The sequence below is a fragment of the Coloeus monedula genome (assembly GCF_965178545.1).
Source record: "Coloeus monedula genome assembly, chromosome: 8".
Lineage (NCBI taxonomy): Eukaryota > Metazoa > Chordata > Aves > Passeriformes > Corvidae > Coloeus > Coloeus monedula.
The window spans coordinates 26,817,681-26,878,628 of NC_138788.1; the positions used below are offsets into that span (position 1 = coordinate 26,817,681).

The 60,948-nt window shown below is 42.4% G+C and overlaps 1 protein-coding gene across 1 annotated transcript; it reads right to left on the reverse strand.

Annotated features, from left to right (window-relative positions):
- Positions 1-27,574: 27,574 nt before the first annotated feature.
- STN1 (STN1 subunit of CST complex) lies at positions 27,575-52,382 on the reverse strand (the record flags this gene model as incomplete). The annotated part of the gene is made up of 9 exons (XM_082286513.1): positions 52,247-52,382; positions 47,634-47,729; positions 43,488-43,559; positions 41,560-41,721; positions 40,196-40,307; positions 38,849-39,011; positions 32,161-32,283; positions 31,583-31,655; positions 27,575-27,732 (listed from the first exon to the last, which is right to left on the reverse strand). The coding sequence occupies exons 1-9, from the start codon at positions 52,377-52,379 to the stop codon at positions 27,575-27,577; spliced, it is 1,092 nt and encodes a 363-aa protein (XP_082142639.1). The 5' UTR covers positions 52,380-52,382.
- Positions 52,383-60,948: the final 8,566 nt, after the last annotated feature.

A 60,948-nucleotide genomic window follows, 5' to 3' on the forward strand; every position in this document is an offset into this window, starting at 1 on the left:
AACTGCCTTAAAACAGAAGGGACCACATTCCCCTCCTGGGTCTCCCAAAGAAAACAGCCTCTAAGACAGAGTTTAGCATCTGAAGGGCAAATGAGTCTCAGCCTGCTTTGATGAAATAGGCTGCAGCCATCCTAAAGCCTCCTTAGTTCACTGACACATCTTGTAGGACTGATTTGTTAAAAAACCAGGCACTGAGCGTGCCAGAGAGGACACTGAGCAATCTTCGTGTCAGGTCCTGGGAATGTTCCCCAGCACAGGGGGATGGAGAGACATCAGCCAGCAGGATAGCTGGCCAAACAGCCAGGGTCAAGGACAGCTTTGGACAAGGAACTCGGTACTTTGGAACAGAGTCAGCACCCAGCTTTGTAAAGGGGACAACTTCAAGTGACACAAATTTTAATGGCAGTAGATCTATAAGCTCACAACTAAGACTCACAAGGACTGAAATCCCAGGGGTTGCTATGGCCTTTTCCTTACCCCTGAGACAAATGCCAAAAATACTAAAAAATAGCAGATATGGAAGCTGAAAAGAGAGGGTGTTTTTCTGAAACATCCCAGCATCAGTTTTGGATCATCAGCATCACAAACCAGCCTACAAAGGAGCTTGCTGATAATCGCCCCAGCTTACATGTAAGATGTGGCACATCATTTCAGTGTCTGCCAACACTACAAGCTCCAAATGTGACCCTGGCTCCCTTCCCCAAGCACTGAGAAGCTCTTGTTATGTTTGGCTCCCCCCTTGTCCTCCCTTCACAAAAACAGCACACTTCCACAGCGTCAGTCTGGAATTATTTACTGCTGTTGAAGCTCAGATAGAAACCGCAGGCCACCTCTCCTCTCACCCAAGCAGGACGTGCAGAAGTTGTCCAAGTGAGAGGGGGCTTCACCCAAAAGCTCCAGCAACCCTGCCAGGAGCGTCATCAGGCAAGCGGCTGCCCACTAAAACCATGCCCTTCTCTCCCACTCCATTCCCAAGACCTGCTGAAAACTGGTTTATCTGTGCTATCAGAACATTAAATACACACCATCTGCTTAAAATTACCTTCATTAAAGCTAACGTGAGAACATAATAAGCCACAGTTTCTCTGCTCGGCTTTTGTAAGTGGAGTGTCGCTTGCAAGGCTTTGGGACTAGCTCTGAAACTCCCTGAAGGGAGGGAAATGAAACTGTGAAAGAACCCCAAGGTGCAGGCATCCTCCCTCATGCTGACACAGCACACAGCTCAGGGACAGGATAGGCCCAGGAGCCCGTCTACTCCAAATCACACCTGGCCACATCTGGAAAACCACCCCATCGAGGTCAAACTAACTCTTGGCAGCTGCATCTGGTCCCTGCCAACATGAGCAAGGCTGTGCCCAGCAGTGCAGAGTAACCCACCACATGCTGGGTTGCCCACACTGAACTGTTGTCCGTGTCTGGGCTAAACAGCTCACTTGTGTTCAGTCTGCAGTGACTGCAAGAAGTGAGGCAGGAAAAGCTGTTTGCTCTCTACCTTTGAGGGTGGAGGCCAGAGCAGCTCAGCAGAATGAAGGCTAAGAAGGAACATGAATATTCTGTACAAAGTAGTGGAGAGAAGCGAGACAGGAGGTTGAATCAAACAGGATGAAGAAACCTGTTTACTCAAAACGACAAAACTGGTGTGAGAACAGGAGGCTTGTGAATAATAAAAGGTCTGCATTGGAAGTCATTTAATCATCAGAAGAAATTTGAAGCTTCCAATCAAGCCAACCCAACCACCCTGAAGGTTCTTATGTGGGAATGCAATATGCTTGTACAGCATTAATGACCTAGATCTGTCCCAGGTCTGTGTTCTACAGATCGTGACCCACTCAGTACTTTCAGCCATAAAAGACACACTTTTTTCCATCAGCCCATATTATCCACTAGTCTCATGACAGCTCTGAGAAGGCACTTCTGCAGGAGACAGACATACTGCTGCAGACACAATGCTCTCCCCCTGTCTGATCTGCCTACCTTGCAAAGAGGTGCTGATGTACAGAGTGTTGGGGGACCCTTGGATGAAAGGCACTAGATAAGTACAAAGCCTGAATACATATTAATAGTAGTACCAGACATGGTATCTGACAAAATAAACTGCCACTCGACCCAAGGCTGGGAAACAGAAAGTGATCTGCCGAGATGGGCAACACTGGCCCATAGACGTGATGGGATCCAAAAGGAAGTGTATGGAGCAGGGGAGGGAGCTGGAAGTGGGAGAGTCGCTTCCTCACAGCATGCACTGTGCTTCCTGACTTCGTCTGGTGGAGACTCAACAGCTCTCACTGCTAGGAACAACATACAGCAAGGCTCAGCAGCCTGAGCTACTGCCATACACCTAAGGGACACCCGGGAAAGCCTCAGAAGACACAGGCTGGGCAGAATGAAGCTGTATCTAAGCTCAGCATTCTGTTTTTAATGGAATTATTAAAACAAGTATATACATAAAATATTATATAATAATAATACAATTATTATTATATAAAACCTAGATGGTCTCTGCAGCACAGAGAACTCAATGTGCTTAGTCTTAAGCAGCTGGCAGGTAACAGACTTTCTGACCCAAACACATGACTTGACTGCTGTGTTTAATAGCAGTCTTTACCCCAGAAATCTGTCAATTTTTGTTTGAACCACTTGTCCTTTCAGTCTTAGTATTACTTGTCAACAAGGTGTTAAAAACCTAATTACATAAATAAAATTTAATTTTATTCCACCTTGTACTCAAGAATGCTGTAATTCCTCACTATTGTCAAGAGCCTGAACCCATTCATCATCTACCCATGCCTGTATCAGAAAACTGTGCTTTGCATTCAGATGAGCATCTCTCTCTCCTCTTTCCTCTGCTTCTACACTTCAGCAGGGTATGATTTCAGACAGGTTTGGTATGAGAAAAATTGGAGTGTTCCCAGCCCCAGGAAGACCAAGCAGAGGTAGGGATGGGAGGTTTGTCTGTTTTTAGCAGATTAGATCCTGACCACTGAAGGTAACTTTACAAATCTTTTCTTTCATATCCTTCACAGAAACGGCTGGAAGTAAGTCTAGAAGCAAAACAAGGAACAAGAGTTACAAGAATATTATAAGTGGTTTTATTTGATCAGTGGTGAGTGTTGTTTCTGAAAGCTATGGAAGTTAATTTATAATGTTAGCAATTTGACAACCACTCTTTTTAGTAGGAACTCAGCTATTGTGTTTTGAAACAAACAGGATCTAACATGGGCAGGACCTTGCCTGTGGCTATGACTCGGCTAATATTTTATCAACTAGAAGCAAGGCTGGGCTGCAAAACCCTTCACCTTGTTTAACACGTCGGATCCAAGAGTTTGTCTTGGCTAATGTAACCAGAAGATCAGGGTTTACAAACCAAGCCATTTTTTCTAAACAGGTACAGGAGCCCCATCTGACACAAATACGTTGGAAAGTGCTACCCACAACTGCTAGACCCTACACGTTTCCCATAAAGCATCATAGGTTTTTGATGGACACAGAGATCAGAACACGGACAACAGTGGGAAAAAAGAGCCTGGGAACTCAGATAAAGCCCCAAAGTCAATGGACATTTGCTGATGACAGCACTGCACAGTTGGCTTTGGTGCTTGGCTACTGGTACAACAATGACATAATGCTGTGTTTACTAGCAGGGAAATCTGAGGGCTGGAAATGGATCTGTAAAAAAACCACTAACACGTTTTTTTGACAAGCCAACAGATTAACATCTATTGTCACTGGGGCAAGGCCAGACTCGACTGGAAATGGTCCAGGAGTTTGATGTCACTGAGAGGCTCACAAGGACGTCAGCTGAAGAGCGTTCCCATGTCACCTCAGCATTTAGTGCAGCGCTACTGCCTGAAGCCACCACCGCCTTCTGTTTAACCCTTTCTGCCACAACGTGCAGTAGGGAACATATCGGCCTTTCCACAATAGAAGTTTGACCCAGATCTTCTACTGCTCACGTTAATCAGATGCAGAAGGTTGATAAAGGGCCAGGCAGGACAGGCTGCTGGCAGATAAAACACACATTTGATCAGGTCTGGACTGTCAGTCCTTTGCTAGTACTAACTAAAGTCTCTCTCTTTCTACAAATACAAACAGTGGACATCCTTTCTTCATTTGACTCCTTAGGATCTTTTCAAATCACCTGTGAACCAAATCACGTGGCCAGTTGCACCCTCACCCCATCTGAGTCAAAGTCTTTATCATAACCCAGGCAACGCCTCTCACACACAGTAAGACAACAACCAAGAAGTTTTAGCTCCACACAAGATGCCAGCAAAGGATACCTGGAACCCCATAAATACCAGTGCCTGGTAGAGAACAATCTCACTCTTATCAGATGAATCAGGTCCCTGATGACTCAGAATCACTGTAGGGATAACATGATGGGCAGAGCCCCAAAAGCCCTTGGCACACAGGGAGAGTGTTGGGTCACCTTTCCTCAGAGAAGGTAAAAACATTAGTGCTATGCTCTCAGTGCTTCCAGAGACCCTCCAATCCCAGAGGAAGGATCTGGTGATTGCCCACAAGATGCTCTTCAGTCCAGCCCTACTGCATTTGGCAGAGCACCTAAAACTCCTGAATTAAGACAATGGGAAATAACCCCATGCTGTGGGCAGTGTTAGAGCTTGCCAGAAGAAGGGGGAAAAAATGGAAGAATAAAAGAGTATTCTTAGGGTCTGGCCAGGACTGTGGCATCAGCTCTAATGGAACCAATTGCAAACTTCTGTTTTCCACCTCGTTTCTTTGACCATGCCCTCCTCTTGCTCCAATGCAGAGCAATCAGAAGTGAAAACAAAGCAAAGCACCTGTGTGCACAGACAAAGACCTCACACCAAAACCCCAGTCCCTACTGAACACCTGCTCACTCCCCCAATGTAACGAGAAGAATTCTGTAAAACAACAACCCCAATGGTTATTCTGGCCAACACCAGGGCATGCAGATGTAATCTAACTCACAGCTGAAAGGCTGGTGGGAAACCAACACCATCACAGCCAAGCAGTCTGGCCAACACCATCAGCAGGGAAGCGAAGGGGCTGAGCAGCAGTGCCTCGCTCCTAACCCCAGCTGTGAGTCCTCAAACCCCACTCCCCTGGGCCAGAACCTGAGTTCTTTCAAAACAGGAGATCCCTCCAAGACAGCAGTGCCTCGCACACCCATCCACAGTCACCCTCTAGTGCCACCAGCAAATTGCCATTGCTGGTCAAAAGGCCACTGGTCCTTACAGCACGAGGACAGAGGGAGGTTTAAGGACAGACAGATGGACACTCCTGCACAGACCACGCCTGCAATCTCCAATTGTTACCCATGGAAAATTCACTGATAATATTTTTAGTTTAAATGGAACTATTTATTCTGGGGGTGTCTGTATTAAAGGACAAAATGCAAGCTACAGCTGCCCAGCTCAGAAACAGGTGGAAAGCTGCTTCTCCAAAACAGTCCAGAGTTTTGACACAGACTGCTACAATCACAAAGACAGCAGCAAAAGTTTAAACAGAAAATTTCTTCTTGAGCAATAACAGCCAAAACACTCTTCCATATGCTTCAAGTGAGAGTATTCCAGAGGCTGGCTATTGCACTAGATTCCTTTTGAGTAAAACATCCTGGGTTGTCTTTATAAAACACTTTTTGCTGAAAGGTTAGATGAAAACTTATCTGAATTCAGGGAAAAAAAAAAAAGAACTTGTTAAGGACATTCAGGACTTGTAAAATGCACAAGGTACATGCTACCTTCTGGTACGTGGAAAACCAGCATGGATGTTCCTCTAGAACAAGTAATTTTTTATTCTTCTCTAACAATATCTTGTTATTAACAGAAAATCAGCAGCCTTTTTATTGATAAAAAGGGGTATTACTACAAGTGCTGCTTCAGGGATTCTAGACAGTTTCACCTGATACAGATATATTTATAAAACACACACACAGAGCTTCCTATTGCTGGTTTTCCTCTGTGCCATCCCAGAAGCCAGCTCCAGAGCCTGTTTTAATTCCACTTGGGAAAATGCTGAACTGTCTTCCTGTGACATGTCTGGGAGATGGGGGGTGGGACATGCACTTAATCTGCTCTCCATGGCTTTCTTCCAGAAAAATACTTCATATATCCTTGTTTGTTTGTTTTTAAATTCTAAGTGATTTTAATGCCAGTGAAAGTTGCTGGAGTGATAGCTCTGGGAAACTGCAGGCCTCCCACTTAGGCACTAGCAGGGGCTGTGCCAGCTGCCCTGATTTTGCTGAAGACCAGGAGCTCAGCTCAGCTGCCTCTTCTAGCATCTGTCCCAGGAAAAACCATCCCTCAGCTCAGGCTGCTCAAGATGAGGCAGGTGTCAGAGCATCAAATTTTCAAGCAAAGTAAATATACTGAGCTCAGAGACAGAGCAGCAAAGCACTTGCAGGGCATGGGAATTGAAAAACACTTAAAACTGATTTTCGAAGTATTTTGCTTGGGGTCAGAGGGGTTTACTGGTAGGCTTGCACCTTCCGGAGAGGGGAAAATGAGGAATTACCTTCTAGGCACAAAAAATACATGCATGAATTAATGCATAAATAATAGATAACCTTAGTCAAAGAGTAGGAAAATCTCACAGGATGCTGAGGGAGCAATTAGAAATCTCATCTTCACAAGAGTTAGGAAAGCAGTAATTGAGATGTTCTCAGTTGCATCAAGCCCCCGAGGGTACAAGAAAGCTTGGCAAGAAGATTCCACCTGTGCCAGGGAGCTTTCCTGACAGGTGATATGGAGACACCAGGGAGAGATCAGACAGCAGCAGCCAGCAGCCTGCTGCCAAGGACTACTCCCAGAAAGACCATACTCCATGCTTCACCTCAAGTACTTCCACAAACCCCAGGGCTCCAAGACAGGGAGGAACGACCATGAAGAACAGACTCAGAGTTGACAAGCATGGCTGGCATCCTAGATGTGTGTTTCCTCAGAGGGGAATGTAGCTCTTATGTCATCCCATTCACTCCCGTGTCGGCTGAGCACCGCCAGGGAAGCAACGGCCTCACTCCCGTTTCCGGATGACAACCTGACCTTGGCCATCCCGCAGCCTCTGCTCCCAGGGGCGGCCCTGCCAGGAGAGGAAGACAACCCAAACTTGGGGGTTTCAAAACTGATGCCAGCAGTCAGCCCTGAGGTAACACCTGCATCTTTACACTTTATAAAGTGAGTAAATCCTGTTGGCTTTGCAGCAGAGCTCACTGAGATCCAGAGAGCCTAAAGGCCACACTGGTTAAAGGCTCTTCTACCACACTGCACAATGTCCTGTGTGTATCATACTGGACGTTTGTTCAAACCTTTCTGGGTGATTTATGTGTTAAAGTTTGCCTTTATAGGCATGCCCTGGACAGTGGAGAACCACACCTCCAATATTTCTGGGGCAGCTTGGAAGATTGCAGTAAAGGAGACGGAATGGCGGTGCGGAGCTCCTGTTTAAACACAGCTCTGGTCAGTAGAGATTTGGCATGTTTCTCCCTATGAACAGAGATTGGGGTGTTTTCCTTGTAAACAAGTTTGCATCAAGCCTATAAAACCATGCTGCTGACTACTGAGAGCATCAGAGCCCAGTGCATCCCTGCGTTTAGCCAGCGTGGTTTATAGGAAAAATAAAACACACCCCATTGGTGAGAGAAACAGTGCCAGCAACATATCAAAACATTATTATTGCCAGTCAGGTTTCAAACACAGCATGTGTGGGACCACACACACATTTATGGACACTTAGAGACTATGAATATTTTATTCTATCCAATGAGTCAACTCTCACAAACTGAAGAAGCTGCATTATAATAATACAGAATTACAGCCTTATTGTGAAGCCATGGTACACCCAGAGCAGTCAGTATCTACTAAGACCAATTAGAAATACACTGCAGCAAACCAGTGCAACATGTGATACTCTGATGGAGACACAAATCTGGGGATGTGTATTCTGCCCACAAAAGCAGAATGCTTCCAGTCCAAGGACTTGGTTGGTTACCTACACATTGAGCTCCTCTTCCAAAAACTGGAATAAGAAGCAGCTTTGTCAAAATCAAAAAGCATGAGAGGACCAATCAACACCATTACCACACTTAAGCACTTACAAGTACTACAATGCATAGAGTAGTTCTTTGCTCTACCTTCACCCCAGGGCAATCTAAAGGTTATTATCCTTCCTTATGCCCATTTTTTGCAATAAGGCCTAAATGCTCACTGGACAGCAGCCTGGGTTACCACTATGCCATGACAATCACCTGCTCAGCTGGTCGAGATTGTCTCACTGCTCCCACCTGCCTGTCCCTGTGTGTCATCGCCTGCCCCTGACAGCCCAGTGCAGACACCATCTTTCAGGTCTGTCTGCACATGCTTTAGTGCAAAAGCCTCCTTGCTTTGTAATAAATGCTCTCATGCATTCCAACCCTCGTCCCATATTTATAAATACATACAATGAAAATACCATATAACTGACATCTAGTGAATGTGAGCTTGAAGGAGTAAATTGGTATTATTACTGTATATTTATCTCAAAGGTGGAGCAAAGAGTGAGAACACTGAAGTGGGAAGGCTCTGACTAAGCTGAAAGATATTCCACTTTAAAATCCTTTGAGGTGAAGAAAATCACCTGGTTTCCTTTTGTTTTACTGCCCCCCCCCCCCCCCCCCAAATGCAATGATGTCCCTGCCCAAAAGAGAATAACAAACAGATCCTGGAGACTGAATTTTTGCGTTTAAAGTAAAGACAAAGGAAAATGCATTCTATTAAAAAACTTAGTAATTACAAACTTCTCAGTAAAAGTTTCAATAAAGCCTCTCTAGAGGTGTGAACCAAAGCCCAGGAAAGTTACTGGGAGGGTTTTTTCCATCAACTTGACTGTATTTGGCTTTGACACTACCTGATTAAACAGCAGACACCACCAATTTCAAACAGTATGCTACTGTGCTGCTCTCTGCCTTCTCCATGCAATATTTACACAGCACGCTCCAGGCGAGAAGGTGTCTGCTCTGGCTACATGAAAGCATCCAGCCTCACAATGTCACACACCACACGGTGCTGTCAGCCCCTCTCATGATCCTGCTCTTCCCTGTGGTTTCTGGGGACCAGTTCCCTTTGCGTGAGGAGGCACAGATTAAGAGGATACAGCATGAAAAATGAAGATCAAAAAAAAGAAAACCATTTCACATTAGAAGGTCCAGCTGTTTCCTCCCAAATGACTAAATTAGAGAGCTTGTACGTCACCTCCTGCCTCAGGTAGGGTCACATTGAATCCCTCTTCCTGTTTAATCCATATAAAATGGGAAATGGGTTTTGAGGAAGACAATAATTGAATACGAGAGTAGTATTTTTTCAGATTGTGTACTTTTTGTCAGATAATTGCAAGACTGCTTTGAAAGCCAAAGAAAATAACACAAAATGCTGCCACACACTTCATGGATGGCTTTGGGTCAACCACTTAACTTCTTGCCTCATGTTCCCAGTGAGGGTACCAGCATGTATCCTACCCTGCAGGGACAGGAGGAGGCAATGCCTTGGAGCTGGGTCTCTAAGGGCTGGCGGTGTGGGTGAGATGCACAGACAAGCTGCTCTGGGATGCAGGAAGTCTGGGCTCCCTTTCCTATTCCAACAATTGCTTCCTTAGGATGTCTGTTCACGTCTCTCCATTATTTGGCGTCTCAGTTCCTCTCCCTTTTAACTCAAAGCAGTGAGACTGGTGTAATTTTGACTACAACCCATCAAGCTGTATTGCACCAGTGGGCTCCAGCACCCACACACTGACCCCAGGCAGGGCTCTCGTGAAGCCAGAGGTCACTTGCAGCTGTCAGCAGCCAAAAGCATTTGTGCTGTCTCTTAGGACATCATCTCCCTGGCAACCAAGTCCCAGTGAAAGTCAATAGCAGCATCTTCATCGTTTTTAAAATGGAACTTGGAGGCTTGTGGAGCTGTTGCCCCCAGCTCATGGGCTTGCTAAAAGCTTTGCCCTGAGCTTTCATTTGGCTGCCCTCCCAGCACACTCAACCACAGGGGAGCCAGTGCAGGCAGCCTGCTGGGACATAAAGCCTCCTGATTATTTCATCCTGCCCTGACCACCACAAATCAGGACAACCACCTTGTCTCTTTATTGATAGATAATCTATTCCAAAGGCTGGAGACAGCCACTTGCTTAGCAAACTGTTGAATTTAGATACCACTGTCTCTTGGCTGAATGTTACCAGCCCAAAGCTCTGCTGGAAGAAAGAACTGGGAATGCTCCTTGATCTGCTGGGCTCCCTGACTGCGTTGAAGCAGCCTCAAGTTGCACTGAACAACTCATTTGATGAGCCAAACGGGGAATGCAGCTCCTTCTCCCAAGGCAGCAATTCCTTCTCCCAGGCATACTAACACAAGAACAAAGATCCTTACCACTAAGCCATGTCCAGACTCTCCCCATCAGTGCTGGCCACGGTAAAACCAGCAGCTTGCAACAAAGAGAATAAAGCCATGAAGGTGCCTGATGGCATCGGAGTTGCTCAAGTCTGAGCAGTAAAAGCAGGAGCAGCCAAGAGACAAGGAGCAGAGCTTGACCCCAGCAGTACAAGATTTTTCTTCAAAGCATGCTGACATTTTACAACAGGTCATTTGTGACAAGCACACTCACATTCTCCTGGGAGCAGTGCTGAAACCCTGCACGGCAGAACTCAATCCCTTAAAAGTCAGCAATGCCAGTACCCCAAGGAGGTTAGCAACCATATCCATGCAGCAGAGAGATTCCTACAAGAGATCTCGAGGCATTCAGAGGTGGCATTAGGAAACAATTGCCCTGGGGAGGAACTGGGACAGTATACAGGCATCTCAGATGACTGAAATCAGCAATGCACCTCAGTCTACCTGGACGGAGACAGAGCAGCCACTTGTAAGCCAAGAGCATTTTACCTTACTTCTATGCTGGATAAAGTTGAAAAACACACAAAGCCCAACTGCAACAGGAGTAGATCAGTGCTGAAAGAGAAAATCTCTATTGATGTATCCATCTCTGCCCTTGGGATAACACAGGCACACTTAAGAGACCTCAGAAATGACCTCAAGCATATAAACGTCTGGTGAGATAATGCACATCAGTAACTGCTCAGTCCTCAGCAGAAAAGCAAGTGGTAAGAGAGGGGGGTGGGGGAGCCTGTTCATCTGGCTTCTAATGAATGTTTGCCGTCTCCCAGGTCTGCAAAGCAGTGAACAGGTGAAGGTGCTAACCCAATCTCATCTCCCTGGGAGCAAGATCAAGCACATCTGGTAGGCAGAGGCTCCCTGCAGGGCTGGTAAGGGAGCCAGACATTTGGGTAAAGGGTAAGCTATCTGCCTAAAGATAACCTGGGAGCAGAGAGAGGGGAGGGGAGGTGTCTTCTTTAAGCTCCACGATGGATGGCTAAAGGAGGCAAGCATCAACAGTGGATCCTTTTAAATACATAATGCACTTCTGGTTTGGGATCATTTCATGCTTAGTTCAGACAATCACAGTTTCAGACCAAAAGCCAGAGAAGCTACCCCATAAACAGATCAAACCTCATCAATTGTGAAGAGAGAGTTTCAGATGTTTAATGCCTAGCAGGGTCTGGAAAACGGATTTGGATTTTGCTACCAGCTTTTTCTCTTCAGAATGATTAACTGGCACCTTCAACCATTAACTGCACTGTCCTAATCCACCCAGCTTCACTGCAGCACTGCTCAGCCAATGTGTGACCCCTCTTACATCAGGGGTCTTTCCAACAAACCCAGACTTGACCTTCCTGACATTGTTCTTGTTAAAAGAAAAGGGAAGGGGGAAAGCATGGAGATTTAACATTTTTAAAGTATTATCAAGTGCAAATCAATTTTTAAAAGATCATCAGTATGGAGAAATAGGAAATCAATTTGGAAAGTCAATGCTCTAAGAGCAGCAGTAGCTCGTGCTGGGGATATACCATACAAGAGGCATGTGGTTATTAATCCAACCTTCTGTTTATCCTTTCACATGCCACCAGCCAGGGCCCCCAGCCAGCCAGGTGGTGTTGTGCTCCCCAGTTGCTGACAGGGAAGCAGAGGGAAGCACTGCAGACTCCTTCCCTAGTAAGGATTTCCCAGAAGAGGGCAGAGAGCTGGCTGGGTTCCTATCAAGTAGCACTGGAGCCAAGATTTTAATCCATTCCCACAGGCAGAGCCCTATTCAACTTCCAGTGAGGTATTAAACACTTCAGAAGTTTCACACACACAGGATCATAGCAGAGGATGTGTAAAGATGTCTTCTTTCTTTAACTTTCTTGAGTCAAGGCCACAAAAGCTGTGCTCATGTCATGAAAGACACCTGCTCCAGGCAATGATTCCTGGCAGCTAAGCCAAGCAGTGCAGGGGCTTATGTGCTACTCACATTTAGCCCTCTCCATGTGCTCAGAATGCCTAAGGTGTGCCTTCATCTCTCCAGGTTCCACTATGGTCCTGAAAGATCACAATTAAAAGGAGAGATAGTCTTGTTAAAACACCTGCAATACTTAGGTCACCATCCACCAGAGAAACACATCGTTACTGTGGTGCCAATGCATGTTTGCATGGCCTGAAGGTTTGGCATGAAGACATTTATGGATGCTGGAGATAGAAAAGCTTTTTGATATTTTAAAGCCACATAGGGCAAAGAGCATAAAGCTTTGCACTCTCCAAACTATCCACAGGCAATGGAGAGAGCTAAATCCTAAGTGATGCTTGTATTAATCTTAGAAGGAAATAGTTGTTTCATGTTAAAAAAAGAGCACAGAACCAAAGTAACAGCAATCAGTGGGTCAGACCCAGGGAATTAAATTCTTCGAAAGCATGGGTTCACCCTCAGTGAGTTACTCCAGCCAAAGCCAGATGATCGAATTGTGCTGAAAACTATACAGCCACAAATGGAAACCAAGTGGGACAAAAGGCAGACACACCACTGGTCACCCAAACAAACCATTTAGTTTGTGGGATTTTGGCCGAGAACTGGACACGTGGAGGTGTGGAGCTGTTGTACAGAAGACAATATTAGTAAAGGTGTACAGTGAGAAGGGTGAAGGGAAAGAAACAAATTTGCCACTAGAAGCATTACAGAGACCTTCTTGGAACAGTCTAGGTTCCTGTTTATTAAAATGCAATGACAATGATCATCAAGGAAAAAGATGTGTTTCTACAGGTAAACACAGGAAATATTTTCTTTCAAACCCTGTAAACACAGGGTTTAAATCCTTGTTTTCTGGTCATTTTCCGGCAAACAAGAAATGAACAGTGTCAATTTCGCTTGGCAATCCAAGAGACTGGAAGAAACTGGAACGTCTTGGAAGGCATTGTTACCAGTTCTTTTGTGTATTTTGGTGCTTGGCAGATGTACTTCTCTGATGCTGAATTGCCACCACCTTTCATGTGAGATAACACCCTGCAGCGGTGTCGGCAAAAACTAAAGAAGCCTTTCCCACCTGGAGGCAGTGAGTGCGTAATAGACTGAATGCACAAGCTCAGCTGCAACCTGAGAGGACATAAGACCTAAAACTTCCACTCCTACGAATTGGGCACAAGATGCTTAATTCCATGGTAGACAAGAGTTTCAGCTTTACAAGTCTGCATCTCCCAGCAACATAGTGCCCTCTAGCCTTAAACTGGATTACGGTTTAAGCCTCAGAGAAAAAAAGCTCAGTGATATGCAATACTAATATAAAGGTTTAAGTCCAATCTTTGGCCTTATCGTTTCAACAATCCATTCAGCTGCTGATCAGCTCTGGAGAAATCTGGCAGACACACAATGCCAGGAAACACAGTATACTCAGAGCAATTTCACACCAGACGCAACACCCCCTCAGGCTTTTCCTTCCCAAAGCTGGAAGATCTACCTTCTCTATAGACAAAATGCAACTTTCTATGTTTTAAAATACACGTTGTATCTTGAGAAACAGTTAAAGGATTTGGTGCAACTAAAACCCAGGAAGCCAGAGAGAAGAAAAGATACTTCTCTACTTAATGTGGAGAGGGAAAAGCTACTGACTATGCTGCAAACTCCTTCAGGCAAAGACACCTCCACATGACAGGCTGCAACACAGGAGTCCGGGAAGATTGTTAAAAACTCTCCTCTAATGCTGTGCTATTGGCAGTAAGGTGTGAAAGGAAGGTGAAAGAGAGATAAAAGAGATCCAAACGCTGAGTCTGCCTTGGTAACCATGCAGACCAGCTGCCCCCTCAAAAAAGGTCTGAATGTAACTTAGGGGTGAGAACGAGCAAAGATGCGCTAAGCACCGCCGGCTCCCCGATCCCGCCAGCAGCCGAGCCCTGCTCCGCTCCCCACCGAGCACCCCGGACAGGACAGGGACAACACTGCCCCATCCTGCGCCGGGACTTGCGAGAAAGAAGGGAAGATCCACGTTCCGAGGGGAAGGAAACTTCAGAATGGTAACATTAAAACGAGCCAAGAACCAAACGAGGTGAAAGACGGTGAGGAAGAAGAGCCGCACCTCCACAGCAAGAGGCCGCGGGGAGCCCCGCGGGCGCCTCACCTGGGGCCGGCGTCTCTGGGCAGGCGAGGGACGGCTCCGGACACCGCTCCGGACACGGCTCCGGACACCGCTCCGGACACCGCTCCGCGCCCGGCCCGGCCCCCCCGCACACGTGCGCACCCCCGCGCCTCGCCGGGCCCCGCCGGCACTCACGTAGTGCTTCGAGGGGTTCCTGCGCTTCTCCACGTCCACCACGTTGGCGTCCAGCACGCTGTAGGACAGCATCTTCGCGCACCCCGGCGCGGCTCCGCCGCTCCCTGCCGGCGCTGGCAGCACCCTCCGCCGCGGCGATGCCGGGCGGGCGGCAGGGAGACAGGCAAGGGAGGATGATGCCCCGGTGCCGGCTCCGCCCCTGGCGCGGCGGCGGCTCCCTGCAGCCCAGCCCCGCTCCGCTCCCTGCCCGCTGCCCCGGGGCTGCGCGGCCACTGCGGCGACGGCAGCGGCGGCGGGAGGGGCCGGGCCGGGCCGGCTGCTCCGCCCCCGGGCGGCCCCGGGGGGCTCCGGCGGGACGGGAGCCACCGCCCCCGTGTGCCGGAGATGGCGGGCGGCCCCTGCTCTCTGCCGAGGTGCCGCGGCCCGGCCTCGAGGAGAGCCCGGGGGAAGGGGCGGCCCGGGGCAGGGGGAGCGCGGGATGCCCCAGGGCGCTCCGTCGCTGCAGAAAGGGTCCGAAACGCCCTCCCCGAGCGGCCGGCCAAGGTCACGCCGAAAACCCGCGAGTGAAGGGCCGAGCCCGCTCCCACCGGGCTCCAGCTGGGAGCTCAAGGCCGGCCACCGCTTGGGAAGGTCCCCACTGCCCTGTCCCGCGGGAACACACAGGGGTCAGAGCTGGATGAAGGTTGCACAGACCCTCTGTTATGAGGGCTTCTAGAACTATAAACCTGTTTTGGTTTTTTGTATATACATGCACAGGTAAATGGGAATCATCTTCCTCAGTCCCACTCCAAGAAGAGTTTGCCCCAGAAATTTCAGGTGGTTTTTGTTCCTTTTCAATATTGCGTCATTACTTTGAATATGATTATTTTAAAGTTATGTAAGAAATGGGAACTTCAGTGTGATTTTCCAGCCCTCAGCTTGTTTCTTCATATTCATTAGCTATTCACCAAATTAACTGAAGTTACTAAGATCCCTCCTTCCTCTGAAGTCTCTTGAATAGCATCCCGTGTAGATTTTCCAGTAAGATTCCAGAGTGCCGCTGACAGCTCAAGACCTGCCAGCCCAGGAGTGCAAAGAGGACCAGCTCCTGGCGAAATAAGCTTCTTCATTTACAGTCAGAACAGTCCATCTCAATGTGATTTCCTTTGACGTGCTCTAGGGACAATTTCTGAATCAGAACTTTTACAATGTTACTGGCCCTGAAACAACAATCATGAGACAGACACCAGAGTCACCAAGCCTTAGGTATTTGGGCCAGAAGGCTGGCATTAAAAAGTGGCTGTGTTCAAACCATAGCAGGTTTCCACAGGCAGCTTAAGGGAAAGAAAAAAAAAAGGCAGGAGCAGCCCCATCAATGCAGAAGATATCAACTGCTGCCAGGTGGGAAACAGGTATATGCTGGCATAATGACAAGGACAGATGCTCTGAGCCAGCCTTCTCCTCCCTCCTCAGCTAATATACACAGTTTACCAAAATAAATGACCTGACATAAAACGCTAAAATCGCAGCATCCCACCCCAGGAGGCGCACAGGTATACATGACACAAGAAGGGCGACAGAGGGGAAAACTCATGTACCCACTGGCACTTTCAAGGCTTGTCTTATCTTCTTCAAAGCACCCTCTTCTCTTCTTTGAGGGACTTCCTACCTCTAATCCTCATACATGACACAAGGCAGAAGAACAATTATTTACATTAGAAACCTTTGCTGTTTAGACTGGCCAAGAAGTCCCTGGTGTGCAGAGCAAACAAAGAAGATTCTTTCTCCAAAATGTAAATATTCAAATAACCCATTGATAAAAATATTATTGGCGTGGCCAGTCTTTTGGGTCTTGGATGCCTGTTCCCTGTGAACCATTATCAATATACGTCACACATTCCATCCCCTTCTCCTATCACCCTGTCCAAAAAAAAAAAGAATAAAGGGTCCCCTCCATTGTTGAAAACACTCAGGGTTTGTTTTAAAACAGCTTTCAAAACATGTCATTGTGAGGGAGAGACAAAATACATCATTCTCCAAACACCCTGCCCCATCCTTCCTGACATTCTTATTAATTGGCATCTTTTTACTGATACTCTTCTCATCTGCTCTTGTAAGGAAGGAGCTTCTATTTTCAACCAAACCTGAGACCAGTGCCTTGGGGTTGGTGCCCCTTTGGTGTCTACCCCGTTCTTTCACAGCATCTGGTCCTCTGTTCACCTTTCCTCTATTCAACAGGGTTTGATTCTCCTCCTCTCCAGACAACCTTCCCCACCTGTGAAGCCTGGCCAGCATTTGTACCTCTGTCCCCCTCCTCCTCCATCATCTGATGGGTTTGTGCTCACGGCCACCTCCTGCTCTCCTTGTTTGCTTGCTGCATCTGTCCATGCACGTAGGAAAAATGTGTGTTGCCAGGGGCATGGATAGTTCTTTTAAAACATGTACAACACCCAGTCTACTGGGAGTCCAATCTCCAAGTATTGCAAAGCTGGCAGAGAAATACCCAAAACCCTTATTATGCTGCAGGCTTGGGAAAATCTGCTCCTGTCTTAGGCAGCAGCTGGGAAACTGAAGCTGACGGCACTTCCCAGCCTTGTTTTGGAGAGCCGGGCTCCGGCTGCTGGGACTGAATGAAAGCGAGCCTGGGTATGCAGTGAGGAGCACAGCAGGCTGGGTGCCTGGCCAGCCCCACGTGCAGAACAGCCTGCACCTGACCAGGGCTATGAACATGAGGCTAAGACACTGAGAATTTGTAGGGAAATAACTAACTCTAGAGATTTTAGTGCTAAAACTCCTAGCATTTACTATTTTCTTTTTTTAAAGCCCCCATTACCGAAGTCCTATCATTGCATGGGAATATCACTGCTATTATAACAATTTTAACACTTATATTAATATAAGTATTAACTGCTGATTTAGTAACTCCCCTTCAAAGACTCATGCTTCTGATAAAATTCACCTGAGGAACGCCCTGGGAAATTCAGCTTCTGAAGGTTGAAATAAACCAGCTATTTTTAAAAGCTTTTTTCTACTCTTTTGCTAGGAGGGTATTTGGGCAAAGATTCTTTTTTTGCTTTTTTTAGACCAAACAGGTAATCACATTAGCCTCACAGACCTAGTGCAGCTACAGCCCAGCAGCCTGGATTCTGCTCCAATTACAGCAAAAATTACAGCAAAAGCTGATGCGTGACAGAATGTGTGTGTGTGATGTTGTCAGAGCTGGAGCATGACTTGAGTTTTCATATTTCAAGAGGACTCTGTCATGCTGGCAAATTTTTTGTAAATAAGCATTTGAGTTGTAAATTGAAAACACTTGGATCGTTAAATCAGTGAGAAAATAAAACAAGGGACATGCTTTTCCATGCTCCATTAGGGCCATTTCTAATGCCTCTTATTAATTCATGGCATTGTAGATAGGTAGCTGCCCCTAAATGTTAACCATGCTGGGGTCTAATAGCCCTGTCTGTGGTGGCTGCAGTTGTTGTTAAAGATGATTTTCCTTTCTGTTTTCTGGCTGGGCAGCCAGGTGGAACACAGTGTTTTCCTGTCCCACTAACTGAAGAGGCTCTAACGGTGCTCAGCACCCTGGGGAGAAGTAAGATGCCATGAGCTCAGCCCCCTGGGGGAAGGGGAACTGTGCAGTGCTGTGCATGACAGATTAGCCACACAACTCATTACTGGCAACTGGAGTTGCATGCATAATCTGCTAGACATGGTACTAGAGATGTGCCCCTTAGGGTTTTATTGGCTCTGATGTGCAACAGCACAACACAGAGCCTTTGTTACACTCCCATCTCAGCTTCTGTACTTACAAAACCTCAGCTTCTTAAAAAGGCTGCTTTCCATGCAGCCCTTCCACTTCAGTGTTTCAACATACACGGCTTTTGATAGGAATGACAGGAATGGTAGAGCCCGTCTGGCATTCAAATCTCAAACTTTGAAACAAAGCACGGCATGATCTTTTTTCTTATTTTTTTTTAAAGCCAATTGCATTTCATCTTCTTGGGAGATTACTGCTCTTCAAATGAAATTCACTCTGGAGATAAATAGGCCCAGCTAATAAGGTAGAAGGCAGCCAAAGGAACCAGCAGCAAATGCTGGCAGAGCAACTCCCCCCTTCTCTAGCACAGTATCTTCATGCCCCTTCCCCTCCCAGCCTCCTCACCAGAGAGTGCTGCTTTGTCAGCCCCTCTGTGCAGTCTGGTATAATAGAAAAACCAAAATAATCATTCCTTCTGCAGGCAGTGTACATGCTTTTCCAATGGCATAACAGCTTTTACTTACATTATAAAAGAGCTGCTTCACCCTCTGGACTTAAATTATAGATCAGCCTTTCCTTGAAGCAGCTATCTTACAGTTTAACCTTTTCATGACCAATATTATTTTTCAGTCCTCTCTTAGCAGTTGTGGATGAAGGATTTCCCTCTGTGGTACATGCCCTGCACGCTGTTTAGGGTGGTAACAGCACGTGGCATGCTGCTTTTCATCCATGTACACCTTGTAGTTTTCCATTTTTACAGAGGCTTTGTAGATATCTCTTGAAGTGCTTAAAAAAATAAAGCAAGCCCAAGCCGCACTTTTCTTTATTTATTATATACGTGTCAGCTTACATTTGGGACAGCTGAAGTTTACCAAACTGATCACAGGTTTGGATTGGGATTCCTTGGGTTTCTTCCTGGATGCTATGGCCCTGACTGGTGTCACTCTCACTGTTCTCAAAATAGCACATTTTGAGGCTGGTTTCTGCCTTATCCTCTGCAAAAAAGCATGGTAATCTCCATTACTGAAAACATGAGCTTGTTAAAATAAAGTCAATCTAGGAAGAAATAGTCTTTCTTTGCATTTTCTTCCCATGTTTCCTCCTATGTATACATACATGGACACCGAGCTTTTAAATTTCCACCAACCCCTTTTAAAATTTGAATTTCCTTGTTTACTATTTTTACTCATTCAACCCCTTCTGAAACCAAACAGTAATTTTATTTGGCTGCACTAGAGAAAGTAGAAGACTTTATCTGCCAATATCCAAACCAGAAAACATTTGACTGACAGACTGTGAACTATAAAAATGTACAAATAAAACCTTATGAAAAGTGGCTCACGGAACTGCAGTTTGAACATAGGTGGTGAGCACACAAACTTGGCACTGTAAGGAGAATCTGTAACATCCAACCTCTACCACTCAGCAGTGGAGTGCATTGATTTTTTGTTTTGTTTTGATACCTTCATGCAAAAGCAAAGTGGTTTTCCCAACTGAGAGACTTCTGTAGGAAGAGCACTTCTGGATCTCCTCAACAGCAACATCATCCCATGGATAGACACAAATAGTTTGTTTTTTTCCCGCAGTCATTAGACTGGGGTTAGACTTTGTACAGCAGTAGTGGAGATGGGAGATGCTTGGAAAAAAAAATGCCCTGTAGGATGTTAATTGCTTGTAACAAGAAATGAGATCATCCCAAAACAAAAAATGCCCCATGGAAAGCGAAGTTACAGTTTCTCTAGCAGGACCTGATGCAGGTGTGCTTTTCAGCTTGAAGCAGTGGACACACCATCCACATAATCCGAGGCATTTATTTGGATCTACACATGTGTTAAACCCTGGCCATGCAGCACCAGGAATGCAAACCTAAAGAACCATTTCACTAATGGACTCTTTCTCAGCCACTTTTCTGGTGACTGAAGCACTCAAACCACCTGTGAGACAAGGGCAGCTTTACCTTCAGGATAATTCTCATCATGACAACATCTGTGTGACAATTACATTATCCTGAACATTTTTGTCCTCAAATGCACGTTGGTGGCCTACTGTCACTTTAGCATCTACCTCTGAGCACCCAAGGCCCTAAAAGACCAATGTCTTTTAGGAAGTACAAAATACTCTGCAGAACAGAACTGTTCAAGGATAGTGTAAGGAGGGCAGAGGAAGAGTATATAAATACTGGTGTGCTCTATGTAAATTTGCCCAGCTGTTTATGCTAAATGTTCTCTTACTCCATTTTTCCTGACCTCATTTCCTCCCCTGCTTTCTAATTGCAGAAAATAAAACAGTACAAGTCCTTGCTTTCATTACATGCAACACCTGCTGACTGTTCTGAAACAGATGTCTACAGCATCATTAGGCAATCATTTCTTTAGCCTTTTTCAGTAGGACTCATTTCAAATATCTGTGCTAAATCCTCCTCCTTCAGCTTCCTCTGTATTTCTCATCCTTTCCTACATTCAGAGTTCCAACAAAAACTCTTCTCTCTATCAGTTTGCTCTTGCTATGTTTGTCCTGGATCACTGTACTCACAGAAGGACAGACTATAACTTCTTTGAACCAGGAATTAAGTTAAAGAGATTTTTATTGGGGGAAAAAAGACAAGGTGAGGACAGAAAACAGTGAGAGAGTATTAGTCAGCAGTGTAGGCAGTACTTCAGAACACCAGCTGGCTTGTTACAGCTCAGAGGTTTTTTTGTGGACAATATAGCAAAGAAGAGTTTTACATGAACACAAGGACAGCCCCTACACTCTCAATGCAAATGACCAATTCTGTCAACAAGAGAAAAACGCAGCTCCAAAACACCCCAAAAAAGAGGAAAAACCCTTTTCATTTCTGTACCACCATCATACCTTGCCAAGAAGAGCACATGTTAGTATCAGTTAGGCCTGCAGGACTCGCAGAACTCCATTGTTGGGGAAGACATTTGAGAGAATAGATTCCTCCCTCCTGTTTCCAAATATCACTGTAATATTTGGCTGGAGTCTGCACTCCTGGGAGGAACCATGAACTTTCAAGGCCAATAACAGATTTGGCACATACTGCATTTAATCATGTTGGTTGCTATGCAGTGACATACGTTTGCTATTTATCTTACCTTGTTCCCAGCAGAGTGATGTGAAGGTGGCAGAGAGCTCCAGTTGTAGCTGGTAGGGAAGGAGTGTGCATTCTTCCAGTGAATAATAAAAAAGCAAGCTAAAACAAGAGCTGTAGGACATGTTGTGCCAGGTTAATTGGCACTGCAGTGTTGTAGTTCACCACTTACTGAAAATTGTTCCTTTAGGTTATTTCTTCCACTGGCAAATTCCTGGTTATGTTATTCTCAGGCAATCTTGTTAATCTGGGCTGGTTTCAACTTGTAGATTACTGTGACTAGATTAGTATAGCCTCCATTGCACTTTAAAAAGATATTAGTGGGAATGGGCTGGTGGCATCATTAACAATCAGTTGCTTAACTTTGTACCCCAATGCAGCTTTACCAGATTTTAATGGATTTGCAGTTTGGCATCATGACTGTCTTAGGGCAATCTGTATGAAGAAACTTCTGGAAAAACTGTCCAATCATTTCTTAAAAGAGCACTTGCAGAACAAGTGCTTCTTGTGGCAGCTGAAGTTACAGGAACAGGTTCCTTGGGACTGTCCCGTGTGTGGTTTCTCTGGTGTTGTATGAATTTCTACCTTCCCTTTTACGGAGGCACTGATTGGGGCTTCCCTCTTCTATCAGTGCATCCATTTCCTAAAAATGTGCCAGACCATAACAGTTCAGGGTCCTTCACACCTCTTAACTAGCCAAAGTCACTTGGGGTGGTGGGACAGAGGTTGACAGATGCCCACATGCACAGTATAATCATATCAGAATAGAATCACTCTTTCTCAGAAAAAAACAGGCTAAAAGGAGACACACTAACTGGTAGACATGCAAGAAGTCCACATCAACTTTACAGATCATGTCTGCAATGAGATCTGCAAGGACATGAAAGTGGCAGGGAGAGGCAGATAGCTTCTATCAGGGGCGTGACTTCTGCTTGTTCAGGTTTGGGCAAGACACAACTCTTTTATTTTTTAGTTTTATTTATTTTGTACTTGGATACCTGCAAAAAACACATCACTAGGATATTTAGGGTGCTAGTGAATCTTTGGGAGGGTGGGGTGGAAAGAGCGTTGTTTTTCTGAAATTGCAGCTCTTTCCTGCTGCAAACTACACCGGGAAGAAAACTGCCTCTTCTGGTGCCTAGACAGGGAGCAAAGGACAGCCTGCTGGAATCAGAACAGGCTGTGAACAGTGCCAGGTCACTTAGGCAAGGGATTATTCTGAAAGTTTCAATTGTTGACAAGGATATTTGAGTTAGGAAAGATAAAGTGAACAAAATAGAAGAAGGGGGTTTGACAGGATCTGTACTGTGAATGAAATAAAGGGCCCGAGAAACGAGTCAGAGGGGACAGTGGAGTTCAGGAATAGATGAAAGAAATTAGGGGGAAAGTCTCTGTGCCTGGCAGGCTATATTGCTGGGAATGAAACCCAAGATCCCTGGCTCAGCATTTCCCTGCTGCCCACAAGGATCCACAAAAATGTTGCTGTAATGCTGGGACTCCTGGAGGATGGTAACCAATTATTATAACTATTCTTTTATCTTTGTGGCTGAACATTTTTCTTTGCTCTAGCCTGGAGGGTTGGGGCAGTAGGACTGGAGACTGTGCTGAAAGACAGCAATAAAGAACATAGCGCTGCACTGACAGGAAGTTTCAAAATTCAGGGTGCCCATGGGATCTGAACTTGCTCCCTTCCCATTAAAAGGTAAGTATAAAGATACAAATCTTTGCTAGGCACATCTTTTCCCTACAGGATCAGCTTACTCTCAAAGTAAACCAAACTGCATTTCTTTGACAAACAGATTTCCAGTACTTTGTCTTGTAATTCTCCATGTGGCTCCATGCCTCACTGGCTGCTCATTGATGAATTCCCACTTTGAATAATGAATTAGCAACTCCTATTTATGGTGTTCATCACTGGAATCTACAAGTATACACAGACCCAAAACAGTAACAGCTTTTAGTCATGTAGCTAATATTTAACTTTGTCATTTATTACTTTGAAAGTAGATCTTCATTTCCCAGGTAGGTTGTGTAAAATGCATGCCCTCATGGGTCCAAATTTACAATCCAAAGATTTCGGAACAAGAATACTCAGAACTCAATTATCTGGATTTCTATTTTTATGAAGTCATCTAAGAAGTCATAAGAGGAAACAGGATTCCAGGAAAAATATGATACAAATGAAAACAAGGAGACCGTCTTTGCCTCATAGGCCTTGGAGAGCAAGACGACAAGACAAGCAAGGCAATATGCATGGAAAGAGAGGCAGAAAAATATAAAGCTAATAGTACTAATACAAGAGCAACTTTTCCTAAGTCCCACTCCAGCATTTATCCATTCACTCTCTCCCACACAGCCACAGAGTTCTTCTCTAATTGCTCCCATAGAACTTTTAATGACTAGGATTACAAAAAAAAATTAGGCTTATGCCCCATGCAGGGAGCTGTATTATCCCCAATTTACAAAAGGGGGAAACTGAGGCATGAAGCAACCTCATCTCTTCTCTCACATAAGCAGAGGGCAGGGACTAAAAGTAAAGCTGTTCCTTTGTTTCCTCACCAGAAAGGCAATCACTGTGCATTTTGCTAGAATAGAATATTGAGATTCTTAGGTAATTTTTGTTCTCAGGTGCTGCATTTCTGTGGAAACTTACCTTTTTAAGGTAACATAGAAATGCCAACTGCTTTTAAAAATTCCATTTTCCTTACCTACCTTTTACTGCCGTAACTGTTGCTATGGAAACTGGAACTGGCCATGAAGCAGTTCTACAACATGAATTCTCACTTCTCAGTTTTACATTAATGTGCTACCTTCTAAGTCCTTTAATAAACCAGTAATAATTGTGTTGCCTAGCGAGTTTTCAAATTAAACAAAACAAGAAAGCATGCTTTCACTGAATGCTCCGCACAATATTTTGTAGGTGTGGTCTAAGAATTTTAACAGTGTGCATGATATGACTCTGTTGGTTAAGGATATGATCTTTAAACAGAGAGACAGTTTATTTGCAGTAAAAGCCCTAGTGTGTGTAGTTAGACTTACATAAAGGTGACTTATACCAACATGGGTATGTCTAGACTGCTGTCACAGAAGCACACTGTAGAGATACTGAGTGAATGGGTAAATCAGCCAACAGTGAGCTCTGTGCTCCCACAGCTCCTCAGGGTACTGCTGTGCATGTGCATGTTGTATTCCCTGTAGGTGCAGGAGGGAATGCTCTCAACCAGAGTAAGTGTTAACCTGGGCTGGGTGGCTACTGTGGAAAAAATAAAGCATGCAAGCTTAAGACACAACTATTCTGTACAGATAGGCAGAATCAGAATCTGTGTAGCTTAAATCTAGACTCCTCCATTAACTTTAGCTTAACCTTTCTCTCTTGTAAAAACTGTAGGCTCCCTTGTGTTTATTCATCTTACTTCCCTGAGACAACTCAACTGAGAAAAATCCCTTTTTCCTGTTCTTGGGGAGCGAACACCATCAGAACACACCCTCCATCACAAGAGTCGAGCACTCCCTGCAAGGATCAACTTAAAAACTTCCAAGGACAGGTTCTTTCCAGAATAACTTACCTGTATTTCCTGAGACAAGTTCCTTCCACCTCATCTCCAAGGCTTTGCAGTTGTTCAGAGCTTTTGAAATGCAACAGGGGCAGGACTGATGCAGATACAAGTGTCTGCCCTTTCTACCTCCAAGCATAGAAAATCAGTGGACAGGGATTTAGGCAAACTTTACACAAAAAACCACATCTAAAACACAGGAAGTGCAGCCTCGGAGTTGGAGGCAACAGAATTTGCATGTGTAACTATACAAACTGCAAAGCCCAAAGATGTAAACCTATTTTGGTATGAATTTTAAAGAGATATCCTAAAGAGCAACATGATCTCCAAACTCTCTTTTCCTTCCAGAACTCATCCAGCCCACACACTCAGCTGTCATCCTCAGGAGAACCAGGGTCTTCCTTCTGACTTAAGAGAAGAGATCACCTTTCCCACTGAGCTAGCACTGTTCCTTTAACCCTTTCCCAGCAAAATGAGCTTCTGCTGATACAGAAGATTTTAAGAAAATGGCCAAGCCAGTCTCTGGAATTAGATGCCATGCTTTTCCACATGGTCTGAAAACACCTTGTACTGTCCTTTAAAATATCCTCAAACTCATGCCAAATAAGCAACTTAACCATATGTACTGCTTGATTGTGGGCAACTCCTGAAGTGAATTTGAATTTAGGAATCAATATTCCAAGCTACTTCTTCCATCTCTTGTTTTTAAGCATCACTTCAAACTGATCAATAATCAGAGCATGAATTTAAAAAGCAAATCTCCCCTGTGGCCAACCAGATCTCTCAGAAACATAAATTAAAGCTTCAATTCCCCTCAGCATCACTTCACTCAGAATCTGCCTTCTTTCCCTGATTTACAGAGAGAGATATTCAGGGCATGGGGAGGGAGTGGGGAACACTCTACAACTCTTCCTTAATCCTCTTCTGTTTCCTTCTGCACAGGTACATCCCTTCAGCACCTGTTCAGGGCCCATATTAAGATCTGACTAGAAGGTACCTGACTCAGAGCAGAGCAGCAATGTAAGGAGCAGGGAAATCTGTAAGGAAACCAACTCTTGAGTCCTGCAGCAAGTACAGAATACACAGCAAATGAATGATTCATACATAGTTCTCTACTGCGAACAAACTTACCACCTCTTTAAGGCCAGAGTTTTCCACAGGCCTCTGAATGCAAATTCCAAATATTTTGTCATGCCTTTCTCTTAGCCTATATCTCACTGCAGCCAGGGCTTGGAGGGAGGCAGATAATATAACAAACCAGAGAGCTGGCACACATGGGGCTACTCACTGGCTTTCCTCATGCATATGGTTTATTTTTCTCTGCTATGTCAATCCTTATAGGGCTTTACCACTACAGCTGCCTCCTGGGAGTCTGCTGTTTCAACTATTACAGGGAAGGTGCAGAGGAAAGAAGGATAAATTCAATCTTTTGTACTCTTTTCAAGTTAAAGGTCTCACCTCCACACCATAAATTAAACAGATTAATTAAACAGACAAGCCTCTGCAGCAGCAAGCTCTCTCTAAGGATAAATATTGAAGAACTTTGCTTTTTAACTGTTGCACATAACAGAGTTGTGATTATTCCAGATCGACCATCTTGCATGGTAACCTTCTTTAGGCCAACATTGTTTCATCTATGTCTTGTGTTCTTCTGCAAGCACAGATATGGGTAGTATTTTACCACAAAAGTGACAAAGAATAAAAGACACAAAAGGCAGCAGGCAGAGGAGGTTACAGTGGGTCTCAACGGCTTCTGTATTTTCTTTTCCAAAGCATCTAATTTATGTTTTACCATTTGTGATGTAGGAAGCAACTGAAAGAGCAAAACAGTAGCTGATTTTGAGAATTCTGGTCTGAAGAGAAACCACAACAACAGGCATCAGTAGCACAGATGGGAATGCAGAGGAATGCAGACATGCTTGGCAACCAGTGGGCAAGGTTGCTGGATGGGGAAGGGATGCAGAACCCCATTCCTGAATACTGCTTTATGGACAAAGGTGAGGACTGCTTTAGTAGTGGGAAAGCTGTCCAGATTGAGGAATACATATTTACAGACAAAGGTGCACCAGCACTGGCCAGGAAGGACAGGCAAATCCTTCTGTTTGTGTGTCCTTTCTCTAGGTGTTATGAAGTTCACATAAAAAGAAAGATCCACAGCTATTACCACATGAAAGCATGCAAGATCAGTCTTTAAGCCAAAAAAAAAATCTCCTGAGATGACCACTGCTGTAAACAGTGATCTTGAGCAGTGACTTTTCTTTAGGCCCACTGGATGCAGATGTGAGGATGGCCAATACCTTATCCTACTCCAAGGAAAGAGCCCAGTTTCTTTTCCAGTTCCCCTGCTAGATTAGAATGTCCAGAATCAGTCTGATACCACTTTCACTAGGAATAGCAAGGAAGTCAGCAAGAATATTAAAACAAGTATTTGAACAACTTCTCTGAAGCTGGACAAAACCAGCATCTGGAGAATCCGAAGGCTCTTTTTATCCCCATCTAGATCATACCAGCTAATGACAGCTGCTCACAGTCTCTCAACCTCTCCTTGTTATCTTTTCTCTTTAAAATACCATAAAATACCCTTCCATAGTGCTGACAACATCACTGTTACTCTCCAGTAGTTCCAAGACACGGTGCATCACCACTTCATCCAGAGAGGGGTTGTAGCTCTGCCGAACACAACTCAGGACATGAAGGAAATGGCAGCCTTTTTCAGCATCTGCAGAAAAAAGGAAAATGTAGTCAGGAATGGAAGAAAAATTTCAGTCTGTCTCTTTCGAACTACCGTAATACAGATCAGTCATGAAAATCCCAGAGCCCTAGATACTAAAGCAGACGTGTATATTCAGAAGAAAGAGATCCTGTCTGTCCCTACAGTTCTCCAATTATCAACTGTTCCCAGTGACTTTTCTGGGAAGTGTCAGGGCTGTAACAGTAGTAATGAGGGTGAAAGATAACTCGGTCTTGCCAACTCTTAACATACAAGGCTCATTCACTACAACTTGATGAAGAGTTTAATAATGTAAGGCTACCTCCACTGTCCACCTGTGCAGGCCATCCAGTTTTTGCAACTTCAGAAGGAAGCAAATGAAAGTCATTTTTGTGAGACCCAACTTCACAACCCTCTAGCACAGCAGGGAGGTGCGTGGCCAGGGCCTGTAACCGCTGGCCCAACGCTGGCATCTTGTGGAAAAACTGCTGCACTGCAATTGCATTCACTTCCAGTGCGATCCCATCCCGGCCCCTCAGAATACTCAGACAATTACAGGAAAAGAAAGTCAGGGAACATCAGTATCAGATTTTATCTCCTTTTAAGTGGAATTAGCCCTGCAATGTACAAGAGAACAGAAGTTTAAAATAACCCCCTTTGCTGGGGGAAGCACAGAGGTCCCTCATGGCTGCACACAGCTATTCTATGCCAGGTGGAGCACTGTTTGAAGCTGTCCCCAGTAATCATTTCCTCCAACAAACCCTGTAACCCACTAATCATCAGTGCTGCAAGCTCCCAGTCCCCCAAGTGCTGAAGTTCACAACATATTTCTTCTCAGTGGCTAACAATGGAAAACAGGCATAGATCAGATACATCAGCACAAATTATTTTCCTTCTCCTTAGCTGACATGATGCAAGGCAAGTTTGATAAGGGTACTGAGACATTGCCATGGGCCAGGGAGGGCCCTATATTTTGTTGTCGCTGCCTTAGTTTTTTTTAGTTATTCTCTACTCTAGAATCTGCTGATCTCCAGAGCTGCCTTAGAACCTGCTGAGAAAAATCACTGGTAGATAGTGGTAAATAAACAGTTCAGCCTAATTCTGATCAGGCTGTGAGTCAGAAGTATCCAGCATGATAAAAAGACCTTTGCAGCCAATAGCCAGAAATGTGTCCACCACCCTGGGAGAGGAAACTGCAAAGAACAGAACAATGCCTCTACCTGGTCATACTGACTGTGGTTGCAAACAAAATGGGTAGCTGCACTTTTCATTTGTCATAGGTTTGTCATAAGAACGTCAAATTGCCCATCCCTGATCTAGAGTAACTTAAGTCTCAATGAATTACATTAATGACTCAAGTGTTACCTAGCAGTACAATGTGTACTTTTCCCCTAGGTGCTGGTGGAAAATGGCACTTTGGGGTAGCTGCAGGTGTGTACAATGATTAAGTAACCCCAAAACACTCCTGTCCCTCTTTCACTAACATCCTGGGTTCTTGCTTTTGTCCAGGAGCTGAGGGAAGCCAGGCTGTGATTAACTGTCCTGCCTGACAACCAACATCAGAGGGGACAGAGTTACAGAACAACTACCATTTGCCCACTGCAGATATCTCACACAGGGTACATTCTGACAAATTTGACTTCAAGTGGTTCTGGTTTTTGTCCTCTCTACCATTAGTCTGATCTAAGTCTAAAAACAGAGCAAATTTATAAAACAAACAAATAAACAAAACAAAAACCAAATCCATTTTGCAGTTCAGTCTGGAGTCAAAATGAGCTGTCTGGCTGTATTAAGTTTCTAGATGGACCCACAGTGGTCTCTCATGAGTGCATTTAAGATCAGGAATTACAAGTGGAGCCAAGGACTAGGATTTTCATGTGGGCACATTTCACATCAGGGCTTGTGCAGCTCTGAGTAGGCACACTTAAGATTTTTTTTTTAAAATATGTACAATAGTTTCAGACAGCTGAAACTTTCAGGGTTGGGCCTGGGAATGTGTCATAACTACAGCAGTGGGGCAAGGCGTTGCCTGGAAAACTGGCAGAGAAATAACTCATTGGAGAGAAGAGTTTGATTTCTCATAAATCACCCTTCTTGTCATGGAGGATTACTATTACTCTTGGAGGAAAACGGGTAGGAATTTCTTGCAACAAACAAGCGGAAGCCCTAGAAGTGAATGCCCATGTCCTTGTTTTCCCCCTGGGAGCCGCGCTCCCGCCAGCAGAGGGGGCCGGCAGCCGCGCTGAGCTCCGCGCTCTTGCATCATCCACTGACAACAAATACCCGCCGTGCCCTGTTGGTTTCGATTGAAGCTTCTTGGCTTTGCTTCTACTGACAATGACCAGGACAGTGAAATGGTCCTTCTGGAAAACAGCAAAGAGACACTGACCTGGATATTGCCCTCTTTACAGCAGGAAACTAAGTAAGGGGAAATCTTCAAGGAGAACAAGAGGGTTTGTAAAACAGTTGCTAATTTTAAACTGCTTATTATGGAAAACATGCCTTTGAGGACTCAGGACTCTTCAATGTCATTTCTGTGACTGATCTACAAATTACTCTCAGCTGTTGACTTTTCCTGACCGAAAGAACTTCCCAACTTCTCATGGATCACAGATGACTTTACCAGTGTGACAATGCACAAGAAGGGAACAAACTGGAGGCAGTCACTCAGTGCCTCTGTTAACTGTATAGAGGTTCTGGCCTTGATAGTGGTGGCACAGTTATATAAAAAAAAAAAAACAGGCTGTCAGGAGAACTAGCTGATTTATAAAATGAGCAAAGGAATGATTTGACTTTTAGAGAAATGATGTTTGTTAATTGGATAAAAGGTAATAAAACAATGTGATACACTAATTTGTTGCACTGAAACAGCTTCAGGCAAACAAACCCGTATTAACCTGCATGCCCAGTAGTAACCTTTTCTCCCAAGACCTTGTCTACAATTGTACCATTTCTTAAGATAGACTCGATATTGCCTCTGCCTTTTTTTTACTGCAGAATAACCATCATACACCAGGTCCTACAAGTGCTATTGTAGTTATGATAGTATAGGGATATGAGCGATTTCAGATTTTATGCCTTATGTTCCAGTCAGTCATTTATTCCGTACTAAAGCACGTTCTATCCCACAAATAGCTACGCTCTGGCAGCAAGTGATCCCTGCTGACACATTCTATCCCATGAATTGAAAGACACTTTGTAGCAATGTACCCGTGTAATTAGCAGACATTCAAGTCAAGAACAAGTTGTCACTATGGCAATAAGACACAATAGGTTTGAGGGACAGGGATAACTCAGAAGCCACCTGAGGCACACTATCTGAAAAGAAGTAGACTTTGCTCAACTGAAATCCTTAACTACAAAGAAAAACCACCTGAGCTTAAAATCTACAGAGAATATCTTCTGACTTAAGCAAGTTTTATTGTTGACTTAAAGGAGGCGGGGATTTCACCTTTCTGCACGGTCACTTTTGTGTCAACTCCCCTGTAGAAACTGAACCAGCAAGATTTGCTACTTCTCCAGAGTGCAAAGCAACAACTGCTAGGTGGTGACCTGACTTCATTACATTTGGTTCCTCCCAAAATCCAAGTATTCTCAAAAGATACAGATCTAAGATAATGGCTGCTTATTTCAGATCAGAGAGGTTTGCTTCCTGCTGGGCACACCTGCTCTTTCTCTCTCCACGCTCACAGGAAGCTGCTCCTGCACTCATGCTTGTAGCCATACTGATTAGCTACACCAGCAACAGCTCGAGTTCAAGGGTAAGGACAAGCAGCATATCCAATACAGCAGCAGAAGGAGATATTGTCATCAATATATCAGCACCAGCTCATCAGAGCTTGATCACTCTGCTACTTACGCCTGGGTTTTCGACAGTCTTCTTTAATCACATCAAGGGTCACTTTAAACAGCTCCTTATCATGGTCAGTCACCTGAAGAAAAAAGAAGAAACTGGCCTTGCTGTTGAAAAACAATCCAATGCCATGGTGTATTCTAAGCTAACGCTGTCATAACTACATTCTGCATTTTATGCTGCCTCCAAGACTAATAACGAACGTCAGATCTTCAGGCATTATTTTTACTGCTATTAGCAGCATCCATGAGTTAGGTGAAGAACATGATACAACTAAGTCTGACCCAGAGGAGGGTGACTGACTCAGTAGTACACCAAGCTTGAACCCACTTCAATAAGGAGAACTGTCCAGGTTCCAGGTTTCAGTGAGCAGACAGAACTTGGAAAAACTTGGTGGGCGATACAAAGGTAGAATCAACAGTGAAGTAAGATGCAGATAAGACTTTTGAGTAAACTGAGAGCACCTGGATGTCCAGCTTCTCTTTCTGAAACTTTTCTACTATTTCTGCAATATTTTTACTGTCTTTACTGATTATGAAAGTCATACCACTGAACTTGTTTGCGACCACAGCTCAGTTCCTTACATGGTATAAGTCCTTGGAGCTACTACGTTTCTGGAAAACCACTCCTTTTTCTTGTAGCATCTTTATTGCTTCCTTAAAAACACTGTGAATCCTTTTGGAACTGGAGTTACTTTCTGACTTCACCTGGATGGGAAGAAAGGAATTAAGCAAATGGTGAGAAATCTCAGCTCAGCCAAAGTTACCAGCAAAAGCTCCAGATGCTTTCAAGAGGAAGAGGACTTCAGGTCCTCTTTAAGATGAAATTTGTTACACATTTTTCTTCATTTAGTAATTCACAAGTCATATCTGTTATGTATGAAATAACCAATATCTCTGAGCTTTAAACAAAACCCAGACACCAGAAACTTGTGCCATTCTTAAGGAACCACAATCTCTAAACTGCCTTCTTTGTGATTAGTAGCTATTTGATGATGTACCAAGAACTCTTTTTTGGAATAGACTTGTGATGCTTGCGGATCATTTGACTTTTTGTTAATCAAGCTTCGTTCACTTTCAGAGTTTTCCTGGTAATAAGGGTAGGAAGAGTTTTGTAGGATGATATTCAGAAGGAATCCAAGTGCTGAGGACTGGATTCCCATCTCCTGATTTCAGGGAAAGGAGAAAACTGACAAAACCAGTATTTGTTTCTTGCCCCCTTTGTTTCCAAATTTTTACCAACATTCTGGCCATGCTCTCAGGATTTTCTCCATAGCCTAATGAAATGAAAAGATAAAGAGCACGCAAGAAATTAAGACAGGTATATGAAATTAGGAAACAAAGGATTCACATTTGAGGGTAGGTGGGAAATTAATTTCTTGTGAAAGGAGAACAGTGTGCCTGGAAGTCCATAACTGAGGTTATTTAGAACACAGGGTTCCATGTCTGGGACACATCTAACAGAGTAGGAAGGAAAGAAGGAAGGGGAGGGGGGAAAAAAAGCCAACAGGGAAAAACAAGGTTTGTTTGGAAGTAGTGCAGAGCTAAGACAGTGGAATGACAGCTAGGGAAGTAGAAGAAAATAATTAGTTGTGGAGAGGGGAAAGTATGGGTAGATAAGAGCAAGACTATGATTTACTCTTCTCCATCTGTCCTACTGTGGCCTTCAACCTCCCATTTATCTACAGAGACTGCTTTAGTTCCCCAGTAGCTGTTTTCTCATCTGTTGGGAGCACACTGTGCTCCCTGTGGTTTTCTTTGAGAAGGGAGCTAAACTGCTTCCCACAAACCAACATGTGATAACTAGAACCACACCAGAGCAACCAGAGCAAGATTTGCCAAGCCATTCCTTCAGCTATCAGCATAAATGCTCCCACCCTGTTCTGAACGAAAGTATCAGACTTCACATATCCTACTTCACTCCCCAGACACAGCTCAGAAGCCCCGGGAGCAAAGCAGGCAATCACCATGCACTAGAAAGAATTCACATGAATATGCGAAACAGACACCACAGGAGCAAAGGAAGAATATCTTTCCACAAAACATTCATTCAATCCACTTGCAATTCTTAAGTGACACTCCAACAGCCTGGAAGCTGAGGTACCTAAGTGGGAATAGTTCAGGGATCCAAAAGGGATATTGGTGTTAGCATGCATCGCAAGTTTCTGCATCCTGTTCCTCCAGCTCACCCCCAGTATTTCAACAGGCCATAATCACATCTCTCTGTCCCACAACAGCTAACTCTCTTTTTCCTCTCAAATCACCAGTAAAAAAAAAATTGCCAAATACTTCAAGATAATTAACACAGAACAACGGCTCTTATTCTCAGTTCAGTTTTCTCTGCTTCAGACTGAAGGATTTAGTGCCTGAATCTTGTCTGTCCTCCTGTCCACCACAGCCATCAATCTGGATAACAACAGAGTCTACTTCTAATTACAAACTTGGCCATACATCTGGACACCGTTCCAGTCACAGCATTAATGCTACTATGGTATTTCTCTTCATTGTGCCTCTTCTGATGAACTGAAGAAACAACCATAAAATGCAGCAGGAAGGATTGAGTGAAGAGTGAATATTTGCTCAAGGAAAAGAACATTCTTATAGCCATGTGTAAAATGAAGAGACTTTGCCTCTCACTCAAATGCAGTAATAAATCCTCAAGAATGTAAGAAATTGCTAGCAAAGCAACCAACTCAAGCCTCTGATCAATTTTTAATGTGAAAGCAAGCATTTGGGGAGAAAAAAGATAAAAATATTTCCAAAGAAGCACAATAATTATTCAGTTTGGCTTACCACTGAAATCCTGTCAGAAAAGGGAGATAATTAAAAACAGACTGTGTGTGAACTGACACACAGCTCAGCCTGGATGGATACTGAAACAGAATCACTAAGAACGCAAGTCAAGGCATCGACAGAGTGAAAGCAGTGAGGCCTTATAATAAGTAAGCAGCTGCTACAAATCAGCACTTTCTCATATGTGCTGCAGAATCCACGGAAAAGGGCTCCATGGCAGAAGGACTGTTTCTGAAAAAAAAATTAGGGCTCCTGCCCACTTTAATAATATAATATTATATATGAATGTAATAATATTATACATTATTGGTGTTTAATATTACCATAAAATGACAGGAAAATTTTGGGTTTTTTTCCTAGCGTGCTCTAGAATATGCTTCCTCCTCCCCATTCCTCTGGGTAAAGCTGCAATTAAGTTTCTTTGTCAACACAGTCTAAAATTGCTTAGTCTGCTCTTTTGGTCCACTCAAAGTAACTCCAGCATCTCATCCTGCAAATTCGTAAGTCAATACTTCTCCTCCCCAATACCTCTCACAATGTTCACACCTCCTTTTGCAAAGTGCCCTCCTTGGGCATGCCTTAGTTTCAGGGTACACCATTTCAGGTTCTCTGAAGCAGTAACAGCTGGGTCTTCCCCCTCTCTTCCAAATCATATCCTTTTCAAATAAATTAAGCTGTACATCCAAACATAGGAGCATTTAAGAATCAGTCATCTCTTTTGCAAAACGTGTGTGTGTGTGTGTATGTAACCTGAGATAGAAGCAGCTATTAAATAATAATTTTATTATCACTACCCTTGCTCCCAAGACCAGCCAAGGGCTCTGCAGCAAAGCCAACAGAAGGATCTATGTATCCAGAATTAAGTTGGTACTTTAATCAATATATTCCATCCGATGGGTCTCACACAGTTTAGTGGGCTGGTGCTGTGCAACCAGTTATTCTCAGATATTTAAAACAAGACAAATTCTCTGTACAATCAATAATAGGTCAAAGAAATGAAGTAGTACAGGAATTAGTGAGTCTGTTCAAAACACTGGAAGTATGTAACCTTTGCCTTATAATGAGTCACACCCTGATGGTGTTAAAGTTTGCTGGTATAACCACGTGATTCTACTCATGGAATTTCCCTTTGCAGTTTCTCATGTAATGTTTAATCCTGGGTTTAGGCAGGTGACAATTTTAGTAATAGTGATCCTGGACATGTCAGTCCTGAAATCCTATAATAAGCTTTGCAATATACATATTTAAAGCAGCAGTGAAGCTTCCTTGAGATGTGGAAAGACAAGCACACTGCATGAGGAACTTACAATGAACTGTGTTACACCTACAGTACAATGCACAGGGTAGGCACAGTGTGAACAACACTGTAAAACTCCCTGCTTTAACTACTTGTTGTTGCTGACCTTGAGATAATATTCAAATCAAGAGAAGTACACTCCAGAAAGCACAACTCAAGTCACGTGTCCAAGGTAGTGACATTCACAAACTGGAATGGTAGCACTAAAATAGCACACGCTATAGCTTATGCATGGCAGAAGGGCAGAAAAACGGTTCAAGACTGGCTGGTTTAAAGCATTTAATCCAGCTGAGAAACGGGATGGATCCAGTTCACATGTAGCTTTCTTTAAAAAAGGAACCAAAGGCTTGTCCATTTGCCAAACATAATTGCCTAAGTCCAGCCAGTACACTCTGGAGTTTCTCTAAGCACAAAATTACATTTTCTTGTTTTACTTGTAGTCTTCCTGCTGGTACCCACCCCTCCAGCCTCAAAAGTAATTTGTTTTAAGGGATAGGGAAAAGGCTACAGCTTAGGGATAGATGGGGCACTGGTTATGCAAATTAAAGCTCCACTGGCTTTGAAGCTCACAGAAGATTTGTTAATTTTTAACTATTTTTAAAAGTAGCTAAATTCTCTTCCTCATCATCTGTAGACTATAAAATTAAATTTTCCCTGGTATACATCTGAGAAGAGGAAGTTATTTCAGTTCTGCCATGTGCATCTGCTAGAGGGAAATTTATTCCAGAGAGGCAGGCCAGGGCGGCATCAGGACTGGAATGAGGTATTGTAGGACACAAATGGGATGTAGACAGGGCTCAGCTACACAGTTACGCTGAAAAGGAACACAGAGATGCTGCCTACCTCAAACTATCCCAGCTACCTCCTTCCATCTTCACCCTCTGCTCCACTCCACTGCAGTGACCCCACAGTAGCTCATCACCTCCCTGGAGAAAATATTCCATGGGGAGACACCCTCCCACTATGACGGACACTGCACAAGTACTTTAAAAGCTGGGAAAGAGAGGAAGGGGGTGCACCACCTCTTCTAGGATCACAGGGAAAGGAAAACAAAGGAAACAAATAGTTTAACAACAACTGTGCTCTAGAACACTGGGATCAGGATAAAAAAATTAGCTATACATCCAAATAACTCATCCTTTTACACCCAGGAAAAGGGCAAGAAGGGAACAAGCATACATATTGTGGCATGGCCTAACTAGCTGAGTCGGCTCATGTAGCTCCTGCCTTGCCAAAAAGGCCTGAAATAACATTGTTCCACATCAGCAGCACCATTTATCCTCCTGGTTTGAGGGCAGTGCAAAACAAAAGACTACTGAAGAGAAAAGAAAGGAAGAGAGACAGAAATCAGATCTATTACACTTACTTTTGTGGATAGAACTGGGTACTTGACCCTTTGCCAATTATGAAAAGTGACACCTTCTAGAGAGGGAGTAGAGGAACAAGGAAATGCATTTCCAGAGCATCACTAGGCACTCCTCTTAAGGCATCTGTGCCTCTTGACAACTGTGGGTCCTTTCTTATGCAAGAACAGATAACCTTCTTTGCAAGAAATTAATAGTAAAGGACAATAGGGAGAACTGCAATTTCTAAATAAGCATCTGTGTGCCCAAATGCCTGGGACATACACTCACACCCTTGCATCGGGATCAGGAGCAACTATTAATTATTATGATAGCTCTTCATGACTGCTAGCAATACTGATGCTACATTGTTTTTCTTGGTTTGGGGTTTTTGAGTTGGTTATTTTTGGTTGGTTGGTGTTTTGTTTGGGTTGAGTTTTCTTGGGGTTTTTTTCAGTCTCTCTATGTTTATTCTGCACCAGTTCCTACTTTAAATGGCTTTGTAAATTATTTATCTTGATCTTTCTATAAATGCTGAAACTTTTAAGTTTCCAGTATTGGACACAATGGCCACGACTTCCTTTAATGTAAAGTGTTTGGGAACTTTTCATACTGTTCCAGCTAGTTTAGAAGTACTGGGTGCCATGTTAGATAATCTACTATCAAACTTTTCTGTCTAAAATGAGAATAGATCCTGTTAGTATTAATATCCATGTTTGTTTTAAAGCAAACCTAAAAAAAAAGCCTTAAATAAAAACAAAAAACCCCCCAACCCAGCTATCAAGAACAGCTATCAGCAGCAGTTCAACAAGGCCAACAAGAAAAGAGCTACTTTTCATTACTATTTGACCTCATCTGCAAGGGACTGGTTTATGTGTTGTTTTGTTTGGGTTACTTAAGAATTAAACAAACATTAGAAGTCAACATAACACAGCACTTAACATTACAGTGCACATCAAAATCAGGCAGTGAAAAAGACTGCCAGGGATTTATTCCTCTACAGAAAACCAAAAAGTAAACAAGTGAATCACAACACTCCAGCTTAAGTTTCAGTTGCCACTGCTTTCATGGTAAAAGATGTAACTGTTAGTTTTGCAGAAATTTATTGCTTCATACCTGTTGAGAATCTGGTTTGTAATTTATCCAACTAATACAGTAATATAAAGCCATTTTAAAAAACGGGTTTTGTTCTGTTTCCCATTCTGCAGCTGATCAAGAGGTTACTAACTCATTAGAAAGTTTCTGAATAGTTTGGTTACATGCAACTGCCTGTAAACTGATTTCAGATTAATCCCACCTTCTCATCCTTTCAATCATGGTCTTTCACAAGTAGGGACTTCCAATGTGAGAAACATGTAGCAGGGAGCACTGTTCATCCACTCACCATAACCTCCCCTTGAAAGCTGCATGTCTATTAATATATTGACCTCCAAATGAGAAACAAGACAAAAACCTTGTGCTCCCTTCTCCTGATCAGATTCAGGATCTCAAACATCTGTCCCAAAGAACTCAAGCACCTTAAAGGGATCTCTTTTCCTGACACTGTTACTATTTACAAATCTAAATAAGGTAATGGCTGTTGCAGGCTGTAAGATTGCTCAGCCCTAACACAAGATTACCCCTAATAACTGAAGTTCTTACATGACTTTTTTCAGCCCAGTTTTATATGTCTAAAGAAACAAGATTTCCTTAAGCTCTGTAAATAATTTATGCATAAAGCTAAAGCACTAGTGGATTTTGAATCCTCTGAAGACACCAGTTTCTTATCTACTTATGCTTAAAAAAAGTACACAGTCTTATTTCCCCCCACTAAAAGCTTGGAACAGGTGCATTCACTCACCTCCTCACAGCTGGAGCTGGGTAGATGCACACCAGCCAGAGACACCAGAGAATCAACAGTCTCCAGCTCCTGCTGGTAAAAGGTCTGAATTTTGTTTTCTAATAGAAAGCCTTGCACTTTCTCATGCAGCATATGGATTGAGAAACTCTGACCCTCCAGGCCACTACAAGGATACACAGAACATGTCAAAAGGCAAGAAATGGGTTTTAGAATAATCACATAAAGTCAGTCCACTAGACTGGTTTCAAAGGTCAAAAGATGTTTTACTGTCCTGAAAGAATTTCAATTTAAAACCTTAATTAAAACAGAACATTTTTATATGCATAAATGTTAAACTGTTCTTCTTCAATCATTTGCTGTTACAGTTTTGTGGATTTAATATCTGCAGTCTCTGAAACTGTGGCATTTAAGTAAAACCTTATAAAATGAAGGCCTTGTTGCCTTTGTAAAATTATGGCTCAGGCCTGTTACTTTGGCTAGAGAAGGACTGTGAGCAAAGTCCATGAGAAGAAAAACAATTAGTTTTTGCCCATGAGAATGTAAGTATCACCAGAAGCAAGAAAGTTAAACAGTAGAAGGAGAAAACAGCAACATATCTGCACCTGTTATTTTTCTGAATGCTTGAATGCTTATGCTATAGGTAGCCAATGGTAGTTATGTTGTAGTTAATAATAGCCAATGAGTCTATTGTAGTAGTTTAGCAGCCAATGAATCTGTAACATGAATGATAACATAAAAAAGGTGTATAAAAGAGGCTGATTTGTTTAATAAATGGCTTTTTGGCCCTTGAAAGAGGCACTGTCTGTGTGTGTCGTGACTGCCCCGACAGCCATATGAAACCACACTCCAAGCACCAGGCCTCCCAATAAGCATCCAGCTACCCTGACACTGAGTACAGGAGTGGGTGTTTGACTCAGTTTACTGAGGTTATGTATTTGTGATTTGACAATGACAAGGGCAGGAGAGCATTTCAGTGAAATAGCTCCTTAACCTTACAGATAAAACAACATCAGGCAAGGATATTTCTCCATCCTCTCTGCTGACCTCAGCCCCAAATCTTGCTCAAAATCCTATCTTTTTTCACTAGGTATCTGTACACAGTATTTTACTTCCTTCCTAATACTCACTTTAGTTCAGCATTATATTTCTTTCCTCAGATCATGGACAGGTATCTCATCTGTATGGATCACCAATTATTTGGGAGAAAAGCAGACTGCTACTGTATATTTATGCAGTCTAAATCACAGGCCCCGTTTTATTTTTTTCCAGAGTTACTACAACAACAAGTAAACAATCACAATATCCCACACTTTTCCCCAGGACCAGCGGTCTGGATACTGCATTTACCTCTGTATTTCTTCAGGGCCCTTGAAAGGTTTGTCATAAACTTCTCTATAGAGACAGGGGAGCTCCAGCATTCTTGAAATCTGGACATCACACACAGGATCATCCACTTTATCTGGAGAGGCAATGACAACATGTAGACTTGGCCAGGTCTGCCATACAATTTTTTAAGCAAGCAAACCTGAGGCAGCTCTACAGAGCTTCATAGCCAGTATTAAACTGGCAAATTTTGTTCACTGTGGTTTTTATAAAAACAAAACCACAAAGGCCAATCCCTCTTTTACAGTTTACAAGGAGGTAAAACAGCCTGTTGTGGTGCATTACAGATTATGCTTCTGTCTGACAACTTATTTAACCAGAATTTATGATCTCTATTTTACCTTTCAGCAGTCTTTAGCCATTAAATGCAGTTAACACATAGTAAGGAGCTTTATTTGGGCCAAAGTGAAAGCAATTTAGAGGCTACTTGAATTGCATAGCTCTCCTTGGTATTATTACCTACCCATGAATGGGTTGTATGTACTCATAAATCTTCTGTCTGCAAAGGAGGGCTGAACTCCTTTGCAAATTGTAGCTAGAGCTGAAAAATCTAGAGTTTTTATCTGACTTACACAGGGTTTTTAAAAGACAGGCTTTTCTTCAGTATAATTTCAGTATTATCTCTGAAAGATCTCACGGGGGAAAACCAGCTCTTACACAACAGCACAGACACGGAACTGAGAAGAAGTTATGTAACTGGAAGCTCCTAGAGCATAAGCAGTGGGCTGCAGAGCCCTGCTGCCCAAAGAGCTGTCAGACAGAGAGGCAGCACCTGCATGAAGATCTGTGCCTGAGGAACACTTCTCCCTCATCCTGCAGAGCCAGGGAACTTAGGAGAAACCAGGCTTCAGTGGGACACTGCCCATCTGCTGCTGCCTGCCCTAGGAATGGATTGTACAGGCTGTGACAAACAGCAGCCGCTTCTCCAAAGCCCTCAGAGCCCTTGGTGAAGTGGGACACAGAAGGGCACCAGCTCCCTTCCCATGGGCTTTGGCTGCTCTACTTCAACACAGAGAAATCTGAAGAGCAAATCACTCTTGCAGACATCCAACTACAGTATCTGCACAGTATTCTTGTATGCATGCTAATCAGTTTCTACAGTTTTTCCAGGAATGCCTCGTTTACAGGCAACCTAATCTCACACATTACATAGTGTGTCTTCCAGCCTTATGCTGCTACAATTGAAATAAAGATATACAGATGAAAATCCTTAGAAAAATGAGATGCCAGAAAATAAAGTGGAAAATATCCAATTAATTACATACAGCTCAGATATTTTCACAGATTCAGACATCTTAGTTACACATGTCCAGATTCATAACACTCACAAAAACATGAAGCCTGAATTTCTCTTTGCTGCCTATAGGTTCGGATGTGACCTCTGACCCTGACAACATCCCCAATCTCCAGCTTGGTTTTCTGGCTCACTATTTCTTGAAGTTTCTTCATCTGTTCAAACACAGTGAGACTGCTGGGTGTGCTTGGATGACCTGCAAGAAGTGAGGGAAAGGGAGTCAGACATTAAAGTCAATGCATTAATTGTCCTTTTGCATTCATCCACCTAAGCAGCACAGGAGTCATATTACTAAAAAAGGGTAAGGTCCCAGGCACCATGTATCCTGGGCAGCAAAACTTCTGGGTGACAAAGTTAGTTTACAGTATTATATTTACTTAAATAGTTCACGTGGGGAAAATATAAAAGGGAGGAGATACTGATTTACCACTGAAAATGTCATAGATGGGTTGGAAAATTGAAACATAAATTTGAAATGGTTTTTGTTGTTTTTTGGTTTTGTCATGCTAAGATGGACGAGAGGAGAAAAGAAAAGTCAGCTGAACTTTTTATATAAAAGAAGAATGAGTCATCTGAGGTGGGGCCAAAGCATTCATGTGATGCAATTTGATGTCTACACTGAGGTGAATGCAACTTGACAGAACTTGACATTTACATAACACAGCTTTGCAGGACAGTAAATCCTTCATAACTTAAAACCTGATTAATGCTCCAAACATCCCTGATCAAAATTACAAAAGGCTAGAAGAAAGCTTCTTGTGCTCCCTAAGAGCTTTCTTTAGCAGGTACAAATGAATCCATTTCCATTATTAGCATTGTGTCCATCCAAGCACTACTGATGTATGTGTAAAACAAGAATACAAGGCTGAAAAGCATTCTTGGCTTTCATTCTATTTGAAGCAGTATTGCATGCAATTCCTTTTAATGCATCTGAGTTCCTCATTTAAGTTCCTCAAAACTGATTTGATTGTGCATCTCCTTTTTTTCCTGAGAGCTGTGCCAGATCATCACCTCTCCAAAGTCAGAGCTGTCTTCTACATTCCAGTTGGGACCATTTGTACCACCTGTCATATCATTGTTCAATATAAGTATGAATTATCTGTCTGTATAAATGGGCTTGTTCCACAGACATCAGAGTTTTTAACTTTTACATCAAGCTTTCCTTTCTTCATTCTATTAATATGTATCCCTAACACTGCAGATGACACTAGCAAGATTTATTTCAGTAGGATTTGATCAGCTCCATATTAGGGTTGTCAATCCACAACATGGGCTTCCAAGAAGATTCAAAGTAGAAAGAATTCTGTACTTTGACCTACAAGAAACAGTGGGAGAGAAAAAGCAAAGAGACAGCCAGACACTAGTGAGTTGTTCTGTTAGTGAGTGCAATAATACATTCATTTCAAGTGCACAATTACTGCACACTTAGTACTTGCCCAAATTGTAAAAGACTGCTGGCATCCTCCTACTGCATTTGAAGCTGCTTTCAAATTCACTGCTCACAGAGTCTGTATGAGCAGAATATGAATACAAACAAAGTGAGGATAAATCCTGAAACCACTATCACAAGGGTAGGTCAATGGACTGACTTTGGAAACAGAAGTTGTGCCACATTTCCAGCCTAGCTCCTTACTAGATGAAGTCACAGAAAGAACTTTAAGAGGAAAATTCTCTGAACAATGTCACAGCATAGAACTGAAATATCATATTACTCAAATAAGTAAAAGGCAGGGATAGGACATAATGTAATGGTTTTATTGGCATCACCATTGAACACAACACAAAAACTAATATAAAATTCCCAAAATGGCCCAGGCTGTACGATGTGGTGGTTTTAAAAAAAAAAAAAAATTGAACAGTCGAATTTGCTATTCTGCAAGTTTGATCACTTACTAAACTATGTAAGACAGACATAAGTAAAAACATACAGTCAAAAGAGGAATTACTTATTTGATAAATTACCTGATAAAGGTGTTTCTGCTACCATGGGATTTTTCCAGCAGACACAATTTATAACTCCAGTACTATCATCCACTGCAAAAAAAATTGCAAGAATTACTGAATAGGAAAGCAGGTAGTCATGTTCCAAGAAGTGAAGGTACATAAATATGTAGGGAGATAACTGCCAAGGATATTTCATTCCAACCGGATTGAAAGGGAAAGTGGGTGTCCAAACCCTACTTACATATCTGAAATAATTTCCACAATTTCAGACATGGAAGTAGCTTAGCACGAGATGTGCTTATGTGCATAGTCAGCAAAGTAACATGTATATTCTCAAAGAAAGATCAGGCACTAATGTAAATGATGAGACTTCAGTACATATATTGGATACTAAGGGGTTTCAATCTTGTTGACAAGGTCCGAAGAAGAATCAGTATTGAAAGCTGAAGTCAGACAAATTGAAACAGGAAACCAGGCACAAACCACAGAAGCATTACCGTTACAGTGAGGAAACAGCACTTCAACATTCGGGGGTACAACCATGTAAATAAACCAGGAGTGCTGCTACCTGCAGCTGCTTTGGTTTCCATGCCAATATTGTGCTCAGAGCCTCTGGCCTTTCCCGTATAAGATGATGTCCAGTGAGCAGAAAGGCAGCTCCTCTAGGCAGGAAGGACAGAAGACAGTACGTGCTTGTGGTTCTGCTCTAAGCCAGGAATTCCCAACTTAAGGTGTAGGTGCTGGTGGCATGCATGCCACTTCCGCTGCTCAACACCTTCTCCTGAGCATGGAGTTGTTTTTCCTGTTTTGCCAGTATCCAATGAAAATAAGTTTTACGATTTCTGCTCCAGGCACTGCATTATCGATGACAGCAGGAAAAGAGAAAACTCAAAGGAAACTAAAAATTGTCAGAAGAATCAATTTTCTGTAGATCAAGGGACTGTATATAGACAGCCTGTGCAACAAACACTCTAACTAGAAAGGCACTAAATGTCTGTCAAGGATCATCCAGCCAATGCTCCAAGCACCTTGCTTCTTTAATGTAACATCTCCAAGACTGAGATTCTACTCCTCACAAATGGAAACATGCAATTTTCTTCTGCTCCTTAAACTAGATCCATGACTAAAAAAGTAACAGCAATGTTTACCAGGAAGGTGCTGATTGGTACCTGCAGTCATTTCCTCTGAGAACCATAACATCAAAGCAAAATGCCTTTGCATCGTCTCATGTGTTTTAAAACAATCTCCCTATTTGGGGGGTCTAATTTCAAATCATTGTCTTGCCTTCCTGTTTCTGAGTAGTTTAGCTGCACATTCCTATTAGCAAACCTACAGCATTTTTAAGATGCAGGCAATTCCAAATTCCATCACAAAGCTATGCTCCTCTCTGCTATCTCTGTTTTGAGCTGCTGTGTCTGCAACTATTTCAGCAGCTTTAATTTTGTACCAGAGCACAGATAACGATCTGCTGGTAGGATTTCCTCTCCTTGGTACAGACAGACAGCAACTATTTTAGTAGGAGTCAGAACCCTCATAAACCATGCCAAGCCATCCATGCAAGCCAGCAATGGCAATGAGAAGCAGGGCAGATGACATTTCACTCTTGCATTCCCACAGTTCCTAGATGTTCCAGCTTGCACCAACTCAGACAGACAGGCTTCCCAAGAAGGGCTTGGAAACAAACCAAACAAGACTGAAGGACTGGGAGGCCAGACTTCACCTCCTCAATGTAACAGCTGAAGACAGAGTCCTGGAGAGACTGACCTGTACTTGACCACACAAGGAAACTGGTAGCAGAGCAAGGTTCTGAAACAAATTTTTCAATTTCATAGATGAAAGCTTTGAGCAAAAAGACAAGCAACTCCTGAAGTGCAGATGAATGAGAACTCTTGCAATTGTATGCTAATCAGACAAGAGAATGTTAATCTATTTTAAATGCACTCAAGGGGTCTACAAACTTTTGAAAACTTCCTGTGCTCCCCGTGCCGCCCTTCCTCATCTCTTTGGATTTAAACTTTTGTTTATTTGGGTTTTTTGTGGGTTTACTTTTTATTTGTTTGTTGGGGTTTTTTTCCTGGTTTTTGTTTGTTTGGCTTTGGTTTCTTTGATTCTTGCTTAATTATTTGAAGGGTAGCTCAAAGCTACCTGTTAAATGAGACAATTGTGTTAATTTTTATTTCTTTATGACAAAAAGGGTATGGCTCTTGTCAGGCCTGCATGAACCTACTGAGATGCTAGTGATTTTTTTTTTTTAATTTGATTTTAAGGCAACTGCCTTTCAACCTTTCAAATCAGTTTTCGAGTACAAATAAAACCACATGTGATGTTTGGTTTTGTTAAAAAGGAAAGGGGAAAAAAAGAGGTCAGGAAGGTGCATTAGCTAAAATATAAGCTTGACCAAAGGTACATTTTAGTTAGATATCTTTCTCCTAACTTATCATAAAAATAACAATAAACAATCAAATCAAAGTGTCGAAATCAGGTTTTACAGCTGTAATTTTTATTTTTTAAGCCAGGAAAGAGTCAATGAACTCCTTTTTACAATTATGATTTTGTCACCAGTTCTGGCTGTAGTTTTCAGCAGAGGACCTAAGATTCTTTAAAGTGAGTGGTGTGTATTCTGAAGCAGACAGAATGGAAATGGAGGGGGGGGATCATGCCAGCGACACAAAGACATTTCAGTTCCGTATCAGAGGTAAAGTACAAAGGGGGAACTGCTTTGTAAGTCACTTTTAAGCAGATGGAAAGTGAGCAAGTCCCGAGCAGTGTGTGGCACTCCAACTGATGCAACCCCTGTGACTCACCAGAGTCTGTTGAACTGAGAGATGCAAGAAGTTACAAGCAGGAAACTGTCTAAGAAGTTAACAATTTTGCACTGGTGGAGTCAGCCTGCCTGAAAGGGAGGGCAGGCTGGGGAGGGGCACCCTGGCAGGTAGCCTGAAAACTCAAACCAGGAACTGCTGGAACAAAGAGTGGAATTGGACCTGAAAGGACAGCAGGAAGCCAGGCTCACTGTGAGCTGCACTTGAAGGTTGGCTGATCTAAGGCCTTAATTCCATTACTCTGCAGTTTCTTCTTCTTTCTATTCCTCCACTTTCTGCCTCAGTCAAACATTTTCAACAGGTTTAGTTGTTAAACTGATGCTGAGAGCAGCACGGAAAACCCTTGCCCATGGAATCGGTTTTGTCTTGGTCATTTTGGTTCTGTCTTCCTCTGTTCTCTTGAAGTGATAAATGCATTTGCAGTCAATGCCACTCTGCAGCAGTTTGATGCTGGGGAACCTGGGACCTGGTTTAGTTGTCAGCTGTATCTTCACAGCACTCCCGAGGGTCAAGGAACTGCAGCTGACTCAGTTTTACAAGGAAGGGAATTGGGAAGGAGACTTACCTCCACCAGGTGAAAATCCATGGCAGAGGAAGACACAGGGCATAAGGGCTTCAATAGGATCTGTACATTTGGCTCCCCCTTCCTATTGTGAGGTGACTTTCCCCCACCTTTTGAAACTTGCCACATCACCACTGCTCCACTCTGCTTTTTCTCCAGATGTAAAAGACAGCTGAAGAAAATGACAATCAGATGTTTCCATATTAATAAAATTGAATACTGGGAAAAGCAATAGGGAGGAGACAACTCCCAGCTGGTGTTGGCAAGGACTGGTACTATGATGCTTGAGTTAATTTGTTAAGACTCTTGTGCATCAAAACATAAACAAGCTCCTGACTGCTATTAGAAGTTTGGTCCAAGAAATGACAAGACATACAAAAATTCAGAAGGGATTTCTAAGGTTCAAATATGGAAGAAGTGATTTCCCATTTGTGGGCACCATTAAATCTGTTTGCATCTGATCAAAAGAACTGCATATATAGGAGGGGAAAGTGGTAGAGTTCAGTGACAAAGCAACAACCAAAATTAAGATTTGCTACATGACCCCAGATGAATCAATTACTCTGTGTTAACTATTTAATTCTCTATTTTTGAAGCAGAGATAAAGAGTACCTTCCCTACATTTGCCAAGTAATCTCAGCTGCAGATACACCTTACATTAGGATAAGAGCACATTTGTTTCAAGAATAGACAATGATCAAATAATGAAACCTTTCAGTTCTAGCAGTAACTAAGATAGAAGGCTCGTAAGTGCAAGAAGAAGAAAGAAATTTTCCTTACCTCCATAATTATAAAAGGCCTCTCGCTCCTTCGTTTGAACCACTATCCCAACAACATCCACCTGTCTTACTGGATGTCCATTATAAAAGAATATACCTGGGCACAAAACATTCTTGATTAGTGTAACTATTTCTTTCAACACCCTACCCTACATTTGTCACATTTGTCAGTAAAAAACTCACTTTCTTACATATTTAATATATCTTAAATTATACAATGCCTACACAGGAAAAACCCCTAAATCACTGGAGACTAGGAACACTAAAAGGAGAAAGTATCAGCTCTACTTAGGATACCAAAAGCTTGCTTTTGTAGGGTGCCATAACCTTATTAACCTCTTGCTTTCTTGCACGTTTGGATCTGAAAAACAGTTTGTTTGCTGCAGGCATTAGGGGGGGTTGGTTTGTTTGTTTTGTTGCTTTATTTGGGTTTTTGTTTTGCTTTGCTTTGTTGTTTGGTTTTGGGTTTTTTTATATCTTCATAAGGCTTCAGAATAAATAATAGAACACAAAGGAAGCAGTTTGAGCTTCTCACAATGCAGCTGTTACTGATTAAGGCAGAGCCTCCAAAAGGAAAACTAACATAATTCTGTCTTTCATTTCTAGAAGAACAGGAGCCGTGGGGGCAGGGGGAGAGCAACAGCCCTCTCAGACTGCAGAGTACACTACTGCAGTCATTGTGGACTGCATCCTGAACTTCAGTTTCTGAAAACACACATTCTAAAAACATCCCTTCAAAGCTATTTCTGTGCATCTATAAAGATAACTTGAATAACACTTAGAAACATGTCCAGGAAACAGTGAGAAATCAGAGCCCAGTGGACTCTGACAGCACAGAGGTTGCCTCCCTCTGTAATCCCTTTCAAGAGGGTGACAAATGTTGTTAACAAACACTAATGTAAACATCATACACTGAGGCTTCACAGTCCACCAGAAGGAGGAAAATAGGGCAATAAGCTCCAAATATACCCTGGGCTGGCTAGTTTTCAGTGAATATGTTTTCTTCAGTTTTCAAATACTGCTGCTTTACTGAAATAAGCCATCTGGGATGTTCAATAACTGTCTTCTGAAAACTAGATAACTCGAGGGACTCAGAAGGGAACATTTGGCTCCATACACTGTGGCAAGTGTTATTCTTACAAAGGGAGGGAGAAACATGGCAGCAAGGGAGTCAGAAAAATGTTCAGTACAAAAAAAAAACCAAAACCAAAATCCAAAAATAACTTGTCCTACATAGCTAGCAGCCTTAAATGAGCCTGGAATTAACTTTCTTCACGCAAGACAGAGAGAAAACACCAAAGTTTCAGAAGAAATCAGAGGTGATCAGCCAAGCAGCTCATAAGCAGAAGTTTTGCTCATGAAAATCCACTGCAATGTTTTGAGGATGCATCTATGGCTATCATCTCAGATCTGGCTATACTCATCATGCAGTCACTGGTCAGGTCTGGCACAGAGAATGTTTAGCAGGTCTGTCCACTTGCCTCTCCTTCCATTTACCAGGGCACAGATAAACACTGCTATAGAAACCCCCAGTGGAGATGCTTCCAGTGTATGCAGTCATTCACTGAATCTTACATCTCTGTAAAAGGTCTGGGCTAGTTTCAGGGTAAGTCTGTAGAGCAGAGACTCCAAGCTCCTGATTATGTAAACAAGCAACATGTCATTATGTTCGTTTCCCAGTTACTAAGCTGAGTTTTGGTGGATGACAGAGACCAAATAAAACTGGTTCTCTCCATCCCCATAAATTCACATAGAACTCCACCCTTACTCTCCGAGAAACTACCCAAATTAATTTGAAGAATGAAATTATATTTGACCTATTAAAAGTTGTTGGACTTGACTTCAAGGTGTAAATTACTTCTTTGGCAATTTATTTGTTCAAATTAAGTCCATATTGGTAGCAATAAAAATATTTTAAATATTTGAAGCTATGGACAAACATAGGTTCCTAGTACCCCAGTAAACAACACACAGAGCAATATGCCATTGCCACAACAGCCACAGCAGTGCTACAGGGGGCTATAGACACAGAGCTCTCTAGGGCAAGTGCTGGTCATGTCTGTACCAGCATTACTGTGCTGTTTGCCATTGCTTTAATTATTATTACCTCCTTTTATGCTATTTGCAGCTTCCTTTGCTCGTTGATAAGCTGTCACAAAGCAGTGGTGCATGATAACTCTGAGAAAAGCTCATTTCCATGATGTGATTATGTGTTACAACTGAGTTTGACACCCACTCTCATTGCAAGGCTGCTAAGACAACACAATTGCTGTTTTTATCTGGGAGGTTTTCCAGCCTTCGTGTCACCATTTATAGCAGCAGAGTAATTGGCCAGGTTTACTGCTTCCCTCTGTGTTGTTTTAAGGGATTAGTCACTGTGGCATCAAATCCTAATGCTTAAAAATGGTAAGAAAAAAACTCATTAGGTCATTCAGTCCATTTCCTCAGGGCCAATACAAAACCATTTTGTACAGTAAATTCCTGGCAATCTGTACAGTCAGGATATAAACAATCCCAGTGAAGGGCATCCCACCTTTTTCCTGGGAAGGCTGTGCCATGATCTAACAGATGTCATTCTAGGGATGTTTTTCCTGACATTCAGTCTGTGTTTCTTTCCATTCTTCCTAGTTACAACTTTTTGTTTTGCACTCATTCATTCTTAATTACCATTACTTAATGACTGATTTATAGCCAATCATATACTTAGCTTCAGCTGGTCTTTAAAAGCCCATTAAAGGCAGGAAGCATTGACAACAAACACCTACATTCTTCCTTCCCCAAAAGGTATTAATTTTAGTGTTTTTGTTGTGCTATCATTTGTTGCCAATAAATAAGATAGGCTGAAAAACGTCTGGTTTGGTATATACACAGCACCAGGAGAATGAACAAAATTCAGGATGCTGGTTCTAGGAAATTACATTTTATTTGAAGTTTGGTTTCGAAAATGATACAGGATTACAAGCAAGCTTAAATGTGCAGAATGCCAGATGCACAGGAAGTGGAGAAAGCTCAAACGTACCAACTGTAAAGGCTGATATCTTGACATGACAGATACCACATCCTTAGGATCATCTTAAAAAAAACCAAAGGTAATAACAAAACTGAAAAAGTTCCTGAAGCAGAAGCCAAGTCAGTTACGTAAAAGAACAGGAAGAGAAGTAAGAAGAGAAATTCAGGTAATTTAGAGATAAAAAAAAGAGAGCAGGACTGTACCTTCTAGGACTGCTCCTGCTATCATGAAACGTTAGTTGGTGTTTATAAGGTTAATTATTCTGAATATATTTTCACATGTGTACGTACTAATGCTCAAGTCCAAACCACAATACAACTCTGCTGGCATTGAATTGTGTTGTATTTTGTTTGAAAACAATAAAAATATCTGTAACTGAGGAAGAACAGTTTTTACCAGATGCATTTCCTACACCAGTACTACTAGAAGACAGTTTAAAAAGGCTTCTAAATAAAACTTACTGTAGGACAAACATGAACAACAGTCTGTAGCCTAATTCTTGCAATGGATTTAAGACAAAAGTCTCCCACCACGTTAAATAATGAAGATATAGGTATATTGCTATTTGTGGTTTGTGAAGTCCCTATGTACATAAACATGGTTGTGAGAAGAGCAAAAAGACCATCAGTCCTCTGTTTCTGCAAAACTAGCACTGCTGTTATCCTTGCTGTTAAAGAAAACTGAAGAAGAATAACAAAACCTACAAGGCAAATCATATTCAAAGAGCCAAACAGAGGTGCTCTGTGTCTGTGGACAGAAAAAAAAAACCACAAAACACCAAAACCAAACTAAAGACACACACTCTGCTTAGGGTTTACTGCTTTTCCTCATTAATTCTAAGTTCTGTGGGTTCCTCTCTGATAATCTTGCACCTTGTCAAGCTTCAGTTGGGAGTAATGAACCCTTCCACAGCAGAAGACCCACTTCAGTCTATTTAAAGTCTGTGTAGTGAAAACAGCAATTCAAGGTCAGAGCTGTGCTGCTTCAGCCAATGCTCACATGTGGGTGACACTGGCTGCAGACCAGCAGGACACAGACTGCAAAGTAGACATTGCCAGCAGTTGCTCAGAAAGAAAAGGTGCAGGGTGACATCCAGCATGGAGGCCAGAATTTACAAGGCTGTTGCAATGTATGAAGAATGACATCTATCCTATCTAGAAATAGGAGACAAAACCTCAAAACTTGTATCTGTTTTATAATGTATTAATATCCATAGGAAAAATCAAAATTACACATCCAGCAATATCATCTGTCTGTCAAAATTTTGCAAAAAATGTAGAGCCAGTGGAGAGATACAACACGTATGGCCAGAAAGGAGCAGCATTTTCTAGAATTAACTTTATCAGAATATAACAAGCACTACCACACAGAGGATACACAACATTACCTTAACATAAAAGAGGTTCTGGAGAGAAAGAAAAGCCATTTTAACAAATATACCTTATTTTCCACATACATTTCACATACAACCTGTTGTTCTTAGAACTATTAAAAGATACTATTGTCACTTAGCTTAAGCATATGGAAAACTACTGATGTTTGTGAAGTATTCTTCAAACCCTTCATAAAAAGCACAACAAAAATCAATTATAATAAATACATACCTGGCACCTGTTTAGATTCTCTCATTTCTGTAATATCTTTAATATAGAGTCTTGCAAATGCAGAAAATACAGGATCTATCCCCCAGTGCAGAGAAGGCGTCTCTTCTTCATATTTCCTGGATTCAGACTGCATCCAAAACCTGTGAACACAGAAGGAACTGTAATTGTTTTCTACACAGGTGAAGACCCTTTCACATATGCCCCAACTAAATGAAAAAATAGCTCATGAGTTTAAACACAGTAACACAGCAGAGCTGAGGATGAGAGGTTATCTAATATAATGTTATATTTATCTATCAATATTTCATGTGTGGCCACATGAAATATTCAAAGTACCAATACTCATGATTAGTTTGAAGTACTGAGAATCTAGCAGCGGCATTTTCCTCAGTAACTTCAAATGAAATAGATTTTCAGGAATTTTTCCTCTCCGAATCCATAAACAGAGAACCGAAGTCAACATTTGTTTAAAAGAGCAGGATTGTGGGATCCTAAGTGCTTACTTTCTATACAGATGATTATTATTCCCCCCATCATTCTCTTTCCCTCCCCTAACATATTCTTCTCATTGTTCATCCTTGTGCTTTATTGTGGAGTTGAGGGAGGATGACTTTATTGAAAACAAAAGCAGCCATCCCTTTTTTATTTTGGGCACGTAGTCTCCACTAACTTTGAAATTGTTACTTTCCCCTTTTACCCTTTCAGATTTCAGAGTTTAATGCCTGCCATCTTCTGCCATTACAGATGCAATTCTCTGCTTATCAGTGTTGATGACAAAAACCCCAGCACTCGATTCACGAAGATCCTCATAAAGATTTGAAAGCTAAAATACTTTCTATCAGCTTCTCCTGTATGGATAGCTACATTGTTCCTGTAAGGCTTTCCAGGTCACCCTCCAATGGGTGTCAGCCCCTTGCAGCTGTAAGTCAAAGGTGCTAAGTGGACTGATTTTGAATAGTGTGTAATAGGGCTGAGGTTTGGCAGTTCCAGTCCTGAGAGGAAGCAGCTCCCAGTGATCTCTGCAGCCTGGCAGAAGCACTTGTAGCTACCGATGTAGAGACAACACGCCATGAACATCAGGATAGCCTCTTGGTTCACTGAGAAACAGTGCCTGGATTCTGCATGGTTTCTGTTTTAATGCTTAAACTTTAATTTGAGGCAAGGGAAAAGAAAAGGGTGTAGCACAAAATGCCAGTGTTGCTGACATCTACTTTATACTGTGTACAGAACTGCAGTTGACAATTCGATTCCTGTCCAACTTTTATTTATTTTCCTTAAGTGAAAGAGGCCAGTGTTACCTATCCTTCCTTGGACTGGTCACTTCTTTAGTGAGATGTTGAAAATACTTGATTCAGTCAGTTCCAGCAGTCACTTCACCACTGAGTAACAAACTGAAATAGTTTTGTTTACACCTGGATTCATGTCTCTCTCCCCACTACAGACAGCTCTCTCTTCCGAACCTTTCCTGTTTGCACCCGCAAGATCTACTCAAAAAAGTCACACCATTCTTTCCTCACTCAAGTCTCCCCATGAAGCACCTTTTTCTGCAGCTGAATTGAGACACTGCTCAATAGAAATTTAGAAATCAAGGTGCTAAGTGTATGATCTTAACACAAGCTGCTATTCCTCCATATGGCGGTTCTTTGGATACTTGCTACAGTCTATGTCAAATTTAAACCATAAAGTTTCTCAAGGGAGCAAATGGTTTGAACTTGTATCTTACTTGGCATGCTTATTTTCTTAACAAAATTCATCTCCTTATCTCTCTCTTTTTGCTTGCAAAAAGTCTCTAGTAAAAAGTTATATTCCTTTCTGCTTCACGCCCCCCGATTTACTCCGCATGGTTACAAAGCCTGTCACAGCTGTTTTTCCTCCTAGACAGACAGCAGACTGAGATAACCAGCCAAAAAGAGACAATCGGGTAACAAGTCTGTCTAACCATTTGTATTTTGGGTAAACAGACACTCATTGGGGCAAAAAGCAGAACTCACCCCTGCACATGTGTGCATCTGAGGGGAAATCAATGAAGCAGCTCCACTGGAGATTAAAAGTATCTGTATTTTGGCATTTTATAGCCAGTTGTCAAGCCTGAAAAGCCCAAATGTTAATAGATCAAGTCCAAACCACACTTTCAGCTTAAATTAAGCATCTCCATGAAATTTTTTACTACTTCCCTGTTCTGAAGGGAGAAGATTTCTGCAGTGAAAGCTCTTTCTATCTCAGAAAGTACTGGGAGTTAAATCTCAGATTCTGGAGCTTCCTTCTCACTCCCAGGCCTTGTTACAGCTCCTTACTGGAGATATTTACACCTATCATATGTCTTTATGTAGAGACCACTCTGCTTGGTTCAAGCCTGCTACAGACACAACACTTTATCTTACAGATCTGGCAAAGAGTCCTTGAAAAAAACTAAATCATGCCCCCAGCACTATGAAGGGATCACAAGATTCCTTGAAGTCCACAGGACAAATTTGCTGAAGTCCTGAGTTGCAGACATTCCATCCACACCAGGCTGGGACAGTGAAACTGTACTCCAGCCACCCACTCACTTTCAGCAATGTCTGACAGGCACATGAGGGCATTCTGCACAGCAGTCAAAGCCTTCCCTGGCCTCTTCACGGTCCCAAGAACCCTCCCAATCCCTGACACCACCCAAAACCAAGCCTATTTTCTTCCTTCCCTCCCAAGTGGCGACTTGGTAGCTACATTTGAACAGTGGCCTATTTGAAGCCAAAAGCTCGTGGTCAGTTGGAAGGAAAAGATACTTAGTGCCTCCTGGATGCACCACTTGCCTCTACACACTGCTTGTACCAGTCCATTCTGCTCAGCAGTTGTCTGTCTTCTCCTACAGCAAAGCAAGATGTAAGCTACTTCTAAAGTATCTATTCAGTGAGTTTCCAAGCTTATTTCAGGCAGATTGAGAGTATTAGAAAACACAAATCCTACAATGCTGACAAAATTCTTCCAATCAATTTATCTTTTGCTATATAATAGTATCTTCCCGTAACTCTTTCTTAAGTTGGCACAGGAAGCTTCTCCATCCTGGGGTTAATTAATGAGTCATCCTGGCAAAAGTGGAACTTTCCATTATGCTAGAAGTGTTTTCAGCTCTTAACTGGTACCATTGGTGATATGCTATCAGCAAGGAAGATAAGAGCTGCCCTGTACAAGGAAGATCCAAGGGGCAAATAGGGGCATTGTGGAGATGCACAACATTATAATCAGTGAGAACCAGACAGCAAACAATAGACAATTCTGAACAGATACTATATGTACAAATGTTTAAGGATTTAACTGGCTTTTGCTGGGAGATGGTGATCAGGCTTAGCAATATAAACAACACAGAGTGCTAGCAAAAGGTCATCCATTTCTGCATTTTGGTTTTAAGTGCAGTGTAATGACTTCGAGGTTGCTGTAGTGCAAGGAATTCAATCCTGATACAGGAGAAAAAAAGGCAAGAGAAGCATCTAGTCCACAAGTTTATTAGATAGAAGATATCTGTGTTCTATTTTTAACTCCAGAAAAAGGCTATAAAGGCATAATCAAAACCAAAAATAGAATTAAGTTCTTCTTGGAAAAATAACTTTGTTTGAAGGGCAAAAATCTAAAGTCTACATAGGAGGTATCTAAATACAAATAAACCAGAAGCCTCAACCTGAGATTATTCTAACATACTGAAATAAGGCTGTCTCTTCCACCTACTGCTATCAGTGTTAGTTTTCCTGACTCTACTGAGAAGTCAACCAAGTCCATAATCCCCAGAGGCATCTTATGAGCTCAGCAAGGTATTATCCAAGAAGAGAAAGCAAGGAAAATTGGCACCCTTCCCAACCATGTCACCACCCGAACCCATTTTCTTTTTTCCCTCCTAAGCAGCCTACCTGGTAGCCTTGTTTCATTAGCTTCCTATTTAACACCTAATTGATTTATTCAATAGAATCAGCCCTGGTCAATCAATTTCTTGGCTCATATTTTAGTGCCCACCATGTACCTTTTCCAAAAAAAGCTAAACAGTCCTTTTCCAATCCCAGGGCAATTGAAACCTCAAAGAAGAGTATCTGTTTTAATGTTTCTTGTTGTCTTTTCTCCAAATTTGATTAACAACTAAAGCTCTTGGAGAAAATTGCCTTAGTTTGAGATTAATCATTTTGAGCCAAGAAAATGTGTCCTGCCAGTGGTTGTCTGCAACTGCTCTGCAGGTGCTGGCACACTCCTGCAAAGACTCTTTCTCAAGTTAGCTGTGAATCAGAAACAGAGAATTTATGCACTAATACAGGCAACTTAAACATCCTACCAGGCCTTCACTCTTCTCCAAATGCTGCCACTACTATACTAGCACTGACGATTTACACTGGAAACATGTCCTAAACTGTTGGGAGTTGCCAACCCAGTGCATTAAAATAACTTGAAGTCACCATTGGCTTACTTGAATATATTAGGCCACAAACTGTGGCTGTCAAAAACTGCTCCACAGGTCAGTCATTCCTGCTACAGACAAAGCAACTTGTGGAAAGAGGAGCAGAGTCAACAGCTGGGTTTTGTAACACCCTCTGTCATCTGAATTGAAATCATCTGTGTCTGAGTCAACACCCTATGTGACAAATTACTATTATTCAACTCTTCATGATCAGCAGAGGCAATTCAAGCATGGTACAGTCAAACCCACCATATTTCAGGAAATGTTTTTAGTTACCTACAGCCACATACAACATTTTAAATTAAAGCCAAATAAACCCATTGTATTATTATACAAGTAAATCTTACTGAGCTGGGAAGTAAAGCCTTTGGTTATAATTAATACAAAACAAAGATTCTAAACACGAAACTCACCCAAAGATTTTTTAAAAACACAAAGAAAGAAAGTTTTAAAAAGAAAGTTTCCAACACCAGTAACAAGATTAAAACCATCACTGAGACCCAAACATGTTACTGAAAGACAAAAAAAAAAATATTCCTGGAAAACAGCTGTTGGAAAACTATCAAACAGAAAGGTAAGGCCAGTTTTGATCTACCTCCTCCCTGGTTATTCTATTACAAATCAAGATGGGGCAAGCATTTTCAGTCTTTCATAATAAGCCACCTTCTGCTTCTGTCATGTTAAATCCTGTCAGTTTTGATGCTACATCTCTTGCAGTTCTTATATATAAGTACAATTCCAATTTAAAAATACAGTTTCAAAACGAAATTAAGAAATCTAGAACTCCCCTGAACTTCCAGAAGTTTAGCACTTCCTGAAATGTTACTTTTACAAGGGTTTAACATTCGTCTAAGCTGTCCAGATAACAATTTACCAAAAGAAAGAATTACAGACTTTTTCTTAAAGATACTCCTTGAAAATTTAAACATCATGTCTTTTAATTACATTAGTTTCTATTACAATACACTTCCCTGCAAGTGAAGTGCAAGACAAGAGGCCATCACTGCAACCTTTAGCCAGTGGGGAATCTATCAACAACCCAGAAAGGTACTGCCCTCAATGCCCATAAGGCAGGATATAGGTTGGGGCAAAAAGCCTTGTTTTATCAATAAACTGACATGGCTGTCGTGTAACAATCTTCCAGCAGAGTTAACGTCTCCAGGTCACGTAACATGTTTTCCTCCCTCTGATTTTACCTTTCCATAGCACTGCCTGGAAAACCTTCTGGACAGATGCATATGGCTGCAGGAGACCAGACAAACTGGCTCCTCCAATGTCTACAGGCTTGGAAGGAAGGGGGACAAAGCTTACCATTCTAGATTGCTTCCTTTTGGCATTGAAACTTGTTTTGAATGCAAGCTAAACCTTGTAACAAGATTTTGGCACTCAATTTTCCAACAGCATGATTCTGAAAAACTAACAGGGAAGTGTGTAACAAAATAAACAGTAGAAGTAGCTCTTTCTGATCTTTGTCCCATGCATTAATCACAAGATAATTTCCCATGGATCAAGAAACCAGCATACCACTCAGCAGACCAGTAAACTAGCTTTGTATATGTATTTCTCATGGCCACCTGTAAGCTTACCAGAAATAAGATAGCAGGCACTCACTACTGATATTCAGAAAGCTTCACCTCCTGTGTGTATTTTAAAGCTATTGGATAATCACACTGAAGTGCCTTCTTCAACTAATTCCCTAACCTGTCTCAAGTGAGGGCAGGAGGAAACCTACAAAGATGATTAACTCTCTCTGAAAGCTCTTAATCACCCACAGTGCTGCCAGAGTGAGCTGAGCTGCTGAAAAGATGCTCTTTAACTGGAAGAGAAGGTTCTCAGCCATTAGTGCAACATAAAAACAAAAGTAAAATTAAATTATTTCTTATAAATAGTAAGTTTCTTGCTTGGAGGAACAGTGGTATGAAAGCTTTGATAGCAAGTGGATTCCAAACCGGCTGTTGGAAAAGGAAAGTTTTTTGACAGATACTTATAATCAGGAGGTGATGCTGCCCCTCTACTCAGCCCTGGTGAGGTCACATCTGGAGTGCTGTGTCCAGTTCTGGCATCCTCAGTACAAGAAAGACAAGGAGCTCCTGGAGTGGATCCAGCAGATGATTAAGGGACTGGAGCATCTCTCATATGAGGAAAGGCTGAGAGAGCTGGGCCTGGTCAGCCTGGAGAAGAGACACCTAAAAGGTCAATGCCTGTAAGTGTCTGAAGGGAGTGTGTCAAGATGATGGATCCAGCCTCTGCTCAGGGGTGTTGGGCAGTAGGACAAGAGGCAGTGGGCAGAAATTGATGCATGGGAAGTTCCACTTGAATATGAGGAAGACCTTCTGTACTGTGTGGATGAACACACACTGGTACAGATTCTCCAGAGAGGCTGTGGAGTCTCCCTCACTGGAGACATTCCAGAACCATCTGGACACAATCCTCAGTAATGTGGTTTAGGGGGCCCTGCTTGAGCAGGAGGCTGGACCCTTCCAACCTTATCCATTCTGTGATTCTGTAATTTACTGGTACAACACAAAAGAATTAACTAACAGAGAAAAGAGAATGAAACCTAATTCACCCTGGATTAAGGCAACACAGTTAGCTTTCCTACTCTGTTTTAGCAGTGTAACATAGATTTAGTGTTACTTCCAGAATAAACATTTTCAAATTTCAGAAATTTGCATAGAAGTGACAAGCATTGGTTAATAGCTTTCTAAGGCTACTGTGCCTGTGAACAAGTTTTGACTCAATTTCTACAGGCAAGTATTCCTGCCCATTTCCCTCCCTCCCCTTTAAACTGGTTTATGCATCTGGTCTAAATTAGAACAGTCTCTGGGATAAGTCAGAATTTATATGAACATTCATAGCACTACAGAGCACACCATTACAACCTGAGACTTCAAAATAATTAACCTATGATTTGGTCTAGGCACACAGTTGTGGTTGAAGTTTTAAAAATATTCCTGGCACATACCAAAGCTTTAGATTATGACAGACCCACTTAATGTTCTGAAATCAATTTGCATTTTATTTTGCTGTGGAAGTGGACCTTTTAACTATATCAGAACACTGCAAGACTGTGTTTGAAACATGGTGTCAAATAGCCCAATTGTTGATATATACAAAGTAACTCAAATTACAATAATTTTGAAATCTCAGATCCAACTAGGACCATCATAAACTTTGTGGGACTAACTAAAGGCTGAGATTTCTCATTTGGAGTGCTTTTGGAAGATCAAGACCTAATTGTTACTCTTCTTTGAAAGATTAATAAACTTAGCTTGGCACTGATCTCTGATTCTAGTCCAGCTGCATTTGTTGTTTGGTTTTCTTTATGTTATTCCAGAAAATTATTTTTTTTCTCCTTCAAATAGAGACTCATGCCATTTCCTGTCTGAAGGCCCTTCTTGTAGAGAAATGTTTAAACATCCCAAAAGTCAGATCTGTGCAAAATGTAAGGTGTGTGGGGAGGAAGCACTGAGCCTATATATTATTATGGTATTGTCTGTTCTACTGGGAGAAGTCTGAAGAACAAAGTAAGAACTTTGAACGTAAGAACAAAGCTTTTGTTATGCTTTTCTAATGCTCCTCACACAGGTCCTCTGAGCCATCATCTAGGAAAAGTATCAAAAGGGTGGGTATTTTGTATCAAAATGGTTCAATTCCCAGCCTGCTACTCTCTGAATTTCTTTTGCAACTGCACCTTCTTTCTGAGGAACAGGGCTTTTATACCTGAAATCAAGCACAGGACTTCTTAGTCATACCCAGGCTTCTCTGAACTGGGCTTTAAACAGAAAAGTCTTAGAAATAACAAAGGTGTACAGGTATTTCCCAGTTCCTTAAGACAAATTGTACTGCACAGTCCTTTACACCATATTCTGTGAATAATCTGAAGAGTAGGTTCTTCTCAGCTAAGGAAAGCTGGCTCATAATCATTTATCTTCAGCTGCTAAACTACTAGAACCTGCTAAAAATCCAGAGATTGTCCTTTACTAACCTTTGGTTAAGCAATTTTTGTAATTCTCTTAGGGTGTTCTGAAATAATGAATAATTTACCAATGCTCTATCTGAGACTGTTCAAATCTCATCACTGAGAGCTGGCAAAGGACTGATACAGAAGAACCCCAAACTGTTCAGGAGTACTTGTCCTGCAATACGAGTATCTTCAGTAACTCCCCTCCCTGTAGAGAAAAAGCAGCTAGGCTTGTTTGTTAGTAATGATTTTTGCCCATCTTTAAGAACTTTTTCCAAATCCAATCAAAAGGCACTAAATGGACAGAAAGTTATTTACATT